At 34.6% G+C, this 72,089-nt stretch overlaps 1 long non-coding RNA gene across 1 annotated transcript; it reads left to right on the forward strand.

Moving 5' to 3' along the window:
- Positions 1 to 30,423: 30,423 nt before the first annotated feature.
- Positions 30,424 to 59,450, forward strand: LOC101179570. Its single transcript, XR_177825.2, has 3 exons — positions 30,424 to 30,576; positions 47,482 to 47,576; positions 58,877 to 59,450. It is a non-coding gene; the product is annotated as an uncharacterized LOC101179570 (long non-coding RNA).
- Positions 59,451 to 72,089: the final 12,639 nt, after the last annotated feature.

Here is a 72,089-nt window from a genome sequence, read left to right on the forward strand (position 1 = left end):
TCACTAAAGTATTTTAAACACTAACTTCATTTATCACTTTATGAAATTCTAAATGACAAGCTAAAACTGTGGATTTCATGTGACTAAGTGTGTGGCCTTTAGTTAGTTAACAAAAAGATGAAATACTGGGTGGAGGCAAAGCAGATTATTTTTGCCATGTTGTGTGTGACCACATAATATGCAGGTGAAGACATTAATACTGATATTTCCCTCCAGATTCCATTGTCAGTATCCATATATGTGTCAACTTCTGGTTTAATACATGATTCATTTTTTAATGTCTCAGTTGCCCTTTGTTCTGTTAGCATTAATATATATTTTTATATATTTTTGTTTTACTTTTTCTGCACAATAATTGAGTATTCAATTGAAAAAGTTTTCTTTGAGCTTTTCTTAGGCCTAAAGAAGTAAATTATCACATACAATATATGAAGGAGGACTTAGATTAAAATAGCTTTTCAAAATAACTTTCTACGGAAAACATTATTCAAAGGCACAGATAATTTTCATGGAACTTTTAAATTTTATACCGGAAGAATAGGTACCTTGTCTGAGCCAATTGCTCTATTTGGACTTGTTATTTATAATAGATTTTTTTTTCACAAGAACAATTCATATTTTATCACTTTATCGAAGTGTGATTTTATGGGTAGTTGCATCTGAACTTTATCAAGTAACTTACTGGAATATCTAGGTGTTACATGCAATCTCTGGGATGTTTTTGAATCAGAGAGTGGCTGCAATAAATGCATTCTCTTCTGGATTTTATATGTATTTATTGACTATTAACGTTACTTAAAGAAATACGAGTCCCTTCAGGGCTTGTGTGTGTGTTTATTTATGTGTGTCTGTGTGTTTGTGTAAGGAAGAAAAAAGCAAACACAATAAAGTAGACTGTGGGAGTAGAACTGTGGCATTCAGACGTGAAGGGAAAATGTCAGTTTACCTCGGGCCCTGAAAAACAATATATCTGAAAAGTTCAGACATGCCCATATTAAAAAGTGGTGATCTTTAAATGGGTAAGAATATTAGTAAAGGATGTATATTTAATTATAATTCCTTTTTCCTTGGTAATTAAGTTTTGGGTTTTGGTTCATAAATGGTCAAATATTTTACAAATCAAACACTTCCAATTATGAATCTTGTTTCTTGGATTATAAGTATATCTAAAGACTTAAAAACAATATCTCAAAAGAAGTCTTGAAGACCAAAAGTCAATTTTTAAAGTAGCCTTCAAGGTAAAAGGTAACAATTTTAAATCACAGAATTCGGAGAATAATTATGGACCAGTTGTGTCTAGAGTTAGTCGTTTCAAATGTTTAACACTCTGTTCGCCCCAGATTTATATATTTATTTTCCAAATCAGTCTGTGTGTGTGTGTTGGTGTGTGTATGAATGACAGACGGAGACAATCTCCACTGACAGCTCCAGCAGTATGTGGTCTTTCTCTCTTATAATTCCATATTGAGAGAAGCTTTTACCCCTAACTTTTATGTATCAATTTTCATTGAGTACCTGTGATTGCATCCGTTTGAATCAAGTGGTTTTCTCTTGAACCAATCACTCTAAACTGGGGAAACAGTTTGGCTAAGTCTGTATTATGTACCAGCCCTAAAGTCAAATTACATGTAACCATCTATATTAACTTTTCTGATGGTACAAAGATGTCTATGATTTATGTCATCTTGAGATGTAATCCGTAATACTTAGTTTCATATTACTCTGAGAGGGGGGGAAAGGAAAATAATTAGAAATATTTGGTTTTTATGTTAATAAATTAAGTCATTTATTTCATTTAATATGAATTCTCAAAATTCTACTGCTTTTCCCCCAAGTTTTAAGGTCTTATATAATAAAATTACTAATTCTATGAATGTGAGATAGTTCCGTTTAATGTTTTCATTTAAATAAAATTTTATGTTTTATTAAAAGTACATGGGCTGATAAAGTATATGACTTCTCATACCTATTGTTCTGTTTTATGAATGTTATTGAAAATGTCTGTATTATGCCTTAACACAGCCACACTAACACTGTAATATATGATTCAGAACCTCACATAATCTAGATTGTCTCATTCATAATGTATTCATTTGGAAATGTTTCACGTGAGGAAATCTGAACTTCTCCAAAGTGATCTGTAAGAGTCATTTGAAATTTAGCTATTCCACAAACATTTTCAACCACTGTAGTTGGAAAAATAATTGCCTAACTCTAAATTCCTTCAGCACATATCATATGAACCATTGATTTATTTCTTAACGTTAATCATTTTATCATTAATTTCTGTGGAGTCAAATTTAGTAGGCTACTTTATATTGTAGACTTTGAAAAAAAAAAACAAAAGAAAACAACAAACAACAACAACAAAAGAATATGTGTGTTTGTTAAACGCTGACCATGGTAGGGTCTAACATATATTGGTCTAATACTGATGATTTCTACTGGCCTTTCGTGTGGAGTATACTGCAGCAGAGCTACATGCATAACTCCATGTCACCACCCTGGTCTACTCCATGATAAGGTGTCATCTATTGGCCCCTAGGTATGTTCAGGAAAATTGCCATATTGTTTCCATAGGAAATTATTAGGATTCCAAAGGCAATCCACAGCTTATTTTAATAATTTGTCATTAATAGAGAAGAATAATTACAAAAGCACTTATTTTTGGAAGATGTCACAAAAATGTTCCTGAATAATATAGTTCACTAAACAGACAATGCTTCCTTAGGCAGGACACTTTGCAGTTCATCCCTCAGATTATGGAATAATTTCATAATCTTTAGACTCCTCCATATTTTTTTTACCAGACTCTTCCCTCTTCATATTTAAGAATGGCTAAACATCAGATTCCTTAGGTGCCAAATACTTGTTGGAAAAATTGTGGGAGGAGACCTCTGTGTCTCAGAGGCAGTTGTTTTAATTGTCATATTTGCCAACACTTTTCAAGAATTTCATGTTCCAATTGAGAACTGTATAAGTAGATTTGCATTCTAAATTTCCCTGCAAGATTTTAAATGCCATCGGTCATAGATTTCACAGTTATAAAGTTCAATAATAATAGTCCTTGTGAAATTGAACTTTGTGATAGTTTTAATAAAATCTGTGTCATATTTTGTTGTATATGTAAGGAAAATGGAAACTTTTCCTTACAAAAGGCATATTTTCCTTATTATGTTTGTTTTAGAATGAGATTTTGCATACATAGCTACAAAAATGCATTTATAAATTTCTAACCCATGATATTGAAATTCACAATACAAAGTACTCAATATATTTTCTATTGTAATGTTTTCAATAAATAATATTTCAATATGTAATTAAAAATAATCCTATCCTAACTTGGTACTTCTACAAATTTGTTAACTTTCGAGAAAGGCTCCTATATGTTTCACATGATATTAGGTTTAGGAAAGATAAATAACATATAACATTGAACCAAATGCCTAAACTAGCAGAATACAATCAGCTACTAGAAAATTGGTTATGTTGCTTTCAGCATTGCAAGGAAAACACTCCCAAATCCGACCCTTGGAAATGTTGCCAGAGATTTACTTCAAATCAGTGCATAACAAAAGGATTTCTCTTTGCAAATGTTAAATCACAACTCATTTCCTTCTGAATCCACCAGCCCCACAGCTTTTCCTCTCTCTCAACCTCAATGGCAGGATTGTGAGAGCAAACAGCTGTCCCTCCATTATTTTTTTTCATTACATGTTACAGACTGTCACTAGCTCTTATAAATTCAGATTGAACTGAACAGTCTGAAGAAGTTCAGTTCAGGGTCAAGCTCCCTGAAATAGCATGAAATTGTGCATTGCTGGAAACAAAGGGTTTAATCTTTGTGCCACGGGTCATAAAACAGGATCATCTGGTCTTTCAACCATTACTCTTCTACTGCAGCTAGTTCCTGGACTATTTGTAAGTTTCACTGATTGAAAAAAGAAACTGTCAGTTGCTTAAGAGAAGGGAAAAATGCTGTAACAGTCACTTGGACTTGATTTACTGATGTTCTGCTTCACCGACATATTCAATAAATTGCGATTAGTTTTCGCAGACTTAATATTCAAGAATCCGTGGTTCCTGGAGTGTGCTTTGGAAGATTCAGTCATGTAAACCAGGGCAATATATTGATGCACATGTGCTATGTACTTTAGTGACATTACTTCTGTTTGATTTGAGGTTCTCCTTGCCCAGCAATATTTCAGCTATTCTAAAAATGTCCTCCTTCGTAATTCACAACCCAAAAATCATTTTTCCCAATATCAGGTAGGAAAGAAACAGAATTCATGCTTAAAGATAACCAAGAAGATATTATGAAACTAAATTATGCTACGATTGCTTTTGTAAAGCTCTTTATGAATTGGGAGAAATAATTATTTTTTAAACAAGCATTTTTGAGGTAGTGGATAAAACTTTCTTTTTTCAAATAAAATAATGCAAAAATAATTTATTTTTGACATAAGTATGAGAAAATAAGATACATGACAGAAAGGAAGAAGATATACAAAATCAGTCTAGGTGCTGGTAACATTTTTTGTTTTACTATATCGTTTCACATTTTGCCTGAATTTCCCTTATGCTAAGAGCTAGAATATTATGGTGAAAGTCATGTTGTATTTTTTTAGTTTGAGGTTGGACTTTAGGATATATCTTTCAGAGAAACACTTACTTTGGAACGTATCCTTAATTTTAATAATTCAGGTCATATGTGAAACACGTACACACACACACACACACACACACACACACAGAATTACAGGGTTTCACATAACTAGCAACTGACGTTCTGTTTCTGGTTTGAACTGCATCTACATTTCTTTTTAGAAACCCATATAGAAGGAGTATTTATTACTTTCTGTTAGCCTGAAGTCATATACTCAATGTTTTCTGTCTTATTTTTCTTCTGTAACTTATTATTTTCTCTTAATTGTGCACAGAAAATAAACTTAATCAGATGTGATTTCTCATGAACGTAAGAAAGGGATAATCCCTACTCTTAAAAAATTTTAGATTATAAATCACTTGGAACCACTCCATATTCTATTATTTCTTCTCGTGTGAATTCTCACAGTCATCAAAGTTTTTACTAAAGATATAGTCAATTTACTTCTAGAAACAAAAGCACGCTTTCTAACAGGTTGTGACAACAATACCGTTTTTTGAAGTTACATGCCCATTAGACAAATTGGGATATTTAAATGGCCCTTGTAGTTTGTAATTTTCTTGTGGATGCATGTATTCACTTTTTGGAAAAATTTATTTGTTGTCGAATTGAAGTCTATACTTCAAAAGAATGTTCAGGAGCTCTGTGATCTTATGAGGAAAGGTAAAATTGATAAGGTGAGAAAAAAAAACCAGATTCTACCTTAGAAAATTGCATACTTGGGCCGGGCACAGTGGCTCATGCCTGTAATCCCAGCACTTTGGGAGGCCGAGGCCAGAGGATCACAAGATCAGGAGATGGAGACCATCCTGGCGAACACGGTGAAACTCCGTTTCTACTAAAAATACAAAAAATTAGCCGGGCAAGGTGGCAGGTGCCTGTAGTCCCAGCTACTTGGGAGGCTGAGGCAGGAGAATGGCAGGAACCCCAGGGGGCAGAGCTTGCAGTGAGCCGAGATCCTGCCACTGCACTCCAGCCTGGGCGACAGTGAGACTCCATCTCAATAAAAAAAAAAAAAAAAATTGTGTACTTGAGATGGTGGAGCCAAGATGGCCGAATAGGAAGAGCTCCGGTCTACAGCTCCCAGCGTGAGCAACACAGACGACAGGTGATTTCTGCATTTCCATCTGAGGTACTGGGTTCATCTCACTAGGGAGTGCCAAACAATGGGTGCAGGACAGTGGGTGCAGCACACTGTGCGCGAGCCGAGCCGAAGCAGGGTGAGGCATGGTTTCACTCGGGAAGCACAAGGGGTCAGGGGGTTCCCTTTCCTAGTCAAAGAAAGGGGTGACAGACGGCATCTGGAAAATCGGGTCACTCCCAACCTAATACTGTGCTTTTCCAATGGGCTTGGACAACAGCATACCAGGAGATTGTGTCCCGCACCTGGATCAGAGGGTCCTATGCCCATGCAGTCTCGCTGATTGCTAGCACAGCGGTCTAGAGATCAACCTGCAAGGCGGCAGCGAGGCTGGGAGAGGGTCGCCCGCCTTTGGCCAGGCTTGCTTAGGTAAACAAAGCAGCCAGGAAGCTCGAACTGGGTGGAGCCCATCACAGCTCAAGGAGGCCTGCCTGCTTCTATAGGCTCCACCTCTGGGGGCAGGGCACAGACAAACAAAAAATCAGCAGTAACCTCTGCAGACTTAAATGTCTCTGTCTGACAGGTTTGAAGAGAGTAGTGGTTCTCCCAGCATGCAGCTGGAGATCTGAGAACAGGCAGACTAACTCCTCAAGTGGGACCCTGAACCCCAAGCAGCCTAACTGGGAGGCACCCCTCAGTAGGGACAGACTGACACCTCACTCAGCCGGGTACTCCTCTGAGACAAAACTTCCAGAGGAACTATCAGACAGCTGAATTTATGGTTCACGAAAATCTGCTGTTCTGCAGCCACCGCTGCTGACACCCAGCCAAACAGGGTCTGGAGTGGACCTCTAACAAACTCCAACAGACCTGCAGCTGAGGGTCCTGTCTGGTAGAAGGAAAACTAACAAACACAGAGGACACCCACACCAAAAACCCATCTGTACATCACCATCATCAAAGACCAAAAGTAGAAAAAACTACAAAGATGGGGAGAAAACAGAGCAAAAAAACTGGAAACTCTAAAAAGCACAGCACCTCTCCTTCTCCAAAGGAACGCAGTTCCTCACCAGCAATGGAACAAAGCTGGAGGGAGAATGACTTTGACGAGTTGAGAGAAGCAGGCTTCATACAATCAAACTACTCCAAGCTACAGGAGGAAATTCAAACCAATGGCAAAGAAGTTAAAAACTTGGAAAAAAAATTAGACAAATGTTTTACTAAAATAACCAATGCAGAGAAGTGCTTAAAGGAGCTGATACAGCTGAAAGCCAAGTTTTGAGACCTACGTGAAGACTGCAGAAGCCTCAGTAGCCGATGCAATCAACTAGAGAAAGGCTATCAGTGATGGAAGATGAAATGAATGAAATGAAGCAAGAAGGGAAGTCTAGAGAAAAAAGAATAAAAAGAAACGAACAAAACCTCCAAGAAATATGGGACTATGTGAAAAGACCAAACCTACATCTGATTGGTGTACCTGAAAGTGACAGGGAGAATGAAACCAAGTTGGAAAACACTCTCCAAGATATTATCCAGGAGAACTTCCCCAGTCTAGCAAGGCAGGCCAACATTCAGATTCAGGAAATACAGAGAACGCCACAAAGATACTCCTCGAGAAGAGGAACTCCAAGACACATAATTGTCAGATTCACCAAAGTTGAAATGAAGGAAAAAATGTTAAGGGCGGCCAGAGAGAAAGGTCGGGTTACCCACAAAGGGAAGCCCATCAGACTAACAGCTGATCTCCCAGCAGAAACTCTACAAGCCAGAAGAGAGTGGGGGCTGATATTCAACATTCTTCAAGAAAAGAATTTTCAACCCAGAATCTCATATCCAGCCAAACTAAGCTTCATAAGTGAAGGAGAAATAAAATGCTTTACAGACAAGCAAATGCTGAGAGATTTTGTCACCACAAGGCCTGCCTTAAAAGAGCTCCTGAAGGAAGCACTAAACATGGAAAGGAACAACCAGTACCCGCCACTGCAAAACCATGCAAATTTTGAAGACCGTCGAGGCTAGGAAGAAACTGTATCAACTAATGAGCAAAATAACCAGCTAACATCATAATGACAGGATCAAATTCACACATAACAATATTAACTTTAAATGTAAATGGGCTAAATGCTCCAATTAAAAGACACAGACTGGCAAATTGGATAATGAGTCAAGACCCATCAGTGTGCTGTATTCAGGAAACCCATCTCACATGCAGAGACACACATAGACTCAAAATAAAGGGATGGAGGAAGATCTACCAAGCAAATGGAAAACAAAAAAAGGCAGGGGTTGCAATCCTAGTCTCTGATAAAATAGACTTTAAACCAACAAAAATCAAAAGAGACAAAGAAGTCCATTATATAATGGTAAAGGGATCAATTCAACAAGAAGAGCTAACTATCCTAAATATATATGCACCCAATACAGGAGCACCCAGATTCATAAAGCAAGTGCTGAGTGACCTACAAAGAGACTTAGACTCCCACACAATAGTAATGGGAGATTTTAACACCCCACTGTCAACATTAGACAGATCAATGAGACAGAAAGTTAACAAGGATACCCAGGAGTTGAACTCAGCTCTGCACCAAGCGTACCTAACAGACATCTACAGAACTCTCCACCCCAAATCAACAGAATATACAATTTTTTCAGCACCACACCACACCTATTCCAAAATTGACCACATAATTGGAAGTAAAGCTGTCTTCAGCAAATGTAAAAGAACAGAAATTATAACAAACTGTCTCTCAGACCACAGTGCAATCAAACCAGAACTCAGGATTAAGAAACTCACTCAAAACCCTCAACTACATGGAAACTGAACAACCTGCTCCTGAATGACTACTGGGTACATAATGAAATGAAGGCAGAAATAAAGATGTTCTTTGAAACCAATGAGAACAAAGACACAACATACCAGAATCTCTGGGACACATTCAAAGCAGTGTGTAGAGGGAAATTTGTAGCACTAAATGCCCACAAGAGAAAGCAGGAAAGATCCAAAATTGACACCCTAACATCACAATTAAAAGAACTAGAAAAGCAAGAGCAAACACATTCAAAACCTAGCAGAAGGCAAGAAATAACTAAAATCAGAGCAGAACTGAAGGAAATAGAGACACAAAAAACCCTTCAAAAAATTAATGAATCCAGGACCTGGTTTTTTGAAAAGATCAACAAAATAGACCGCTAGCAAGACTAATAAGAAAAGAGAGAAGAATCAAATAGATGCAATAAAAAATGATAAAGGGGAAATCACCACCGATCCCACAGAAATACAATCTACCATCAGAGAATACTACAAACACCTCTATGCAAATAAACTAGAAAATCTAGAAGAAATGGATAAATTCCTCAACAAATACACCCTCCAAAGACTAAACCAGGAAGAAGTTGAATCTCTCAATAGACCAGTAAGAGGCTCTGAAATTGTGGCAATAATCAATAGCTTACCAACCAAAAAGAGTCCAGGACCTGATGGATTCACAGCCGAATTCTACCAGAGGTACAAGGAGGAACTGGTACCATTCCTTCTGAAACTATTCCAATGGATAGAAAAAGAGGGAATCCTCTCTAACACATTTTATGAGGCCAGCATCATCCTGATACCAAAGCCTGGCAGAGACACAACCAAAAAAGAGAATTTCAGACCAATATCCCTGATGAACATTGATGCAAAAATCCTCAATAAAGTACTGGCAAACCGAATCCAGCAGCATATCAAAAAGCTTATCCACCATGATCAAGTGGGCTTCATCCCTGGGATGCAAGGCTGGTTCAACATATGCAAATCAATAAATGTAATCCAACATATAAACAGAACCAAAGACAAAAACTTCATGATTATCTCCATAGATGCAGAAAAGGCCTTTGAAAAACTTCAACAATGCTTCATGCTAAAAACTCTCAATAAATTAGGTATTGATGGGAGGTATCTCAAGATAATAAGAGCTATCTATGACAGACCCACAGCCAATATCATACTGAATGGGCAAAAACTGGAAGCATTCCCTTTGAAAACTGGCACAAGACAGGGTTGCCCTCTCTCACCACTCCTATTCAACACAGTGTTGGAAGTTCTGGCCAGGGCCATCAGGCAGGAGAAGGAAATAAAAGGTATTCAATTAGGAAAAGAGGAAGTCAAACTGTCCCCATTTGCAGATGACATGATTGTATATCTAGAAAACCCCATCGTCTCAGCCCAAAATCTCCTCAAGCTGATAAGCAACTTCAGCAAAGTCTCAGGATACAAAATCAATGTACAAAAATCACAAGCACAGACACACAGAGAGCCAAATCATGAGTGAACTCCCATTCACAATTGCTTCAAAGAGAATAAAATACCTAGGAATCCAACTTACAAGTGATGTGAAGGACCTCTTCAAGGAGAGCAGCATACCCTTATTCTTATGGTGTTTTCATTTTTTAGAATCCTTGCCAATTTTTTTGCAGAATATTTCTCAATATAGATTTTTCAAATTATGTAGTTATGATTGGATGTAAGTAAAGCATTTTTAGCAGATAAGACCTATATGATGCCATCTACTTCCCAGTGTATTACATTAAAAGGCACATGATTTCAGTTTATACTGAAATTGGTACAAAATTGATTATGCCAGTTTCGATCACTGGGTTTAAGTGGTGTCTGATTTTATTATTTTTTTAGTACATCTTGATTTTTAATCACAGTAAGAAAGTGATTACCCATATCCATGTCCCAGGTGAATCTACCCATGCTGTGTATATATGTATTCTTTTGATTCTTTATGATTTGAGGTAGAGATCCAATTATACATTTTCTTAAAGGGCTACTCAACTGATTTATACCATTTATTGTATATTATTATAGCATTTCATCTTTATCACAAATTAAATATCCATATTACTGGGTGGGTCAGTCTATTTTGACTTTCTGTTTTGTGCTTCTCTTTACTCTTGAAGCAATATTGCTTAATATAGAAGCTCTAAGGCAATACAATCCAGTAGACTTTTGGAGATAATGGAAATGTTTCATAGCTGCGTTGTGCAGAATGATAGCCACTTGAAATACGGCCAATATGACTGATAAACTGAATTTTTATTTTATTTACTTTCAGTTAATTTAAATTTTGACTAACAAAGACATTTGTGACTAGTGGCTACTGTACCAGAGAGTATACTATCAAGGGTGTTTTATATTTGTCAGGGGTCGACTGTCCTCATTGCTTTCATTTTTGACAGTTTTTCTAGAATTTATCGAACGTCCATTTTCCATATGTAATTTAGAACTGACTGTTCCCTAATCTCAGATAAAGAATGTGGATATTGTCTTGGCATTATATCAAAATATATAAATTAATTTATAAAAAATTAGCATATATGTTTCCATAGTAAAAAATTCAACCTTGTCCAAAAAGAGGTCTGACCTTTGCCTTCAAATTCTAGGACATGACTTAGGGTGGGGGCATTGGGTCATGCAATATCAGGTTGAACTGCAGAGGGGATAGAGACTGAGGTCAACCTTCAATAAAAATTGTGGACACCAAGACTCAGGTGAATTTCCTTGGCTGTCAATATTTAATGCCTATTGCATCACAATGTTAATGTTGTACGTGACTTCACTGGAAAGGGACAGCTGGAAACTCTGTATTTGGAGCTTTCCTAGACTCTGCTTTGTGGGTCTCTTCCCTTAGCTGATTTCAATGCATGCCCTTTCACTGTAATAAACGATAACTGTGAGTATTGACAGGTTTCTGTGAGTTTTGTGAGTCCTTCTGTTCAGTTATCAAAGCTGAATGTAGTCTTGAGTACCCCAATACTTGCAATTGATGTGCGAAGTAAGGGTGGTCTTGAGGACCCCTAACTCTTCAGTTGGTGTCTGAATTAGAGTGATCATGTGGACTGTTTTCTAACCTCACAATATGACAATGCATTTCATCCAAAGAATGCATTTTCGGTTGCTTAAAGCTATTTTTATATGATTTGAGTTTTTTGTGGCTTTTCTTATATAGATTTTGCACCTTTTTTTTCTAATTTTATTCCTAAATGTTTTTTTTTCTTTCTTTTATTTTTGGAATACTGCTAGTGTTAGACGAGTTTTCCCTTCTGTCTTATCTCCTAACTAGTTTTTGTTTGAGTATATGAAGGCTACTATGCTAATTGTATATTTGATTACTTTGGGAATTATTTGCCTTGAGTTAGTTCTATGATTATCAAGTATTTTTCAGGTATATTATTAGTTCTTGTGGAAATAGGGATAGTTTTATTTTTTCCTGATTTCTGCCCCAAGTTCTTATCTCTTTTCTAATTGTATTGGATAAATTGAATGGACACACACATAAAGTATCTATAAATTCCTATTTTTATTCTTTTTTTCAGTCAAAGATGAGAGTTGCATTTTATGGTTGTCTTTATATCAATGAATATAACAAAATATATTAATTTATATCATAATATAGAATTGTCCTTTCACTCTTGTATTCCTAGGGTAAAATCCTAGGTGGTTTTGCTGTAAGAAATTCTCAATGTACTGCTCTAATATATGTGCTAATATTTTATTTAGGGTTTTTACACTGATATTTGTAAGTGAGATAGGTTAGCTTTCTTTCCGTTTTCTTGTATCATTCTTTGTAAAATTTATCAAGTATGGGTATCAATGCTACATTTTAAATGTAAATTTGAGGTTTAATATGTAAATCTGAGGTTTTCCACCATTTTTATTTTCTGGAACAATTTATATAACATTGGGATTCACTGGTGTTTTAAGTTTGGCATTGTAAAAACATCTGGACCTGGTAAATTGGTGAATTGTGTGTGTGTGTGTGTGTGTGTGCATGTGTGTGGGTGTATGTGCATGTGAGAGAGAGAGATACCATTTAATAATAATTTACCTCTCCTCTGAAAGTTTACCTCTCGGAACTTTTAATGGCTGTGGGTCAATTTTGGTAAACTGTATTTGCAGCCATGTTTGTTCCATTTTGTTTAACTTGTGCTGCACTTAGATGTGAGAAGAGTATTAAGTTTTTAAAATGTCCTGCTTCATTTGGAGCACATTTACCCCGTGAATGATTTGTTTAAATATTATGGCTTAATGTATGGATTTTAGATTCAACATGAAATCTACCAGAGCTTGTATGTGAGGTTTTGTTCAAATTTCCCATGCTGTTCAAAGCCTACTATTTACCTTCTGTGCTGTGTGAAGTCATCAATACAGAAGTGCTGGGGATTGGCTGAAGCTCCATGGTAGCCTCAGACTTAGAAATTTTTTTACTTCTGACCTTGGAAATGTCTATTTATTTCTTTACTAGCTCAGTCATGTGCTAATAAAATAAAATAGATGATATATTTCATCAGAACTTTTTTAGTAAAAAACAATTTCGGTATGTGCAATCTGCCATAAAAATTTGACATAAAAGAATGCAAATAACATCTTCCAGTTTATATTAAATAAAATAAATTCATATTGATTGCTTTTTTCCCCATTAAATTGCTGTTGTATTAAAGCACTAGTGATCCATTGTCTTCATCTCTTTTCACTAACAGATAATTTTATATTGAAAATGCGTCTTAGGATTTCTCATTTATAAGTTCACTTATTTTAAAAATCAGTCAATACTGAGGTTTTACATTTGAAAACATATCCATATGAATGCAAATAATTATATTAAATACCAGAGATTACTATGATTATATAACATCTTTACCAAGATCATTAAACTATTATTTGTTTATACAATTTCTACATCTAATTCTTCTCATTTGCAACACTCTCTATCTGTAGTTCGTAACAAATAAGTAATATCTTAATATATGCCTCTTCACGTTCCTTTCATAGAACATCATATACATATTTGATCTTCATGGCAGTCAATAAGTTTTATGGACCCTGCATATGTTATAGAAAGTTTTTTAAAAATAATTTTCTTATAATTCCAGAAAAAAGGTTCTTGCTGTCAGTTCAAATAGAATAAATGCTAAGTAACTAATTCACTAATGGAAAGACCAACTCAAGGTCAACTATTTTCTGTGCTCTACCTAGAAATGTTACTGTGAGTAGAAGAAAAATTCTAAATAATGACTGGAGGTTATTTGTCATAAATAATTGCTCTTGAATATAATACTAAAATCTGCATTAAAAATAAAATATTTTATATCTGTGCACAGAATATTCAGATGTCAAAAGGAGGCCAACTTCATAATAGGAAACCTTAAATTATAAGTAACTGTTAGAAAAATTTTTCGTTGAATGCTTTTTGCTTTATATATCAACATAGACATTTGACTATTTTCCAGTTTTATTGAGGTATAACTGACAAATAAAAATAGTATATATTCAAGTTATACAACGTGAGTTGATATATGTATACACTCTGAAGTGATTACCACAATTAAATTAATTAACATATATAATCACACAATTACCCTTGTGTGTGTGTGTCTGTCTGTGTATAGCAAGGATCTTTCCCGAAGATTTACTATGGCAGAAATTTCAAATAAAGAGTACATTATTATTAGCTAAAGTCACCGTGCTATACATTAGAATATTGTGTTTTATTCGTCTTATAACTGAATTTTTGTGCCCTTTTGACCAGTAGCTCCCCATTTTCCCTAACTCCCAGCCTCTGACAAACACCATTCTACTCTGATTCTGTAAGTTTAATTTTTTTAGTTTTCACATGTAAGTGAGGTCATACAGTATCTTTTTGTGGCTGGCTCATTTTACTTAGTATAATGATCCAGGTTGTTGAAAATGGCAGGATTTCCTTCTTTTTATAGTTTAATAATATTCCACTGTATATACACACCACATTTTCTTTTTCCATTTATTCATTGGCAGACACTTAGGTTGTTCCCAGTCTTGGCTATTGTGAATAACGTTACAACAAACTAGGGGTGCAAATATGTCTTTGAGATACTGATTTCATGTCCTCTGAATATGTATTCAAAATTGGACTTGCTAGATATGGTAGTTCTATTTTTAATTTTTAGGTACCTCCATAATGTTTTACACAATGACTTTACCAATTTGCATTTCCAGGAATGGTGTGTGAGGGTTCCCTTTTCTCCACGTCCTTAACATTTGTTTTCTTGTCTTTTCAATAACAGCTAGATAATAGATTTCTAACAGATAATAGATAGATAGAGGCAACATCTCATTGTGGTTTAGATTTGCATTTCCCAATAGTGATGTTAGCCCTTTTTCATATACTTGTTGGCCATTTTAATGACTTCATTGAAAAGATGTCTGTTTAGGTCATGTGCCCATTTAAAATCAGGTTATTTGAGTTTTTTATGGGTTTTTTTTTGTTGTTGTTATTGAGTTATATGAGTTCTTTATATATTTTGAATATTAAAAGCAAAAATAAAAGAAGGAGATTGAAAATGAAAAGCGTCTGCACAGCAAAGGAAGCAGTCAACAACAGGCAATCCAAGGAATGGGATAAAATATTTTCAAAACATATACTTGATAAAGGGTTAATATCCAAAATATATTACTTACTCATAGGCATTTCAGTTTTAATTTAATTCTTTTTAATTTGACACTTTTTTCTTAAATCTTAGTATCTTTTTCTTAATCATATCTATCTATCTGTATAGATATCTCATCACGCACACACACGTATATATACACATACCCATATGTATCTTTCTAACTGCTAGGAAACTCTAATGCAATGTATTATCACAACAGGTTGCCTAAAAAATGGTCAGTGACAAATTTCTAAAGAGTATTTGCTCTAAAGAGAATCTCAACAAGAGATAGTAAACTAAAGCCTTTTTAAAATGTAATAATTTAAGATAGTCTATACATACAAGCATTTATAAAGATAATATATTGAAAAAATCACAAAACACAAAAGTATATAGAAAATTATATAAAATTCACTGTAATTCTATTACCCAAGAGACATGACGAATGTGTTGCTACAGTTGGTTTTTATTTGTAACATATCTGAATGTGTATTTTTTAAAGTAGCAACATTACTGAATATATTTTTAAACTATGAACTTTTTTCTCTTTTACATTGTACTAGGAATATTTTTTCGTAATAATAAAATATACTTTTAAAAAACCTAGTCTTTAAAGACTAGACAAAGGGTTTGCCACCCATTTAATCAATGCAGTTATTCTATTTTGGGAAATTTTGGTTGCTTACAATTTACTATTATAAAAAATGCCACATTGATATAAATGATATCAAAATTTTCCTGAATAATTTATTATTTTTAAAGGTTGAAGTACTGAATCAGGGTAGATGTTTTCATAAAGAGTATATAAATTTAATATTCCACTAATTTAATGTAAATTAGTCTATTAAGTAGGTATAAATGATATATTTCTTTGGATTTTGCATTTATTTCTTTTATTCCACGTAAATGTGAAAATTTTTATGGGCTAATTACAATTTTATCTTTAATATCAGGATGTTAAAAATTCAATATTTTGGAATTGAGATAAAATCTACATAGAATTAAATGCATAAAATGTTGAGTTTTAATATATGTATGTACTCAAACACCATCAAAATCAAGGCATAAAATATTTCCATTACCTCAGAAAGTTCTCCTGTGTCTCTTTTCCAACAACCACAGAAACCACTCTTTTAAATTATATCATAAGATAAGGTTAGCCTCCGCTCAAACTTTATATAAATGGGTTCATTATCTATTTTTAGTGTCTAGGTTTCTTTAGTCAACAAAATATTTTTGAGTCTTTCCATGGTGTAAATGCTGCATGTATCAGTAATGCATTTTTATTTATTAATTTATATCTATTATTGGTATTTAATTGTATGGCTAAAGTGTTAGTTTATCTATCTCTGGTTGGTAAATAATTGCACTGATTCCAGTTTTATTCTGTTCTCAAAAAAGTATACAAACATTTTATACACTGTTTTGTGAATATATACATTTTAGTTTCTTCGGGTAAATACTGAGCAGTCATATTGCTGGGTCTTAGTTTATTAGAAGTTGAAAACTTTTTCAAATTGAGTGTATGATGTGCAGTGCCATTAGTAATGTAAGAGATGTCTTCCACATCCTTGCCAACATTTAGTGCTATCTTTTTTTATGTTAGTCATTTTAGATGTTCTGGTATCTCACTGTGATTTTAAATTATATTTTCCTAACCAGTAATGATGTAATGATATGGAGAAGATTTCATATCTAATGACCATAAAGTGTGTTTATTTATGATGATTTGTATATCCTCTTTATGGAATACTTGTTCAAACATTTTGCCTGTTTTTTTTATTTTTATAAATTTATAATAACTGTTTATTCTTGATTCACCTTTTATCAGATGTGTCTCACAAATAAATTTCTATGAATTTGTGACTTCATTTTTTAACTGCATCTTTTAATGAGTTCCTTTTATTTGGTATAAATTCTGTTATTAATTTTATTTTATGTTTAGTAAATTTTGTGTCCATAGATGTAGTAATTTATTTTTAATTTAATTTTAGTGTGGCAAGAAAATATATACTATAATAATTCAATGTTTTGAAATGGTTCAGAAATATTTTATGGCTCTGTCTTCATTAACATTTTCATATGCACTTGAAATAAAAGTGTATTCTTCATGTTTGAGGAAGTACTCTATATGTCTATTAGAGCACCCAAGACAAGCTACCAAGTAACCAACTCATGACTCCACTAACCATGTAAAAGCCTGATGTCCACTTACCACAGGGGGAGTACCTTAGCCAAGCCACAGGCTGACCAGCCTCATGCTTCCCTGAAGTAGGGGCTGGACTGCCACTCCACCCCCAGAAGAGTATAACCAAAATAGATGGACCGGCCACACAAACCTCTGCAGCCTAAGCTACTGAAGCATGCACATGTCTCACTGACAGTAACTGTAGCTGAAGAAACAGCACAAAACTGCACTATGGCACTGACCCCAAATGAAGTCAACCGTTGGTTTTACCCTCCCCAGCCAACAATCTAGGACACATCTGCAGGTAAAAGTCTTTTCCCACAAAAACTACTCTACAAAATTGGAAGATAGGACTGTGCTGCCAAATATACGGATACAAGAAACATAAAAATGCAAGGAAGCATGACACCACTAAAGAAGCACAATAATTCTCTGTTAACTGAGAATTATACCAGTTCTTCTTTGGGAAGAAATGGAAATTTATGAATTGCCTGAAAAGGAATTCAAAATAATAGTATTAAGAAAACTCAGAAAAATATAAGAATATGCAGATGTATAATTTAACAAATTCTGGAAAACAACTTATCATCTGAATAAACAATTCAAAATGAGATAGATGTTAAAAAAGAACCAAACTGAAATCTTGAAGCTGAGGAACTCTTTAAAATTCTTTAAAATCATCCAGTCATATATAAAAATGAATACAATAGAATAAAGAAAGTCTGTTGGACTATGGGATGCCATTAAGTGAAAAAATTTTTTAATAGAGTTTCAAGAGAAGAGATGGGAAAAGGCTTGGAAAACCTATTTAATGAAATAATATCTGAAAACTTCACAAGTCTTGGAAGACATATGGACATCTAAATTCAGGAAGCCAAAGATTCCAAGTAGTTTCAAACTAAAATGATCCTTTCTGAGGCACATTATAGTCAAAGACAGGGAATTCTAAAAATCTTAAAGAATAGCATCAAGTTGCATACACAGGTGTGCCCATTAGAAGAATCTTCTCACGGAAGATTTCTCTCAGGATTCGACAGATCATCTAGGCAGAAGACCAACAAAAAACATAAGATTTAATCTGCAGTATAAAAAAAGGACCTAAAAAACATATACCGAACATTCATCCAGCAACAGCAGAACACACATTCTTCTCACTGGTGCCTGGAACGTCTGTGAGGATAAACCACATACTAGCCCCAAAAAATAAAGTATTAATAAATTTAAGAAAAATTAAAATATATCAAGTATTTTTGTGACCATAATAAAATAAAACTGGAAATCAATAACAAAAAGTTTGAATACTGCACAAATACATAAAAATTAAACAACATCTTCTGAATAACGTGTCAAGGAAGAAATTAAGAAGGAAGTAAATAAATTTATTGAAACAAATAAAAACAAAAATACCACATGCTAAAACCTATGGAATACAACAAAAGTAATACTAAGAGTGAAGTTTATACCAATAAAGACCTGCATCAAAAGTTTAGAGAGGTTTTAAACAACCTGATGATGCAACTCAATACACTAGAAAAGTGAAAACAAACCCAACTCCAAATTAGTACAAGGAAAGAAATAATAAAAGTCGGAGCAGAAATAAGTAACATAAAGACAAAAATAATACAATCAATTAAATAAATTTATTTTTTGAAAAGATAAATAAAATCAACAAGCTGTTAGACTACCTAAGGAAAGAATAAAGAAAGAAAAAAACAAATAAATAAAACCTAAAATGAAATATGAGACGTTACAGCAGATACCACAGAACTGCAAGGGATCATTACAGACGATTATGAACAACTATATGCTAAATAAAAATGGAAAACCTAGATGGAATTTATAAATTTCTGGACACATACATCCTACCAAGATTGAACCTGGAAGAAATAGACAACTTGAACAGACCGATAATGACTAATAAGATTGAATCAGTAAAAAAGAAAAGAGCATTCTAACAAAAGAAAAGCCTGGGACAAGGTGACATTATTGGCAAATTCTACCTAAAATTTAGAGAAAAATTAATAATATTTTTGAAATTATTTCAAAATAGTGAAGGATGGCGAATTCTTCCTAACTCATTCTATGTGAAAAGCATTATCCCGATACCAAAACCAGGAAAGGACACTCCAATAGCAACAACAATAACAATGAGAAAAAACCTAGAGGTCAGTATTTCTGATGAATATAGGGTAAAAATATCCTCAAGAAAATACCAACAAACCAAAACCATAAGCATATAAAAAAGATTATACACCATGATCAAGTTGGACTTTCCTAGGGATGCAAGAATGATCCAGTATACACAAATCAATAATGTGATATATCATATCAACAGAATAAGGAATAAAAATCATGTAATCATTTCAATACATGCAGAAAAACCATTTGATAAAATTCAACATTTCTTCATGATAAAAACACTCAACAAATTAGCTTTAGAAGAAATATACCTAAATGCAGTAAAGGCCATATATGACAAGTTCACAGCCAACATCATAATGAATGGGGAAAAGTTGAAAGCTTTTGCTCTAAAAACTAGAAAAAAACAAGGATGACCACTTTTACCACTCTTATTCAACATAATACTGAAAGTCCCAAACAGAGCAATTAGGAAAGAGAAAGAAATAGAACATACTGAAATCGGAAAAAAGAAAGTAAATTGTCTCTATTTGCAGATGACATGATCATATAATAGAAAAATCTAAAGGAGCCATCAAAAATCTCGGGTCTGACAAATGAATTCAGTAAATTTGCAGGATGTGAAATCAATGTATAAAAATCAGTACCATTTCGATATACCAACAGTGAACTAGTGGACAAAAGTATAAGGAAAGCAATGACATTTATAATAGCAAGAAAATAAATAAAAAATGTGGGAAGAAATTTTCCAAGGAGATGAGAGATCTCGACAATGAAAAGTATAAAATATTGATTTTAAAAGTTGAAGCGCGCACACACACAAAAATAGAAAGACATCCTATGTTTATGGATTGGAAGCATAAATTTTGTTAAAGTGACCATACTACCCAAGATGATCTACAGATTCAATGCAATCCCTGTAAAAATACCAAAGACATTCTTCACTGAAATAGAAAAAAAAATCCTAAAATTTATGTGGAATCAGAAAATACCCTAAGTAGCCAAAGCAATATTGAGCAAAAAAAAAGAAAAAAACATAGTTGGAGGTATCACATTACCTGTCTTCAAATTATGCTACAAAGCTATAGTAGTCAAAACAGCATGGCACTGGCATGAAAACAGACGTGTAGACCAATGGAACAGAGTAGAGAACCCAGAAACACTTCCACATATTATAGCCAGCTGCTATCCAATAAAGGTGCCAAAAACATTGGGGAAAAGACAGTCTCTTGGATAAATGGTGTTGGGAAACCTGGATATCCATATGCAGAAGAACAAATTTATTCCTCCATTTCTTACCATACACAAAACCAATTCAAAATAAATTACATAGCTAAATGAAAGACTTGGAAACTATGGAACTACTAGAATAAAACATAAGTGAACTGCTTTAAAATACTGATCTTAGCAAGGATTTTATGGTTAAGACCTCAAAACCACAGGTAACGAAAGCAAAAATAGTGGGATTATATCAAACTAAAAATGTTCTACAGAACAAAGGAAACAATCAATAGACCTAAGAGACAACCTAAAGGATGGGAGAAAATATTTGCAAACTATTCATCTGATAATTGGTTAATATCCCTTATAGGTAACTCAAACAACTCAACAGCAAAAAAGTAAAAATAAAAATTGATCAAAAATGTTCAAATGATCTCAATAGACATTTCTCAGAGGAAAACATATAAATGGCCAACTGCATGAAAACATGTTTAACATCACTAATTATTGAAAGAAAACAAATCAAAACCACAATGAGATATCATCTCACTCTGGTTAGAATGGCTATTAGTTTAAAAAAAATGGTGATGAGGATGCAGAGAAAAAGGAACTCTTATACATGATAGATGGGAATACAAATTCATATGGATGTTCCTCAAAAAGATAAAAATAGAATTGCCATGTGATCCTCTAATCCTATTATTGGGTATATATGCCAAGGAAAAGAAATTTATTTGTCAAAGAGATATCTGCACTCCCATGTTTATTACAGCCCTATCCACAATAGCCAAGATATGCAGTCAACCTAGTGTTCATCAACACATGAATGGATTAAAAAATGTGGCATGTATATCATTCAGCCATAAAAAGAATGAAGTCTTGTCATTTGCAGCAACATGGATGGGCCTGGAGGACATTATGTTAAGTGAAATAAGTCAGGCATGGAAAGATCAATACCGCATGTTCTCAGTCCTACGTAGAAACTTAAAAGTTTATCTCATAGAAGTAGAGAGCAGAATAGTGGTTACTAGTGGCTGAGAAGAGTGTTTACGAAGGTTGGTTACGGATACAAAATTATAGCTAAGTTGGAGGAATAGTTCAAGTGTTCTATAGCACTGTAGAGTGAATATAGTATACAATAATTATTTTATTTTTTCAAATAGCTAGAAGAGAGGATTTTGGATGTTCCCAACACAAAGAAAGTTTTGAGGTGACAGGTATGCTAATTACCCTAATTTGATCATTACTTATTGTATACATGTATCAAAATATCACATTGTACCCCATCAGTGTTCACAGTTGTGTCACTTTAAAAATATTTATTTAAAAAAAATTTAAATATTTATTAGGCCAAAGTGTGTGATGGTATTATTCAAAACTATAAACTTACTAATTTTATTTTCTATCTATTCTATTAATTACTAAAATATGGGTAATATGGGTATTAAAATATCGAGGTATGACTACCGATTGTCTGTGTATCTTATCAGTTCTGTTGGTGTTCTCTTGATGTATTTTGAAGCTTTGCTGTTGGGAGTATGCACATTTATGGTTATTGTGTCTTCTTTTTTTAAAATTACTCTTTATAAAATTGTTTTCTTTATCTCTAATTATCTTCCTGTCTTGAAAATTCACTTGTTTTTGTTGAAACAGTCCAGCTTTCATGTGATTATTGTTTACATTGTATATCTTGTATTCATCATTTTACTTTCCACCTAAGACTTTATCTTTAAAGTACATGGATTATAGTCACCATGTAACTGTTGAGCTCTTTTTTAAAAATCCGATCTCAAAATGTCTAACATTTAGTAGCATGTTTAGCCCATTTACATTAAATATAGTTGTTGATATTCTTGAATTTGTTTCCACCATTCTGTTATTTGTTTAGTATTTATCTCTGTATACTTTGCGTTCCTCTGTTTCTCTTTTTCTGTTTTACCTCGGGTAAGTGGAATGCTTCTTTTAAGATTCAAGTTTAATGTTTATATTTTATTTTGCATTTTTAGAGGATCCTCCTTGAACTGTACTGTTCAGTACAGTAGCTTATATGTACCTATATGTATCTATTTAAATTTCAAATTTAATTAATTAAACTTAATATAATGATTGGTCTATCACTTTCCTAGAGATAGAAATAACATAATCAAATTTGCATTTCAGAAAATAATTCACATTAAGAATGTTATAAAGGATGGACTCAAGGCAGGAACACACAGAGGATATGAAAATGAAAACAGGAATATAGAATGAGAGGATTTTAGAAAAATACATTATTATTAAATAAGCTAATATAATGAGGTGTGAATTAGGGAAATGGCAATGAGTTTAGAATGGATTCTAGAGATACTTACCAACAGAAGCAGTGGGAATTACTGAATAGTGTTAGTGAAAGGCTTGTGAAAGAAAACAATGTCAAAGATGAGATTTGTAATTAGATCGACTGTTCTTTTTTTAATGTTTTGACAAGCATCAGGAATACAGAAGGAGCAGACAATTTTAAAATGGGGTGAGTAAAAAAATGAAATTAATTTTGAACTTAAAATTGCATGCCTATGGCTTTTGGATGTGTCCAATAGGAAGGATGGAAGAGCAATATATTTTAATTTTGTGCAGTTATTAAAATAACCTCAAAGTCTCTAAAATTATACATCTTAGTACAGAAATTTATAAAATAGAAGCAAATAGGACAGTCTAATAGAGTATAAAAATAATGAAATGGCATCTCACTGATTGTCTGATCATTCTCTCTTTTTGGAATTAAAGATTCCCAAACTACCTAATGCTGATTTCATTAGTATTTTGTTGTTTCGGAGTCTTCTGTTTCTGTTTTGGGTAGCCCTTTTCCTTTCCTAACTCCCTACTGCATTCAGCGAAAAGGGCTCTCAAGTTAACCTGTCAAATTCAATTAACTGCTGTAAGCTGTCCATGGTGACACTTGCTATAATTAATTGAGAAAACCAGCATAAATGCACCCTTCAGAGTACTCTGTAATTGAGTGTGAAGTCTCATGAGATCTCTTCCTCAATTCCAAGTGCACAGAGGTTTTGGATGGTATGTGGGTTGTGCTATAGAAACCATTTATAAACAAGTTATATGTGTGTTGCCCAAACTTCCAAATACCAACAGGTTTGTGCTCAGGAGTCATGGTTTGAGAACACTGAGAGTTTTCTGTGTAAACAGGCAGTTTTAACTCTTTTCTTTGCTTATTTATCTGAATAGGTATTTCAAATTTTTCCCTTTTTTTTACTCTCATCTATAAAAGAAAATTATTTCAATCTTCTGTAATATAATGACCATTGAATTGAACCATGTTTAATTCTAGGGGATAATTACATAATAATTTAATAAAAATAATATTTTCTTTCAAAAATAGCAAGCAACATTTGCAAATTACTTTCTTCATTGTCTACAAAATTTGATATATTTTCTTTTCTTTGTTTTTTTTTAATTTTTTTGAGACAGAGTCTCGCTCTGTCTCCCAGGCTGGATGGCTGACTGCAAGCTCTGCCTCCCCGGTTCAAGAAATTCTCCTGCCTCAGCCTCCTTAGTAGCTGGGACTACAGGCGTCTGCCACCACACCCGGCTACTTTTTGTATTTTTAGTAGAGACGGGGTTTCACCATATTGGCCAAGCTGGTCTCGAATTCCTGACCTTGTGATCTGCCCACCTCAGCCTCCGAAAGTGCTGGGATTACAGGCGTGAGCCACCCCACCCGGCCGATATATTTTCATAGTGGTCAGATTCATTAACACAACTTCTCAAAAGAGAAAATATTAAAATGTGCAGAAATAGTTTAAAATGCCATTAAAATTTAGGATTTCACGCTATTTTCTAAATAAGCATTAAGCAATATAACTTTGTCTCTGTAACAGAATTTGCAAAGCTTTCTTGGAGTGCCAGTGTGACAATTCTGATTAAAAGTTAAATTGATCACTACTAGATGGTAGCCGAGGCAGGGATTATTGGTCCCTATTGCTAATTCCTAAGTTTATGTTGGGACAATAAGATAATACATGTGTTATAATTATCATAGTTCTAGGCATAGAATTGGAATTTAGTAAATGCTAGTCATTATTTTTATTTTTAAATTAACATTTAATATTTACTGTGTATCAGTCATGTTATTAGGTAACTAAAAATTGATTTATTAATCAGTTCTTTTAAATTTTTCAATTCTGCATTTTTACTAAACTTTGATTATTTATATAGTCCATATATTATATAGAAATATATTTAATTTTATAAATTTTAACACAATTATTTTTAACAATAAATTGATACTTAATTATAAGTATACTCTATCAATCTAAATTAAATACTAAGGCCTTAACATATTTTTTGCTATTTTTTTACTTCAGCATTTTCACACCATTTTTAGATTGTCAAAGCTCTACATAAAGATATTATCCATAGTTACTTAAAACATTCATTTCAAAGTCTCATGATATCAATGATCATAAGTTATGTTTCATGTACTGTACCAAAAAAACCCCACACAACTCATAGAATAAAAACGACTTACCAGACTCTGTAGAAGATACAATGCATGACCTTTTCCTTAAATATTTAAATAATTTTTTAAATATCTCCCCTGCATTTTAATAATTTGACCTTAGGTATTTTAATTTTACAAATGTAGATGTGCATAAAGACATTAAAAGTCTTATAACCAATTAGATGTAAAAGATAAGATAAATAAAAATTAAATTCAGTGTATTCTTGTCTTATTTTAAATTAAGACTTTATTTTTAAAATAAAAATTATGTATGTAGGTTGTAAGGAAGGTAAATGATTCTGTTATAGAGATGCACGTGTATGTTCATTGCAACAGTAGTCACAGTAGAAAAGACATAGAATCAACTAAATGTCCATCAATTATAGACTGGATAAATAAATGGAGTATATATATGTCATGAAATATATGCAGCCATAAAAAAGAATGATACTATGTCTATTTAGGTACATGGATAGAGCTGGAGGCCATAATCCTTAGCAAACTAATGCAGGAACAGAAAACCAAATACCACATGTTCTCAATTATAAGGGGGAGCTAAATGGTGAGAACACATGCCCACGTAGAGGGGAACAGCAAACACTAGGGCCTATTGGAAGGTGGAAGCTAGAAACTGGGAAGTGGAAGAGGATCAGGAAAAATAACTAATGGATAATAGGCTTAACACCTGGGTGATGAAATAATCTCTACAACAAACCCCCATGACACATGTTTACCTGTGTGAGTAGCCTGCCTTTGTATCCCTGAACTTAAAATAAAAGTTAAAAAAAATAGATTTTTCTCTTAGCAATGATGTATCTAAGCCAACGGATTAATCTGCAATGAGAATCAATACTGCCATGATGACCACACACTCAGTGTCTAGGGTCGGTGCATACTGTTTCTATAAGGCAGATTGGCACATAGTTTAGAATAACAAATGAAGATTGCTGGGGAGAGTATGACTTGCTGAGTTAGTTTTAAAAATGATTTTTTAAAATTAGGCTACTGATGCTTTAAAATGTACACAATTGTATGATTTCTTTACGGTGATTTTTAATGCATAATGCATTAATGTGTTGATTTCACAATTCAGTGTCTGAGAGCAACATTCATATTCCTAAATTCTTAGGACTATACCTCACGTTAACGTCAAGATAAGGATAACAGCGTTTCTGTTTACTCTTTTTGTTTGTTTTATTCTGCGTGCTAATTCTCATCAGTTCCACTCTCCTTTAACTATGACAGTAGGTGAATATATTTTAATATCTACAGAAAATTTTAATTTTTACTCTTCTATTCAAAACTATTTAATTATTTTTGCCTCTCTCTTATTCAACAATAATTTCAGAAGTACTTGTGTTTTTAAATTTTCAAAAAGGACATTTTAAAATTATTATTGTAAGGCCAGGCGCGGTGGCTCACACCTGTAATCCCAACACTTCTGGAGGCTGAGGCGGGCGGATCACGAGGTCAGGAGATTGAGACCATCCTCGCTAACATGGTGAAACCCCGTCTCTGTTAAAAATACAAAAAATTAGCCGGGCGTGGTTGCGAGTGCCTGTAGTCCCAGCTACTCGGGAGGCTGAGGCAGGAGAATGTCATGAACCCGGAGGCAGAGCTTGCAGTGAGCCGAGATCGCATCACTGCACTTCACCCTGGGTGACACAGTGAGACTCCGTCTCAAAAAAAAAAAAAAGATGATTATTGTAGTTAAATGAATTACATAAATATTAGAAAAACTGAAATGTTTAGACCTTCAGGTCGTATCATTCACAAACACGATTTGCTTCTACATTGACTCAAGGTTTTTATATTAAGAAATTTTTATTTTCTTCATTCAGGCCTTTCGTAATGTTCTTCTATTTTGTATTTATGTAGAATTATGACCAAGATTTTTTTTCATTATAATATATTATTGCTGGTATTCAGAACACATCTTTACTGGAGAACTGGAATGTTGGAATATTAGAAAAGTTATTTATCTCCATTTGAAATGGTCTTATATCAAGGCCATTTGTTGAACGATCTGATTATATATCCACCAGATCCAGTTTTATCCAAATGATTTTATTCACTGAGGGAAGATTTATGACCTTATAGCAGGCATTGTGTGAACCTGGAAAGATACAGAGATAAAGAACTTTTATAACCAGTGCATGAAGGCAACTTGTTCTAGTGAATGGGAAAGGATGAAAAGAAAAACAAAAAAGTGGATATTAAAGACGGCATTGAAAAAAATAACAAATACCCCGCCTAGAGAATGGGTACATTACCATGCAATGCTTTATAGACTCGCCTCAAACCACTTTGCTTACCTTCAATTACAGATTTGTGCTTGGCTGTGTTTTTCCTTGCCACTATGTGAAACCGCTCTACCTCATTTGATTCATAAAGTGTTGAACATCTTAAAGATGTTTGATTGCCACATAATTACACATATTAATGGGTTACAGTGTGATATTTCAATATATGTATACAATGTGTAATGATCAAATCAAGGTAATTAGTATATCCATTACCTTAAACATTTATTATTTCTTTGTGTTGAAAAAAATCAAAATCCTCTTTTCTAGCTGTTTGAAAATATACACTAAGTTACTGTTAACTATAGTCACTCTACAGTGCTATCAAACGCTAGAACTTGTTCCTCCAATCTAGCTGTAATTTTGTATATGTTAACCAAACTCTCGCTATCCCCTTACCCTTTCCAGACAGCATGTATAATAAAGTCTTGCCTTACTACTTTCAACAGATACTATATTATTCTTAAAAACTATCATGCCAAAAAGACTTGTCTCTAGGCATCACTGTTCAGAGATTTTTGAATTTTGGGGCAAGGAATCAATCTGTGAATATAGATAGATCCTATAAAAATCATAGATAATCATTTGGAGTATATTAGGATAAAAGCCTTTCTTTCTACTTCCAGAAAATTTCAAGTGATGATTATTTTGGGGTGAAAATGTTGAAAACGTATAGTATAATAGACCAATAAATGCCCTGGGAAGCCATGAGCTGTGAGCCCCAAAACTTTGATGGATAGTAAAAATAATTTTTTTATATCCTGGGGCTACAAATACTAGTATTTATCTAAACAGAGTTAACACTATTTCCATATAGAACATATCTGTTTTGAAGAGACATTGATCTCTTCCAAATAAAATAATGCCAAAATCTATTGATTTAATTGACATTCACCTTTTTAACCCTGAGCCTAGCAAATTTTCAGGCTTCACTGCACTTCTTGTCTGCAATATGTCTTTTTATATGTATATATATATATATATATATATATATATATATATATATACTGAATATATTTATAAGTTAGAACCTCTAAACAATGTATATTCATCTTTCTGTTTTAATATTTTTTTCTAGTCTGGGGTAAACAGTATGGCAATATGTATCTGATGGGGTAACAGAGCAGTATTGTTTGCCCTATTGCTCCCTTATTTCAGCAACAAGTCACAATTGTATGAAAATACAGAAAAAATTCCAGAAAGACGTGGGGAATTATTTCTGGAGTATCACAGAACCATTAGTAAAGTTACAGCCTCTGGCTTGCTGGCGCTGTACTTCTTCACTATGTTATTGGTGCTGTTGTGCTTCTAATTTGAAAACAAAAGGGAATTATGTTATCACTGGGGCAGCTTTTGGATATATGGCTACTATATATTTTTAAATTTTCTGGCACAGAGGAACATCCTACACATTTATTTACTATTTTGTTTTAAAATTTCTAGGAATATGTTTGCATATGAATTATATGAGAAAATATAAAATTTGGGAAAGTTATACACAGATATATTTTTGTAGTTTATCAATTATTATCAAATAACATTTTTAACTATGAAGTGAAATCACAGGCACAAAACCTAGGGGGCCTTCAATCAAGCATTATATTTTGGAGCAGGGTTAGCCTTACAGGTGTTTTTTTGTGATCAACTATCTGGCTATCCGGCATAGACTTACTTAGCTCCGAGACCAAGAATTCACTTTATTGTTTTTAAAGAATTACTTCTTTGGGTTACCCGGGAAAAATTCAAATGTCAAATCTACAAGCATACTAAGAACTCAAAACACTGTTGAGAGACAATAGGGAAATGAATTTTCATCTAGAAATCAAGAGACACAGGTTCTTATCATATTTTAACATCAGGATTACATGTGTGACACTAGGAAAATCAGTTCTTCTGGTTTTCAGGTTCTTCCTTTACAAAACAGAATGGTTGGACTAAATAATCAATGCAAAAATATTTCGATATTGTCACAGTCATGTTTAATGGCCATTGGATATTGTAGAACAAGAATTATAGAAGGGAAGTGGTAATTGTTACATTTACCATAATGAATAATCATATCCTTGGGCTTATATAAGGATCAGAGTTCAAATAAAATTTTAAGACTGTTGAAATCAATTATTTTAGCTCTTCTACTTTCATTTTCTTTTCTATGATTATGTAATCTCATGAATTATGATTAATTTATGAATAGTAGACAATATATTATGCTATGCCACTGTAGTGGAAACATAGACTCTAAATAGATTTTTCTAATGGCAAGATGAACATAACCAAAGACCGATGTTTGAATTCATATGGCTTTCTTACATGTAGAAATTGCCTTCTAAGAAAATTAGCTCAGCCCCATTTGAATCAAACTTTGGAATGTGTGGTAAGATCCAAGGGAAAGTTTTACCACTGCAGAGTCCAAATTTTGCTGACTAGAACTCTGCCACAGTACCTCCTGATTCAGAAAAGAACAAACAGTGTACAGACTAAACACTGCTGAAGTAGTCATTTTCATTAGCTCGATTTTCATCTCACCCTGAATTGACCCTGGAGCTCTATTTATACTTAAACTTTAAGTATAATTGTGAACATATGGTAAATGAGGAATACATGAACCTCAGTAAATTTACAGAGTCAGCTATGTGAAAACAGATTCTTAGAGGTCAGACTAAACTAATATGTAAATCCGTAATGGTTTTCACCTCCGGAAATAGAGGTTATTCTTTCCCTCAAAATAATTACCATCATTCTAGCTTTAAAAGTATGCATTGTTATTGCTTTGTAAGACAAGCTGATTTCAAATCTTGCTTTTCCTCTGTTTTTTAATCCTTATTATAGTATTTTTATGTTGCTCTATTCTCCTTTTAAAATGTTTCTATTTTCTTAATGCAGAAACAATTGATCTTGATGGAACAATCTTGTTTTTATATAAAATTTCAAGCTGGTGATGACATGTATAAAAGGAAAAGTGCTGCAGGCAGTAAATGCTGTTCAGTTTGCATTCCATTACATCAACATATCTAAATGATCCTCTTTAGCCCAGTAAGTTCCTATACTGTACTTACTCTTTCCAAAATGTTTTCCATTTCTTTAAAATCCAAGTTGATGATAACTCTTTCAAAGGGCAGAATTCAAGTAAATATTGTAAAGGAATAAAGACTTTGCAATGACCTTTCTATATGTGATTATACAATGCAATCCCAAATTATTTGAAGAGCTAAAGATTAGGCACTAAGCTGGGAGTTGAATGAGGAGACCTAAGTCAACAACGATAATTTACCTTTTATTTTTTAATGTAGAACGTATTTGAAGTATCACGTATATTTTTCTCTATGTTGCTATTTAATACTAATAACACTTGCCCATGACTAATTTATTTTTTGACTGGCAATTCAATTATGAATAAGCCAACAAGATTATCTCATACTTCAAAGGAATAGCCATTTTCCTAACAGTCTTTGTATTATCTGATGTATATTTAGGGAAATTATCACACTAGCTTACCACCAGTTATAGTATTATTGATATAAAAAATTAAGACCACATGGAGAATGATTACCGAAAAGTAACTACAAGACATTTGAGGTTAGCTGTAATGGAATTATTAAATGAAAACCAAAGAAAGTATTTGATTTAGATCAGGCAATTAGAATCTTCTCGACTCAAAGCTCCAACCTCATTTTATTCGATAATAAAACATTAAAGTAACTAATTAGTAGTTCCAAACACATTTGCTAAAAATCTAATCATGTTTACATTTTAACGAAACTGTGGCTTCCGTGCTCTTCCAGATTTGGTGTCCAGATACTTTATGCAACTCCTCAATTATCTAGCAAAGCAACTGACAACTAATCAAGACAAGGTGTAGGAGACTATAACACAATTGGAGAGCACATGCAGTTCTGAGGTAGAGAAACAGAATGTTAAGACTAATAAGACATCTAGCATGGTTCTTGGAACAGTGGGAGACAGATTGTTTGTTGCTTGATTGTAAGATTGATGCAATGACAATGTATGAATGGCTGACTCCATTTGGCTAACTAGTATAACCCCGCGTGTAATGCAAACACATTCGATCACAATGGGTTACTATAAAGGCCAGTACCAAGGCGAAAACACAAATTAGAAAGACATCTGAGCAGCATGTGAATTATAATGTTAAAGATTTCACTTTTGAGTTATTTCATTTATTGAAGAATAAATAGGTTTATTCACGTCTGGATTTATTTTGCTTACTAGCTTAGCCACAGATACCCATAATGCTTGTCAATCAACTATGCTGGTTCTCTGTGGCCATCACAGCGAATATTTTTATGAAAAATACTGTGAAACAGATGCACACATAATAGGAGCATAATGGTAAGAAAACCATTTCTGCCACCTAAAACTATTCTACAGAGAGATTCTTGACTTTTAATAACATAAAGAGAGAGGATTCCATAAGCTTTAATTCATATAGTATTTATATTTTATTCATACTTACAAAAGGGATTATATTGAGTATTTAGAATTCTTACACAAGATTATAATGTTTCTATAAGCATTGCATTTTGAATTCTATGCTGAATAGATATTTGCAAACAGTGATGACGCATATTAAACTATAATTTATATTTTTTTCCAATTTTCCATTATGAATTCTCTTTGTAACTTATTATAATGCCTTAAAATGTCCTAAGCGAAGATCATTATTATACAACGTAACAAAGATTTTCTGCTTCAGAAGAAACTAGTCTCTCTTTTTTTTCTGAATGTAGAATATCTGGTCATTATTCTTTATAATATATGCTTAAATTCTTTTGTTCGGTGAATGTTCTTAAGTACCACATTAGTCCTGTATTTACAGTGTCTGTAAATAAATGTTTGGGAAATGAATGAGATTCTTACTTAAAGCAATTTTTTCTTTCATTTGAGTTTTGCATTTTCTACCTATAGTGTTCTTGTGCAATTATACTTCCCTTACTAGATTTGCTTTCTTTTTCAATTTGCTTTCAGTGATCTGCTTTCTGATTTAACAATTTGGATAGAAATTAGGAGAACGGTAAGATGGTGGCCTGATAATTTATGATAATTCCACATTCCTTGCAGAAAATTTAAAGAGTAATTGAACATGCTTGGCGCATAGTAGGTATATGTCAGGAGCATCTAAGACTGCATTCTTTTTTGTTCTCGAAGTATTTATAGTTTTAAAGTTAAAAATGAACTCTGTGATTTTGTATACACTAACTTTTAAAAGTATCTAAAAAATATATCAGTTTGCCTCACTAAGATTGCACCATTACCTACCAATTCATTTATCAATTTTTACTCGCCTTCAGCCTTATTCTTTTGACTGTACTTTATTACTAATAAAGTTCTTAATATTTACTCTTTATTTAAAGAGACATTTCTGTAAGTAAAAAGATCCCAGGACTGAAAATATGCAATTTCAGAAAAATATATATCAAAATGTTTTAAGTTGAGCAACAGTAATACCAATTAAATTAGCATTTAGGAGAAATCTCGTCAAACTGATAGAAATTATAGGTAAAGATATAGCAACAAATACTATCAAAAAATACATTTTGAAAATTAACAGCAATTTAAAAAAGTAATGTACACTAAAACAAATTAAAAGTAAATTTAATAAAGCAGTTAATGTTGATAAAACAAAATATTGCTTAAATTGATCCAAAAACAGAGGTTAATTTTTGGTGCTTGTTCTTTCCAAAAAACTAAAAATAAAATATTACACAAATGTCTAGTAATAAAAATCACAGGGAACTGAAAAAACAAAACACAAATAAAATTAGGAATAAAAAAGGAAATGAAATTGTAATGTAGTAGAAATTGAAATATATGTAAAACAATAACCAGGATGGATTGCATGCTAATACATTCAAAGACTTAAATGTAACTGATAGTTTTACAGGAATATATTAATTAATAATTTTAACTCATGAATTTATAGCAAACAAATAAAATATAGCCATTAAATAAATTGAATTTGTAGTAAAACAGTTTTATAAAGGACACTTTTTATTGGTATGTTTACCAGTCCAGGAGGCAGTTAGTTTCTGTTTTACACAAAATATTTCACAAAAAGTGGGAAAGATATCTAACTTATTTTTATACCAAAATTGGAAAAAATACAAGAAATTTGCAAACATTTTTTCAGTTAAAAATTTGAATACAAAATATTTTCAGACAAAATGAAGCAGAGTACTAGAATTTATATATCAGGATAAAGTAGTACAAATACCGTGAACATAACATTCACCATCACATAAATTTATCAGTGTAATTCACCTCATGAACATAAATATTTTACCAAATGCAACCACTCTTCTTAATTTAAGAAAAAAAGACAGGCAAAACAAAAAACTTGGTGAATTAGGGGTAGATGAGATATATTATCTGCTGAAAAATTGTAGCAAATACACTTTTATATGTTTTGTATATTTGCACTTACTGTTTTCTTTTTTAACTAATTTATATATCTTTAAAATGATAATATTGATTTTCACATTTCCAAGGTAGATGTGTTTGTGTGTCTATGTGCCTGTGCGTGTCTGTATGTGCATACACATATATTTGTGGGTTTGTGTGTGTGTGACAGGAATAAAAAATCAGAGAGAGAGAAAGTACCAAAAACTGGCTACCTCTAGAATATACACTGAGATTGGCAAGAGAGAAGGGTGTGTTGGAATTTTCTTATTTTATTGTGTACAATATTTAATGTTTGTATATTTATACAATATACAGATATTATTTTCTTTATTTTGTTTTGGAAACTTGTGAGTTGTTTGTTTCTGGACTCTTTTAAAAACTTTTAAGTTGAAGGGTACAAGCGCACGTTTGTTACATAGGTATCGTGGGGGTTTGTTGTACAGATTATTTCATCACTCAGGTATTAAGCCTAGTGCCCATTCGTTATTATTCTGATCCTTTCCCTCCTGCTACCTTCCACTTTCCAATAGGCTACCGTGTTTGTTGTTTCCCTCTATATGTCCATGAGTTCTCATCATTTATTAGGTTGGTGCAAAAGCAATTGCAGTTTTTGTCATTAAAAGTAAGAGTTCCCACTTATAAGTGAGAACATATGGTATTTGGCTTTCTGTTCCTGCATTAGTTTGCTAAGGATAATGGCCTCCAGCTCCATCCGTGTTCCTGAAAGGACATGATCTCATTCATTTTTTATAGCTGCGTACTATTCCATGATATATATGTACTGCAATTTCTTTTCCAGTCCATAATTGATGGGCATGTAGGTTGATTCCATGTCTTTGCTATTGTGAGTAGTGCTGCAGTAAATATGTGCATGCATGTGTCTTTATAATAGAATGATCTATATTCCTTTGGGTATATTCCCATAATAGGATTACTGGGTCAAATAGTAATTCTGTCTTTTGGTCATTGAGGAATCACCACACTGTCTTCCACAGTGGCTGAAGAAGACATTTATGTGGCCAACAATCATATGAGAAAAAAGGAGCAGTATCACCGATTAGTAGAGAAATACAAATCAAAACCACAATGAGATAACATCTAACACCATCAGAATGCCTATTATTAAAAATCAAAAAAATAAAAGATGCTGGCGAGGTTGTGGAGAAGCGACACTGTTGGTGGGAGTGTAAACTAGAAAAGTCTATTTCTGATGTATTGAAAAATCATGATTCAGACTATGGCAGTCAGAAAGCCAGTCCCTGTATTATAGTAAATTTATCATGGAATCGCCTTTCTAGGAAGAGTCTTGGGAGGCAACATGATAGCCGCCTCCTGGTGATATTTGACTTGACTGTTGGGTACACATGACTTTTGTTCTGTGATTTCACCTTTGGTATTTAATAAATATTATGATAGAATGGTGAAATTTTGATTTGTACAACAAAATATATTGAAAAATTATGGCATTCAGCAATAAATTAATATGTCTATTTTTCCTACATTCAAGAAACTTAATTGTTCTGAAGTGCTCAAATGTGAAAATAGCTAGATGAAAATACAGGTGAAAATTTGCCTCATCTCTGGATGAAAATCACTTTCTGCGCATAAAAGTAACAAAACAGGGTTGAGCGCGGTAGCTCACACCCGTAATCTCATCACTTTAGGAAGGCAAGGCGGGCAGATCACTTGAGCTCAGGAGTTTGAGACAGCCTGGACAACATAGTGAAACCCTGTCTCTACTAAAAATACAAGAAATTAGCCGGGCATGGTGGTGCATGGCTGCAGTCCCAGCTACTCAGGAGGCTGAGGTGGAAGAATCACCTGAGCCTGAGGAGGCAGAGGTTGCAGTGCACCGAGATCCCGCCGCTGCACTCCTGTCTGGGTGACAAAAGTGAAACTCTGTCTCAATAATAATAATAAGAAGAAACATAAAAAGTTAATAGATTTTACCTCAACACATTACAATTTTATCTAAATATCAAAAAGTTAAAACTACAGCTGAAAAAAATATTAACTATTAAAAAATAAGGAAATAAGATAGTATCTATAGCAAATGAACATTCAAAAGAAAATGTCAGGCCGGGCTCTGTGGCTCAGGCTGTAATCCCAGCACTTTGGAAGGCCGAGGCAGGAGTATCACTTGAGGTCAGGAGTTCGAGACCAGTGTGGCAAACATGGTGAAACCTGTCTCTAATAAAAATACAAAAATTAGCCAGGTGTGGTGGTGGGCACCTGTAATGCCAACTAATTGGGAGGCCGAGGCATGAGAATCACTTGAACCTGGAAAGTGGAGATTGCAGTGAGCCGAGATTGCACCACAGCCCTCCAACCTGGGCAACAGAGCGAGACCCTGTCTCCAAAACAATAAAAATAAAAAGTCAAAACCCATTATTAATAGACAAAGACTGTAAAGGGACAATTCACAAAGGAAGAAATATGTAGGATTAATAAAATTATAAAAATGTGCCCAAGGTAGTAGTAAAATAAACACAACACAAAAATGAAATATCTTAACTGTCAAATCAGAAATAATTAACAACAATATTGATATTTAAAGATTGAATGAGGCAGGTAAAGTCTTACACTATTTGGAAAGTAAAATAGCAAACTTTTTAAGAAGCAATTTGTTGATATTTACTTAATTCTGTTGACCCATTCTTTATAAGGAAAAGAAAAGTGAGTTTTATGTCCTGCAAGAAAAACAGTTGCAATCTCAGGAAGTCATTCCAAAAGATACAAAAACTAAAGAGCAATATTAAACACGCAAATTTGTATTGCTAATATTTTGTTGGTACTAGTACCTCTGAAGTTGTCGCCAAGCTACTTTCAGAACAAATCTGGTGACAAATCTCACCTAATCTCCTTCTCCCTCTCCCTCTTCGTCTCCCTCTCCCTCTCTGTCTTTGGTAGTGAAAATGGTGAATGGGAGGTAAGAAACTGTTCTCTCAGTGGAATACACACACAGGGCATGCACGCACACACACACACACGTTGCAGTTTGGATTCTTTGGGACAATTGGAGGCCACGTCTAAATGTCTAGGTTTTTGACAGTGTGCTCTAGAGAATAATTAATTTTCTTAATGAGTTCTCTTCTTCCTGCTCTCTTAGCTTGTTTCTCCTTTCTTCTGTTCTGGTCAATTCATTGTAGCACATAGCACATTCTCATAACCAAATATCAAACATGATTTTAGCAAGAGAAATTAAAGTATTTGAGTCTTAACACACAGTATTATAATTCTTCCTTAGCGATAATTTCTTCTGGAATTACTATACTTGTGGTGTTTGCCAAGGGCATGCCTATGGGGAACATGAACTAAGGCAGTAGATTTAACTTTAGGTGACTGTAGAAGTAACTAGTAACTTTTATGCCACGTGAAATATTTACATGGTTAAAACAAGCTCTCTCACATCAAGTGTTAGGCCTCTCTGTGGGCATTCCTAGAACATGTGGATTCCTCATTTCTTACGGGTTTCATCTCCCAAAAGAAAAAATATTGTACGTGTTTATATAAGAATTTAGATATATTAGCGTACAATCATCCTTTGGGACCCTTGAGAGGATTGGCTCCCGGACTACTTGAAGATAGCAAAATTTACAGATGCTCAAATTTCTTATATACTTATCTCTATCCTGGGACTGCAAGAAAAATGGAGTAAGCACACCATTGACTGGAATGACCGTGAGACCATACATGACAAGGCATGTACAATAAGGATACTTTTAATGTGACATTCAGTCATTAAGAACTCCATCTTGGAAGCCTTAATAAGTCTCAGAATCTATTCAAGGAGTTCAATATGTATTGACTTGTTTTATCCTCACAATGCCACAAAGATAAAGGTACATTTATTATCCTTATTTTAAAGCTAAGAAGATTGAGTTACAGAGAGTTTTGCTTGCCCAAGTTCACCCAGATCTTAAGTGACAGAGCAGGATCCAAATCCAAAAGCTTTGTTTAATATACTGATATCTGACTTCATTTCAATGAAGGTATGTGCCCATCTATCCAACTGCAGTTAATTTGCATTTATTTTTAAGTAAAGATTTTGTAAAATTTATTATCTGGTTGATTATAAGAGCAGTTGATGAATCACTATTTTAAAATCTTCATAGTTTCCATAAATAAGCTAATTTCCTTTAGCTGCTTTATACTGGAGATTTCATAGAAGGCAAAGAGTTGCCAGCACAGCGCCCTCTTTTATGTATACTTAACCCAGAATGTAGGACAAGTTTGAAAATCAAGGTGCTCAGAGTGCGTTTCTGGAACCTCTTCACTGAGCAGCTTCCGTGCGTGGAAGAACTATGACCTGAACAACAGGAGTATCTGTGATAAGAGGGAGGCTGTGTAAACCTTTCCCTTCTGTGTATGGACACAAAACCAGGTCTCGTTTGCCAGTAGATGTTGACACTGGTGAGTGAGATAACAAGGAGGGAGTTACCCCTCGCTCCTGCCTCTCCAGTATCTCATCTCTAACGTGATTATTATAGCAGTGGTCTAAAATTCTTTCCAGTTAGAAAATTTATGCCCTTAAGTTGCTGTGAATATTCTCACTGAATCTCAAACATTCGTAGTCAGAGACTTTTAAAAGGCAACCCCTTGGCACTCCAAGATTGTTAAATTCAATAAAATGCTTACCATGAATTCTAAAACTGTTGCCAATGTGCCATTCAGATATTTACAAAATTTTCTCTTGACTTGAATAGAAAATACCTTACTTCTAAATTGAGATCGTTTGCTTTTGCTATCAGAAAAAAAAAAATGTTAATGGGAATTAAGGAAGTAATAAGAGGGGAGGGGAAGAGAGAAGGAGAGAGAGGGATAGGGAGCTGGAGAGATAGTGCTCGTTCATAGCATTGCAGAACAAAGCTAAATGCTATCTATGACAGAGTAAGGTTTATATGGCTATCGCTTCCCATTGAAGTTACAGGTTTCATTTATTCAAAATGTTTTTAAAGCAGTCAGGTATTCAGCCAGCCCAAATAATAAAAAAAAAGTATATCTTCCTCAAAGAATGAATTTGATTCTGATTAATGAATAGCAGAGAGCTAGCTAATTTTATTTTTATACTAAATTTCACAGCGTTGAACACTCTTGATAGAAAAATCAATCATGTAAAATACCTCCTGTCTTCAGGAATAGAATATCTAAAGTGCTTCTGAAAAGAAAGGCATTAGATTTTAAATAATTGAAAACAATTTTTTCAGACAATTCATCTTCTTTAGAATTGTTTACCGAATAAAGGCTTAGAATAAAAACGACAGTACATGTGAGAATTATCTTTCCAGGAAAGGATCCTTTCAGGAAAGGATCAAGGAGAGAATACAAAAGGGTAGCATAGAAGGGATTTGAAACTGTCATGATGACAGATAGGGCAAAATTTAGATAGTAGAAAATATATAGTCATTGATACTGTTTTGTTTCTGTTTGTTTGAAAATATGGAGAGGTAGACATGTTTGGAAGTGATTGTAATACAACTTGAAGATAATTTGATAATGAAGGAAAAAGTGCTAGGCAGTAAGAATGATGGGCATGATGAAATGAACAAGAATTATTTTTGTCTCAGAAAAGGAGGGAAGAGTGAAAAGAAAGGCAGGAAAGTAATTTCAGTGGTTTTAATATCAATTTTAAAAAACACATTTATACTTTCAGGAGTGAAAATAAAGGAGACATGACTTCAGGGATCTTCTCATAACTGTTCCTTCTGGTGCTGCTGTTAAATAATCAAATTTCACCACATTTCTGCCTAACAGTAATAGTGAGGGCAGTGACCCATGCCTAACAGCAAACTGTAAACTATCAAAGTTCAGAAAACACTCAACTAAGTCACAGAATGTCTATTAGGAACATTGGTTACAAATTATTTGAAACTGGACCTAATTTTAATAAAAAGACTCCAAATAAGTTATATTACTCGAATTTGTTGATTTTTAAGTATTTTAATTTCTAAAATTATTTTATCTCCTAATTAATTAAAGAATATAATTTGATATTATAATTTCTAAATTCCAACTCAGATGCACATGAAATACGGCAGTATGACAAACTTCAGTATTGTAAGAACTCAGCTACATCTATATGAAATTTAAACTGTTCTGAGCATATTCTGGAAGCATTTTCTGTGAAAAAAATTAACATTTTAGTTCTCAACAAAACATTCATTTCAATATATAGAAAAGTAGACAATATTATTCAAGTGATTTTTTTCATTCTTCTTGATAGCAGGAGTATAATGATTGCCTTGTTAATAAAATCACTTTAACAATGTTACTTCTTAACGTTGTAGAAACTGCAAATAAAGTATCATATGTAAAGTACCTGGTACAGTACTTGGTATAGCATAATTATTTAATGATTGGTTGATAAATCCATTATTTAATATTAGCTTCATTTTATTCATTCATCTACTTATCTATACACAATTTACATATATACAAAGCATATATAATTAAATATATACATATATGTACATGTGTAGACACACATATGTAGATTATTTTAGTCTGAACCTGTGAAAGGGCACTGAATAATTCTGTTGCATATATATTTTCTGTGTTGAATTTCTTCGTAGGAAAATATTTAGGTCCTAAGTATCAAGGGCTGCAATCATTCGCTCTATGCTCTCCCTGTCCCAAATGCCTGGCACGTAGTACATGCTCTTATCAATATTTATGAATTGACTTTGAAAATGAATGCAGTGTTCTGAAGAGGCACATTTCCTTTAGGTATGTTAATGTTCTTCGTATATACTTAATACCATGGTGTCTTACTGGCTTTCCTGCATTTTTCCCATGACCTTATCAGTGTATGTCCCATATATTACAGCCACACCCATCATAGTTTTGCAGATAGAGCTTTTCTTTCTGAAGTTTTGTCATCCGTTTGTTCATAGAGTCTTCATTTTCTGTAATTTTTTTTCACCTAAAAGTTGCCACAGTCCTTCTCATTATTTGTATTGCATTAGCTTCCTTTTGTATAATTATTTAACTTTTGGGGTAATTATCTCTAATTTCTTAATAGACTGAAATGGAGAACAAATACTGTGACCCATATTCCTTTATTACAATTTATATTATTATTTATTACATTTATTTTTATTTTCTCCAACAAAAGCTCAATAAATATTTAATGTCTTGGGAAGTTTCCCAAAACAGAAAATTATTTCTCAATAATATACAATGGTGTGGGGAAATTGTCACTCTCATATACTGCTTGTGGGCAGTAAATTTAGTTTAGTTAAAGAAATACCATTAGATAGGCCTCTGTGAAAACCTCTGCCCCTTTTCATCTCAGCTACTGTGAGAAGTTTCGCCATTTGTTCTTATGGCAAAGAATGCATAATCCTAGCACTTAACTGTGTCTCTCAATACCTCTGAAATTTCTTTGAGAATGAGGACAGAGAAATGTTCTTGTTCAGTGCAATCCCTATATAGCATTCACCGAATTCATGTCTGTTAAGTGGATTCTAAAGTTACAGAAATTTTCTGCTTAATTTTTTTATTATCTGCTATTACATTAACAAGAAATATTCTAAGATCATATGATGTTATCATGGAGTGATGAAAATAGTTATTTTCTAACACATGGACTTTTTGTTAACCTCAATATTCCTTATTTTATGCAGTAAAAATCATCTGAATGTATATAATTTTTTCTTTGTTTTGGGGAATAAATTCTACTCTAAATTCAACTTTCTATGTCTTACTATGACTAGTAAATACAAGATAATGAAATTTTTCTCCTGACTAGAAGAAATAATTTTATGCCAATCTAAACACAGCACCCATCTAGAGGGGGCAAACTGATTTCCTCACATATACCAACACTGCCTGACAGCAAAAAGTTTAGTTCCAATCTGTCAACATGTTTATCTAAAAAACAGTATCTGTATAATTATTTGTGCATTTTGCTGCATTTTCTTAATAAAAATGATTAACAGTAGTGACAAGAAGTATATCTCATAAACTGAATGCAAATTAAACAAAAATAAAAACACTGTGTTTCTCAAAATGGCTAGCCCTAGTTAGAAGGTGCTTGGGATTTAATCCCTCCATCTGTGAAGGAAAAGAAATGAATTGTTAAATGTATGTGAAGTATTATACTAAAGAACTATTATCAATAATTGTGTCTAAAGTTTAATTAAGGAGGTTGTAACATTTTAAGTGCTTTTAAAACGAAACCATGTTCATAGCTTCCAATTCAGTTGTTCAATGTTAACTATTCTTCCAAGAAAAATTTCAAGAACCCATTAATATTGAAACTGACTATACAAATCCAGATTATTATCTTAGTCTAGCCTCAAGTTAAAAGTAAACCCTGGGCAACCCCTTAACATACAACTAAATAATATTCAGAATATTATTCAGAATGAATAAATGTGGAGTAGACAACTAAATAAATGTTTGACTATGTAAATAAATTAATGAGAAAATAAAAAAATAAACAAAAGTCTGGCTTTTCCCACAATTGGGAGCAATTTGATTATACTTACTCAAAAGGGGTAAGATGTGGGGTCCGCACATAACCTACCTTATAAAGCCATCCTAAATTTTCCTAGAAAACATGAAGAGCTTGTTCTTATGTTGATACATAGGAACTTACATGTACCCCCATTTTAGCATATATTAGCTTGAATTGTAACTGTTTTCAAGTCTTTCTTTTTTCCTTTTTTTTCCTCCTAAGACGATGGATATTTTGTGAGAGGAGCCAACTCTGCATTTCTTTTTTTTTCATTATAACTTTTATTTTAGGTTCAGAGGTGTATGTGCAGGTTTATCATACAGGTAAACTGCATGTCCTAGGGGTTTGATGTACAGATTATTCCATCATTCAGATAGTAAGAATGGTATCCAGTCGGTATTTTTTCTAACCCTCTCCCTCTTACCCGCCTCCACTCTCAAGTAGGCCGTGTTGTCTGTTGTTCTGCTCTTTGTGTCCATGTTTTCCTGTTTGGCCTCCACTTATAAGTGAGAACATGAGATATTTGATTTTCTGTTTCTGCATTAGTTTGCTTGAGATAATGACCTCCAGTTCCATCCATGTTACAGCAAAGAACATGATCTCATTCTTTTTTTCTGGTGGTGTAATATTCTATGGTGTATATATATATATATACCATTTTTTTTTAAATCTAGTCTACCATTGATAGGTATTTAGGTTGATTCCATGTCTTTGCTGTTGTGAATAGTGCTACAATGGACATAAGGATGCATGTGTCTTTATGGCAGAGCAATATATATTCTTTTGGGTATATATCCTGTAATGTGATTGCCGGGTCAAATGGTTAATTCCGTTCCAGATTCTTTGAGAAATTGTCACACTGCTTTTCAGAGTAGCTGGACTAATTTACAGTCCCACCAGCAATGTATAAGGGTTCCCTTTTCTCTGCAAGCTTGCCAGCATCTGCTATTTTTTGACTTTTTAATAGCAGTCATTCTAACTGTTATGAGATGGTATCTCACTGTGGTTTTGATTTGCAATTCTCTAATGATTAGTGATGTCTAGCATTTTTCATAACTTTGCATTTATTTATGTATCCTTATCACCTAAAAGATACCACACGTTTACCAGGTGTTCAGAAAAATGTGTATTGAAAGAGAGACGTAAAAGAAAAAAGTTAAAGCAAATAAAGATCCAAGAAGCTTATTAATGGTAATATTTTCACATATTTGCTGTGAAGTATGAGACAAAGGTTAGGGAATAAAAACAGCTCTTACTACACAGCAAAAATATGTATAGATGTTGATACTTTTTCCTTCACCTCTGTTGGTATAATTGCAGAACTTTTAAGTAGTTCAGTAGGGAATTCAGGATTACTGTATACTTTGTTGGGAGAAAAAAAAAATGTGAAATAGTTAATTTGTAGCTTTGTCTGGACAAATTATGTATTCTAATCTTGATACTGATTATTGCAAAATAATCATTGTGCTATAGTGTGCTAAAATATTAGTTGCAAACTAATTGTTGTGAACTTTTTATCTGCACCCGGTGAGATTCCTGTGAATTATTAAAAGGCCAAGCAGGGCAAAATTGTTTAGTTAGCAAATTATAATGCATAAAATGCAAGCTTCTGCAAAGCTCAACCTTTTGGCTAAAGATTTTAGGTCACCACATTCCATATTTTGATCTCCATGACATTCAGATAACTGGTTGAAATGTTAAAAATTCAGTCAGTGCTGAAGTTGTTTATACCTACCTCATGCCGCACATCTAGTTTGACATTTTGTACTGAATTGCCAGAATTGATCATTTGTCTTGACATCAGGTGGTTACACTGATACACGTCAGATACACACAGGCATGTGCACACACGTAAAAACACGTACACAAACAGTGATGGCTTTTCTGCTTTATAATAAGTTTTATTCATTGTAGGAAATTACAAAATCCAGGTAATTGTGAATGTAACTGGCTTCTGGCATGAGTTGGCCTTCTTAGGTTTCAGGCAGAAAGTAACTTTATAGTTTTCTGTTAATTTCAGTTTCTGAAACAAAATGCTAGGGTAATCCCATGCTTTTAAGATAATTTTTAGTAAGTGCAAATTCTTTTGGTCACTATTAGTTGTGAAAACATGTTCCTTTCAGTAAGTAAATCCCCATCTACTGCATAAATGGAAATTCCAAATTCACATCTTTCTTGGAATGTTCTCATACCCCATGTGCCAGCCTGCCTCTGAGCGGACAGTGGATCTTGAAGCAAAGGCAGAACTGGCTTCTGTATTGCTCTGACTTCTCTCCTAGCCTGCAACTGCTTCTGACACCTTCACAGTTAGGCTAGAACAGCAAGTGAAATGAACAAGCTTTTCATTATCTGAGTCAATTGCAATCTGGGATCTGGTTTGTGTGTGTGTCAAATGGACAATTCCCAGCTCTTTCTTTCGTGGGAAAATGACTGCTGCGATGTCTTTGGTGTGGGTCTGCCTCCCCTGAGGGTGGTTGCTCAGCCCTATCCTCAGCCCTTCTGGCAGAACTACTTCTGTTGTGCTCTCTTTAGTCCAGTAGTCATTGTTGTTAGTGTCCCTTATAAAGTGATTACAGACAGCCTCTCTGTTACCAGGTCCACATTTGGACCCTGGAAAACATTGGCCATTGCCTACTCATCAGCAGAAGTGCAACATTCATCTAGGTCAGCACTTCACAGTTGTTCCTTCCCAGACATGAGAAGTGCCAGCCACACAACCTTTCCTCCTGACTTCTAAAGGGTGAGTCAAATGGCATCCCTATGTCCTGCAAATTCTAGGATCACTGATCAAACTCTCTGACTGATCTTATTGAAGCTCCCTTCACCTGAGGCAAAAGGAAGCCACTTCCATGTGCGGAGCACATGACGTCTCTCAAAATATTTCCTTTTCCCAGCCTCCTAAACACCAATCTCTTTCATGAGCCATATCTCGATGACAGACCAGTTCTAGCCGAACTCGATTTGGACTACGCCTTTTGCAAATCCTGGAAAAGAGGTGCAGCACCTCCTCAAGATGCACGGATTGTAGAATTGATTGGTTGTTCATTTTAGACTCTAGAGTCTCTTTGCAAATGCTGAACAAAGAAGAAAATTCACATTTAATATCCAGTTGCATAAAGAATAACACAAAAATTACTATCCAAATACAAATGTTACTTATTTTTCATTCTTTTTCTCTCCTTTAATACAAACAAAATTGAATTCATATTGTACGTAGGGTTATATATATCATTTGTTGTTACTCATTGTTGCTTATGAGGTCATGAGCATTTCTGCACGTTGCTGAATATTCATCCACAATGGAAATATTTAAATAATTGAATAGTATTATTGGGTTTGGTATATGGGGATCAGATAACTTCTTTCTAGCTCACAATTGCTGGGCTGCATGGAGCCATGCCTTGACCTGTTAAAGAGGATATGTCTACAATCCGAAGTCCCTGAGCATTGACTGAGCTGGGCCAGTGACTGCTGGTTCTCTGCATTGGCTCACTTGGGAAGGAAATGAGTGGTTTTTAAGTATAGTTGGGAGAATGAAATGGAAACGTAGGCTATTTCTCTTTTCTTCTGATCCGGAGCAAAATTACATTTTTGAGCCTCTTTAACAGGTAGATACAGCCGTGGGAGTAAGGCGTGGGTAACAGAATGTAGGCAATCTGTCCCATAAAAACCTCCTCGATGATCTCTACTGTCCTGTTTTCTCCATTCATATTAGAGTTCCAAGCTTAAGCCGTTATTAGATGACTTTGTGTTGAGGATAGTAGAACTTTTTTTTTTTCTTTTTTTTTTTCTTTTTAACCTTTTATAGCAGGCTCCTGTTACAGAGCAAATAGGCTCATAGCCCAATGCTCACAGAAATTAATACCTATGGTTCTGGCTTTCGAGAAAAGAAAAGCTGTATTGCTAAAACAGCCAGTTGAAGGGCTACTGTTGAGCTTAAATAAATCTACCCAATTTGAAGTGTGGGGCACATTTTAAGAGATCAGAGGGCAAGAGAAAGGATTTAGGAATGTTGGCTTGGCAGGGTCTGATTAGAGGGCTTCAAATTTGACCACTTACAGTAAGGTATGTTGAGGCAGATTTTACCTGAGATCTTCTGGGCCAACAGACTCCTCACTTCTGAAAAAGTTCTACCATTCAGGCTCCAGTCGTGTGTCAATCTTCTTGGCTCTAAGGGGAAGAATCATTTTTTCCCGGTGTTGTTCGAAGTCAAAGCTTTTGCTATTGCGCATGCCCAGGTTGCATAACACAGTTTTTGGCTCTGTCTTATTGAATGATAATTTTTTTTTGTATTTGAAAATAATCCAACCCTAAATCAACAGAGATCTCCAAATGAAGAAAGCAATACTTTTCCATCAATTTACCTTTGCATTGCTTGTCAGTAAACTTCGTTTCCTGGAATTCTTATAAATAAGCAGGAATATATTGTGATATACTGGCACTGTGAATTATCAATCATTATAGTTAAGAGCATATTCTGACAATAAAATGTAAAAATAATTGGCCAGGTAAAATAAATGTAGGGTTCTTTTTAAACTAAAGTAAAAAAATAAGACATTTGTTTAAGAGATTTATCTATGTTAAAAAACCAAGGGTGGCATAAAATATAATTTTGGAATAATAACTTTTAAAATTTGAATGTGACACTTAAAAATAGGTATGTTAGCAATATTTGAACTTCAGCCAATCTCTGATGATGATTTTGTAAGTAAACTAGTTTTTAAAAATTAAGAAATTTAAAAAATTCAGAAATTCTTAAAAAGAATTTATTTTGTTTTATGTGGAAACTACAAGAATTTTTATTTGAATCCAAATTTAGCCTAGTAGATTTTCATTCAGCTAATCGTAGGAATATAGTTGTGAGTTATGGGAGAGTTCTTGGATTAAAATAGAGATTCTGTACTACGGACATACTGACTGAACAATTATAACTCTTGTTTGGGGGTCAGAGATTTAACAAGAAGTGAACTTAACTTTATCAGCAATTGAAAGCTAAGTTAAATATTAACAATTTATATTTTTCAAAATTCTTATTGTCTTGCTGATAAAAATTATAGAACTATCAGAATGAATTTTCCACGTCAGCCACAAGAATGACCTTCTGGCCTACAAGACACTTCTTACCATATAATGCAAGGAAAAAAATGTTCAGGTAAGGTGGTTCTCTCTAGAAACCATATCATCTCTGTCACTTCCACTTTCTGTTTGCAAGGAGTTCTTATATATAAATCACCTGCTATTTCACAATGTGACATTGCCACAGCTCATTGGTATGGGCGGCCAAGCCTGCTCTGACAGGTGAACAAAGATTCTATACTACCTAGTGACTAAATGAACTAAATTGTCTGTGTTGGGGGTCAGGGATTGAATGTTGACATAGATATCTAACCAGAAGTGAACTAACACAGACTTAAAGAAACCAAGAGAGGGTAAAAATGGAAGCTGTGAAACCACGGAAACCATGCGTAAGCAAAAGCCACAAAGGGGAGCAATAGGGGAGAGAGAGTAGGTGATCACTGAAAGTGTCACTAGACATAAAAGCAGGAACAGAATAATTGAATCACCGTAATGGAAACTATAGAGCTCTAAGCATTGAACACCTGCTCGTGAGGTGAGAACATGATTACTAGGTAGCTAGAACTGAATACTACCTGAAAAGAGTTATATAACTTCATTACACATGAAGCCATGCAGCCATTGAGACTCTGAAGTTCCTTCTTACTTCTCTGGTGGTGCGGAGGTGGCTTTAAAACAATGCCTCATTAGCTGCAATTATGTACACATACCTCTTTTACTCAGAACCCATCTGACAATTCTAACACAAATGGCTAGAATGCTTTTGAGTAGTCGTTTCTTATTTCATGATAAATAATTGTAATTATACTCATTCACTCTTGATTATAACAAGTCAGAACATTTGCGTTGTTTCCATTGTTTTATTATTATTCTGTCTTGTGAAAATTTTTATATTTCCTTCACTGATGAGATAACAGAGATAGAGAGGTTGAATACCTTGCCCAAATATCTCTGGCAAGTAAATGGAGAAGAAGGATAAATGCATGAATATAGGTGCATATGATTTTTGCAAAAAATGAGAACATACTCCACAATTTGTTCCATAAATTGCAATTTTACCTATTATGTTATATAGTTATTCTTCCGTGTAAGTATACATATTTCTTCCTCAGACTTGTTAACTGTTGAATAGTATTTCATAGCATTGAAACGCTGGAATTTGTTTAACCATTTATCTACTTATGACTTACTTATTTCCAGCTTTTTATTATATCAAGTGATGGCTTATTTATTTGCAGTTTTTCATTCCTGGAAATGTAGCATGATATCAAGTGAGACTTTTCTCACACCTAGATACAAATCTGAGGACAACAGAGCTAAGTAAGTCACTATCTATGGAAAACTATAGAAATCTGGGACTATACTTTCTCTTAAAATGATTTAGAGATGGCCCAGTCCTTCCTTAGAATGAGTACTAAATAGGAGGAGAAAGAAAGAACATTGTAATCGTGAGTTGTGAGCCTGCCAAAGAATACTGAAACTTTTCCTTCATAAATTGGGAGTATGCTCATATGCTTTTTCTTACCCATGGTTTCTGTGATTTCACACCTTCCATTTCACCCCCTCTCTTGGTGTCTTTGAATCAGCATTAGTTCACTTGCTGTTAGATCTCTATGTCAACATTCAATCAAAGTTGAGTGAGAAAAGTCCAACATTTAATCCACGTTGAGGGAGAAAAAAGTCCAAAAATCCGGAATGATTCTCTGAATTTGAAGATGCCTGAGGAAGGGAAAATCAGCATCCCATTCACAGCTGTACGTCTGCAAACGTTCAGGTCCTCAAGCCCACTCCTTGCCAGCACCAGCCTTCTTTATAAACCAGGATGGTAAAAAGAGTTTGCCCTGACAAACATACTTGTCAACAGTGGTTGATTTAAAGATGCCAATGGGCCATCCAGGATAAGAAAGAAAGTAACCAATAAAAAGGGATAAGTAAATGCCAATAAGATACAAATATCTTATCAATATTTTGTCTTTTTCAATACCCTGCTCCATTACCAGAAAAGAAGAATGTAAAGGGGCCTTAAAGAGTAGATTATGCCCTCTACCATCATCTGAGTACCTCAAGCCATACTTTAACCTGTTCTGAGAGAGGGTAGGACATAGTATTATAATTGGATTTGAGATACTGGCATTCAGTGTGATAATATAACCCCTCATTCAGATCATCTTTCCCACTGAGAGCAACTACAAACTCCAGACAAAACAAAACAAACACAACTAGCTAAGTATTCAGTGATTCAGTGGAGTCAAACTTAGATAAATGACAAAAAAGTAGTCAATTTCCCATTTTCTTGCAGTTGTTCCCTGCAGGCTGACCACAGACACAGAGCAGCTCATCACAGGCAGCTAATTTTGCTAAAAACCTCACTTAGTTTCTGGATATAGAAAAAAGGAAAAGGATCCTGGACAACCATGGCCAGCTGTCAGAAAGTGAGGGGAATTCTCGCAGGAGAGAAAAAATGGAGGATGAGATCCCATGATTCTTCGTATGCACACAATCTCAAATTGATCCATACACCACGTCATTAGGGACGAACTCAAATCACTTCAGCAACGGCTTAAATAATAATAGGATGGAGATTCGAACAAGCATCCGCAGAAGATGAGACTGAGCTAACAGAATGACTTGAAAAGACGAATTATTAGCTAAAACAAAAGCATCAACTTAGAGGAATATAAAAGATCCTGGACTGAACACAACACACTATCCACACTGCCATAGTCCGAAATTATCAACATTAAAACAAAATGAAAGTATATGTCATGACAAAGATTTGGAAATGAGTGTTTATAGCCCTTTCATTTACAATGACAAAAAAACTGGAGATAACCCAAACATCTATCCACGTAAGAACATAAAATCAAAGTATGTTCAACAGAATGCTGAAAAATCTGCCTGTGCCAAGTGTTGGTAAAGATGTGTAGAGCAACTGGAACTCTCATATATTGCCGGTGGGAATGTAAAAGAGCCCAGCTACTTTGGAAAACAGCTTGGCAATTTTATAAAAATTTAAACATATGCTTATTATATGTTTATATGAAACCCCGGCATTCCACTACTAGGAATTTATCCAAGAGAGATGAAATCATATGTCTCCATCAATATTTGTAGATAAATGTTTACAGCTACATTATTTGTAAAAGCTCAAAACTGGAAATAGCCCAAACATTTATCCACAAATAAATGTATCAAAATGTTTTCCATAGAATGAAATACTACTTGGCAATAAAAAATGAATTATCAACACATGTAACAACATGGATGAATCACAAAATAATTATGCTAAATGAAATAAGTCAGATACAGAAAGTGCACATAATATATGATTGCATTTACAAGAATTTCTAGAAAATGCAGTCTGACCTATGTAGATAAGTAATTGGCTGGGGACGGGAGTGACGGGAAGATCAGACTGATTGCAAAGAAGAACATGGAAAATTCGGGGGAGTGAAAGAAGCGTGCACTGTCTTGATTGCAGTTATTTCACAAGTGTATCACATATTCCAAAACTTACCCAATTATGTACTTGACATATATAGTTTATTGTACATAAAATATAGTTCAATCAAGTAAGATAAAAATGTAGATTTGAGATAAAATTTAAACTGTAATTAACTGGAAAGTTCTGGACATGTCCTGCTTGTAATGAAAGGGACTGCTAGTCAGCTGGCAAAAGAAATTCAGTGCAGTGTGATTAGAAGTCGTAAAGAAAAATAATACTCTTTGATGGTTGCAGCCCACAAATTTCAAACTGCTACATGCCCTAGATATCCAAATACTTCACTCATGACCTTTACTCATTTTATATCTTGATAAATACTGCCAAATAGCCCTTCCAAACAGTTAAACTAATTTTAAAGTCTGACAAGAAATGTCTGTGACTGCTCATTTCCCCCTCTGCATCATCATTAATACTAAATAATTACAATCTCTTTTTGGAGCGAGATGATCAATGAAAATCTTAAAATAAAATGCAAGACAGGAGCCAAAAGAAATAGAGAAATCCAAAACTTGAAAGGGCATAAGAGAGGGAGAAAAAGTGGGGGAGAGAAGCTTTCCAAAGAGTCAGTGTAAATAATGTCAAATGCTGTAGAGAGGTCAAAGTTTCTATTTTATTTAAGAACACGTAAGCTGTCAGTGGCTTGGATGAAAGCAGTTTCAGCTATCGTGGTGAGAACAGAAAGTTGATTATCATTGTTGAGGGGTAAATGAGGTGAATGAGAGAAAACATAATCAGTTTTACCGTCTTTTGTTTCTGGAGATTTTTTTTTTTTTTTTTTTTTTTGAGACGGAGTCTCGCTCTGTCCCCCAGGCTGGAGTGCAGTGGCGCGATCTCGGTTCACTGCAAGCTCTGCCTCCCGGGTTCACGCCATTCTCCTGCCTCAGCCTCCCGAGTGGGACTACAGGCGCCCGCCACCACGCCGGGCTAATTTTTTGTATTTTTAGTAGAGACGGGGTTTCACCGTGGTCTCGATCTCCTGACCTCGTGATCCGCCCGCCTCGGCCTCCCAAAGTGCTGGGATTACAGGCGTGAGCCACCGCGCCCGGCCATTCTGGAGGATTTTTTTTAAAGAATTTTACTGTGAAGGGAGAAGATAGTCATTGTAGTATAAATGTTATTTTTTGTTTATTTAAATTTTTGGAAGCGGCTTTACTTTGCAAATGACAGATACTTGAGTATGTTAAAACATTCATGAGAAACTTAATGGCTAGGTCATTTTTGTGAGAGGAAATAAGAGAAATTTGATGTAATGAGATTCCAAGTGAATGAGATTCAATATGATTATATGTATAATTTTAGGATAAAGGCGTCGCCATTTTAGTATTTGAGAGGAAGGCAAGCATTTATGTAAATGCAGTAAATTTGGTAGATCTGGAATTCTGATGCTCCTTATGAATGCATCTTTTCTCTGAGAATTATCAGGCTATTGTAGGTGCTGGGTATTGTCAGGTTGAAAAAAAAAGATTCTTGAGAACGGGAGAAAGAAACAATTTGACTTGGCAAGTATGAAAATTGAGCTCAGCACTGCTAGGGGTTTCAATAATCAGAGAGGATGTCCCCAGTCCAGGTATCTGGAAATAACCACAGGGTTTATCTAATTCCTTCTAAAGCTACAGTAGGATTTATTATCTTTTAATCTGCACTAAGGAATACAAAACATTTAAATGTAATGACATGGCAAATTTATGGCATCTATACTCATAAGTACAAATAAAATATACTTTCTTTTATTTCCTATGGTGGAACTAAACTTTTCCTTCAAATATTCCATTTTAATTACTAGGAAAAATGAGAGAAAAATATTTTAAATTTGCCAATTACTGGTATCAGAGTCTTGAGTATAAATAATTTAAATGGCTTTTTATTTTAGATAATTCTTAGTCATGTTCTTTTTTACATCCTTACCCTTCAGCTTTCCTTCACTTCTTCATTCCTTTCCAAAAGTTTGTCTGAGTATGTAGGTGATTTTTATGGCAGTAACAGATGTTGTTCAATCATCAAATTGATAATACCCGGGGTGTGAAGAGACTCAGTTGCCCTTTTGAATCACTGTACTGGCACACAACCCTGGAGTCTTGGTCCTTTTTTTCGGTTAAAAAGTATCTACATATCACTGAAACCCAGTTGCTATCAGTTCATCCTCTTTGCAGCACTGACAAGGCACACATGAATTTTTGGACACAATCTAGATAACTCAGTACTCATGGGAGTCTCTCTTGGGTTAATCTAACTGGGACGTTCCTTCTGCTAATGTAGTGCTATCCTCCTCCCTCAAAAATGGGCAGGACACCCATGTCGATGCAGCCTCCTCTTAGCATCCTGCTGTCTCCCTCAGGCAAGGCCAGAGGAAGCAGGCCACTAGCCCGCTGTTCTTGGAATCCTCCACGCCCATTTTGATATTTTCTAGTTATGATTGGCACCAGGGTGGGGCAATAGGTAGAGGTAGATGAGGATGTCTACAACAGGTAGAGATAGATGAGGATGTCAAATAAATTAATTAATTTAAGATCCAAAGTACTGCTCCCCTTATTTTTATTTTCTATAAATTTAATCTAATACTAAATTTTACATAATAAAACATAAAGACTATATGAGGTATTAGAAAAATGAACTTTCAATTCTTTGTCAGTAAGTAGCAGGTGACATTATTTAGTCCAGTAAAGATATTTAGAAACTAGTGTCTTTCGCGGTTCACTGTAGATTCCTTTTCTTCCCCTTTTGTTATTCCTATCCTTTGTCTCACAGGTTTTGACCCAGTGCTCACATTTGCCAACATATCTTTATCCCCAGCCTCTGCTTTTAATGAGAACCTTAGTACTGTCTTGTTAAGTAGACTGTCCCATCCAGCATAATATTCAAAATACTATCTGCTTTCACTGATAGCGCAAGAACAGCTGTAAAACCTTTCAGCTCCTCTCTCGATCTTTCTCTCTAATTTGTGAACTTCATTTTCATAATCAAATACAACTTCTTGAAATACAAATATTCTGTTTTTTTATGGTGCCTTTAAATGATCCTAGGCTGGAGATAGTTTTTGTTTGGATTCAGACTCACAGTAAATTCTCCCATTAGTTAAATATTGAAGGAATTGATGGTGCTGTACATTATCTCTCAGTCATGATTTCAGCCAGGTAAAGCATGTTACCATGTAACCATTTCACTCTGCCATGGATGTTTGTCCCATATTTGCCTACTCAGCATCCACCCCTGCTTTCTATATCTGTGAGTCATAGTTTAGGACATGACTCCAAGTACATCCACTGAGAGGAGCCACATATGCCCTGTTCCCACCATATGACATCTAGAGCATAAGCATGGGAGCTGGGATACTGAATCTGGCCTGAGCGGAGGAAAGAATAATGGAGCAAATATGCGCTCACTGTGGCTGGCCTAAGGAGTGTGGTATCCACCAGTGGTGCTCAATGCTAGCAGCTGTGGATTACTGCCAAATCATGGTTTTTAGTTTTCAATTTTCTGTATTTAAATCTTACTTTAAAAAAACAACATTAAGTTCTCTTGCACAAAATTCTTTCCATATATTCATATTTGCTCCTCATTCTTTTTTTAGATATTTAGATGGTTTTAATTGCTTCTTTTTTTATTATATTTTAAGATCTGGGGTACATGTGCAGAACGTGGAGTTTTGTTACATAGGTATATACGTGCTATGGTGGTTTACTGCACCCATCAACCCATAATCTACATTAGGTATTTCTCCTAATGTTATCCCTCCCCGAGCCCCCCAACCCCCGACAGGCCCCGGTGTGTGATGTTCCCCTCCTAATGTCCATGTCTTCTCACTGATCAACTTCTACTTATAAGTGAGAAACATGTGGTGTTTGGTTTTCTGTTCTTGTGAAAGTTTGCTGAGAAATATGGTTTATAGCTTCATCCATGTCTCTGCAAAAGTCATGAACTCATTCTTTTTTATGGCTACATAGTATTCCATTGTGTATATGTGCCACATTTTCTTTATCCAGTCTATTATTGATGGACATTTGGGTTGGTTCCAAGTCTTTGCTACTGTGAATAGTGCTGCAATATACACACGCATGCATGTGTCTTTTTAGTAGAATGATTTATAATCCTTTGGGTATATACCCAGTAATGGGATTGCTGGATCAAATGGTATTTCTAGTTCTAGGTCCTTGAGGAATCGCCACACTGTCTCCACAATGGTTGAAGTAGTTTACACTCCCACCAATGGTATAAAAGCATTCCTATTTCTCCACATCCTTTCCAGCATCTGTTGTTTCCTGACTTTTGAATGATGGCCATTCTAACTGGCATGAGATGGTATCTCATTGTGGTTTCCATTTGCATTTCTCTAATGACCAGTGATGATGAGCATTTTTTCATATGTCTGTTGGCTCCATAAATGTCTACTTTTGAGAAGTGTCTGTTCATATCCTTTGCCCAATTTTTGATGTTTTTTTTTTGTAAATTTGTTTAAGTTCATTGTAGATTCTGGATATTAGCCCTTTGTCAGGTGATAGATTGCAAACATTTTCTCCCATTCTGTAGGTTGCCTGTTCACTCTGCTGATAGTTTCTGTTGCTGTGCAGAAGTTCTTTAGTTTAATTAGAACCCATTTGTCAATTTTGGCTTTTGTTGCCATTGCTTTTGGTGCTTTAGAAATGAAGTCTTTGCCCATGCCTACAAATTGAATGGTATGGCCCAGGTTTTCTTCTAGGATTTTTATGGTCCTAGGTCTTATGTTTAAGTCTTTGATCCATCTTGAGTTGATATTTGCATAAGGTGTAAGGAAGGTGTCCAGTTTCAGTTTTCTGCATATGGCTACCCAGTTTTCCCAACAACATTTATTAAATAGGGAATCTTTTCCCCATTGCTTTTTTGTATCAGGTTTGTCAAAGATCAGATGGTTGTATATGTGTGGTGTTATTTCTGAGGCCTCTGTTCAGTTCCATTGGTCTGTATATCTGCTTTGGTACTAGTACCATGCTGTTTTGTTTCTGTAGCCTTGTAGTATAGTTTGAAGTCAGGTAGCATGATGCCTCCAGCTTTGTTCTTCTTGCCCAGGATTGTCTTGGCTATGCGGGCACTTTTTTAGTTCCATATGAAGTTTCAAGTAGTTTTTTCCAGTTCTGTGAAGAAAGTCATTGGTAGCTTGATGGGGATCATATTGAATCTATAAATTACTTTGAGCAGTATGGCCATTTTCAAGATATTGATTCTTCCTATCCATGAGCATGGAATATTTTTCCATTTATTTGTTTCCTCTCTTATTTCCTTGAGCAGTGGTTTGTAGTTCTCCTTGTAGAGGTCCTTCACATCCTTTGTAAGTTGTATTCCTAGGTATTTTATTCTCTTAGTAGCAATTGTGAATGAGAGTTCACTCATGATTTGGCTCTCTGTTTGTCTATTATTAGTGTATAGGAATGCTTGTGATTTCTGCACATTGATTTTGTATCCTGAGACTCTACTGAAGTTGCTTATCAGCTTAAGGAAATTTTGGGCTGAGATGATGTGGTTTTCTAAATACACAATCATGTCATCTGCAAACAGAGACAATTTGACTTCCTCTCTTCCTATTTGAATTTGAATACCTTTTATTTATTTCTCTTGCCTGATTGTCCTGGCCAGAACTTCCAATACTATGTTGAATAGGAGTGGTGAGAGAGGGCATCCTTGTCTTGTGCCGGTTTTCTAAGGGAATGCTTCCAGCTTTTGCCCATTCATTATGATATTGGCTGTGGGTTTGTCATAAATAGCTCTTATTATTTTAAGATACATTCCAGCGATACCTAGTTTATTGAGAATTGTTAGCACGAAGGGGTGTTGAATTTTGTCAAAGAGCTTTTCTCCATCTATTGAGATAATCATGTGGTTTTTGTGATTGTTTCTGTTTATGTGATGGGTTACATTTATTGATTGCATATGTTGAACCAGCCTTGCATCCCATTTTGTTGGAGCATACACTTAGGGTTGAACTTCCTCATTCTCTGTCCTAAGTAAAGTCAGTACCTTTGGGGTGAGCTGCAGTGCATTCTTTTCCTGTATTCTTTCCCCAAGGAAAAATTCTGATTTATTGTTTCAGAGTTATGATCAAGACAATGACCAGATCCTCTTGGAGTTACATACCTGTTTTATGAGCAGAGTTTTGAGCATAATCCTCTCGTCTTTCCAGCTTGCCTCTCCTCTGTGGAACTTCCATATTATGACAGAGTTGGGTCAATGGCTATTATGGTATTAGTGTTCTTGGTCTGTGACGCCTGGAGTTAGAGCCTCGCTCTAAGAATGGGTGCCAGGTGGAAGATTGGGGCTTGAGATATCTTGGCTAAACTCATTTGGAATTTAGCCTTTGCAAAACAGAGCTCAAAGGGATGAAACATGATGGCAATCTGCTTTTTCTGGTGAGATATAGTAGCCACTGATGGGGAGCTGGGCCAAAAAGAATTCTTGTCTTCTTGTCCACACCTGCCTAGTAGAAAGTCTGTCATGCTGAGGTGGAGGGGTGGGGGCAGAAGGATTAGGCTGTAACTCAAGTCTGACAGACTAGCTGTTCTTACAGAGATTTAGTAAATTTCCATGACTAAATGTTTCTTGGTTTGCTCTATTCCCTTGTGGCAATTTTCAGGGACTTTGAATGTTTCTTTGTGTTTTTTAAGTAATTTTCACCGCTTAATGGTTTCGCACTGGGAATAGGTTAAATTATTATTTATAATGTATATTAAATTTCTATTTCTAGTCTAACAGTGTCATTGAAAGCCTTTTTTATATTGTCATGCAGACAACAAATCTATTTATCTGTGGAAGGCCAGATTATATGAAGAAAATATTTTCTGATATTACTTCCAAAACGTATATACTCCTTTTTATGATTTAGATTTTTTTATTGTTTAATTTAACAGCCCTATTGTGTGAAAGGCTTTTAGAGGCATATTGAATTAATTCTGAAGAACGGAATTTTTGGCAGTAACTTACCAAAAGATTATAGCTCAGAAATTTCTAGGATAAGTGTCCATTGCTCTATCTCTTTTGTGTAAAATGGAGATAATTGTTCAGTGTTGTTTTGAGGATTAAATTAATATATGCAAAATACTTAAAAAGAGTACCCGGCACATGGTATGCACCCAGTAAATGTTGGCAGTTGTTGCTGTGATTTTTGTAGTTGTTATTCCTGTGAATGAATATGGCTTGGTGGTAAAACACAGGTTTAACAATAAAACATTTTTGCCAGTATAGATCTTGATTTAAAAATATAAGGAAAGTTTCATTTTCTTTTTACTCTAAACCTTAGTAAGTTTTCTGAGAGGGTAGAGATATAAAATTAGCATTGGCTCATATTCAATCTTTCACAAAGAACAGTTATTGATACACTCACCCTCTGATTTAAAAGCTCACTGAAATTCAAAGGAATGTAGTAATTTCTTTGATTCCAGTTTACATCATGAAGCCATCTTTTGAGAAATGCTATTGCTTAGCTTTGGAGCTGAATAGAGATTCTTTTTGAATTCCACTTCATCCATGTTTCTAATCTGTTTTCTATACTGATCTCTTTGCGATTAAACAACCTTAAATCAAAGCTTTATTTGTTTGAGCTATAGAATGTGCTGCAATTATTTAAAAATCACAGGCTTCTTCTGTACTCAGCAGCTGGTACAGATTTTCAGAAAAGTCGTGAGTACAAAGGGACAACACAAACATCAAATATGATGATAAATTTGGCTTATTCACTACCTTGATATTAAATTTCCAACAACTTATATGAAGTATAATATTTGTATTTTTTTCCAAAAAATTATTCCAATATGAGCTCAAGAATATTGGTTGAAATTATGAGTACTATAATATTGAAATTATTATTTGCTTATGTGAAACTAATATAAACCTTTATCATTTTTCATCAGGTAGTTCAATAGGATGTTGGAAAAGAAGACTTCCACTCTAATAGGATGTAAAAATGATCATCTATTTACATCATTCTGATTTCTTTTAATTGTTTCACAATCCACTATAAAGATTTGCTCTGACCCTAATATTGAAAATTTTCTACTTTTTTTTCCACTTTTCTCTCACATAAATTAGTTATTTCATTCTTTTTCCTACTTATTATTTTATTCACACCATTCTGTGTTCAGCACAGAAAGGTGGAAATATACAGCCTTGTTCTCTGTTTTTAATGCTCTGTATCTTTTTGTTTCCTTTTCTGTGGAATCAGTTTTTCATTATCCTTATAAGAAGATGCCATTTTTCTCAATCTTTCCTTAAAATCTAACTTCTTTACCAAGTCATTTGTTTTCCTTATAGAATAGTGAATGTGACTGTTCTTAGTGTATTGATTGGTCCCTTTACATCAGCATTATAACTTTTAGGTATTAGTTTACTTTCATGTGGTTGTTATTTCATATATCATTGTGAACATATTTTTTTTCCAAAAATAAAATACATATTGACCTAAAAGAAATTTCATCTGAAAGAAAACCTGCCTAATGTGCTACATTTTGATATTTCAGAGGAATTACTTTTAGTCTAATTCTTATAATCCATAATCCCTTTTTATATAGTGGTTTATGCACTAGTTTGTGAACTGATTGTAACTGGTATGGGAGGTAAGGCGCTCACAAAAATGTGTAAATTAATTATGGTTTTTTTTTTGTAGAAAGACGTTTTCTATGAAAGATACAGTGTATTTATTTCCATTCTAGAATAAGCTCTCTATCGCCTAAAAGACTGGTAACAGTCTGTAGGCTGGCACTGGTTCACAGACCCCATTTTGAGGTCTATAGCATTGCTACAGAGAATTCTAATACTTTCTTTAAACCCATGTGCTTGAGAAAAATCTTTATATTGTCTGTGCCTATAGAAAAAATTATAAATTTACTTTCTGTGGGTATTTTCTGACATTCTTAAAATTACAAAATATGTTGACTTTGTCAACTACAAGTGTACTGATTATAAAAGTGTTCTTTTCTTTCATAGAAATAAACATGGCTTTATGGTTGAGAAATTATATCTTCAGGGTACAGCCTAGAAAACAGAAATATGCTAACTTTTCAAAGGCAATATCAAACAGGGAATTGGTTAAAAAGTGTTAGAAGGACTGGTGTAGCAAAAGGGAGAATTGTTAGCAGAACACAGAGAGTAACTGTGTTTTCCAGAAAACTACAAGTACCACTGGACTAGAATCCAGTAACTAGTGCCTACTGCTGGTCTGCAGTAGGGCAGCTGTTCAGGGGCTGAAACTGCTAAAAATGGATACCAGAGCTATGCCAGTACTTGCTTACCAAACAAACACTAAGGAAGTTTAGCCACTGATGGAACTGCTGGAATTCTGTCACCTAATCTCATCCGAGCTATAGCAACATCAGCAATTTCCAGCAGCTACCAGCAATTGCCACTGCTGTCTGTATGAAAAGACTCCAGTTCTAGCAGCCTTCAAATTACCTTCCAGAGGCAAGAGGCAGCATGGTGAAAGCAAGAGCAAGAGAGAGGAGAGAGGAGCCACACACTTTTAAACAAGCAGATCTCACTATCACAAGGACAGTGCCAACAGGATGACACTAAACCATTCATGAGAAACCGCCCCCCATAATCAAATTACCGCCCACTAGGCCCCACCTCCAACACTGGGGATTAGAGTTCAACAAGCGATTTGGGTGGGGACACTGACCCAAACTTTATCACACACCAAGGTCAAGGCTTGGTTGAGAAGAAGGCTCAGAGGAGCCTGACCAAAATTTGTTGTGCTTGGTATTACCAATCCATTGATGTGTCCAAGATGCCCAGTTTTTCACATTTACAAACCAGCTTTGTTTTCAAATGTGTTCACCTTTTTCAACCAGATGTGCAAAATTAGGGTGTCTCCTTACAAACTTTCTGCTAGTGAATATCAAAACTCGTAAATGAGTGCATCATCTTTTCTAATAATATATCTTAAATTAAGTAATTATGGATAAAGGGCAAGGCATTTATCAATATGTTGTTTATAATAGTGAAAAACTGGGGAAGTAGCCTAAATATGCCTTTGGGTATTTGTTAAACAAATTATAACACATTCACAGGATGAAATTATTTATAGCCATTAAAAATCATGCATAAGAGCTGTCATGGTCACTCATGCTTGTAATCCCAACACTTTGGGAGGCAAACGCAGGAGGATTGCTTGAGCCTCGGAGTTCAAGACCAGCCTGAGCAACATAGTGAGACCTCATCTCTACAAATAAAAAATAAAACAATTAGCTGGGTGTGGCGTGCCTGTAATCCCAGCTACTCAGAAGGCTGAGGCAGGAAAATCACATTTTGGAAGTGAAGCTGCAGTGAGCTGTGATTGCACTTCATCCTGGGCAACAGAGCACAATCTTGTCTCAAAAAAAAAAAAAAACCATAAAATTTTATGAAATGCCTGTTTTTGAGTTTATGGGGTCCCCTCCCCCATTTTGGTCCCATCCGAAATCTTACACAAATTATTGCTCTTTTGCATTAAAATTTTAAATTAGTCAAATAATTGGCACATATATAAAAACATAACACTCCCTTTCCCCATTTATTCCCATTTCTGGTAATAACTGCAGCCAGTTGTGTGAAGACAAGCAGATCTTTTTCTAAAATGCATTTCAGGCAGTCCTTTGGGTTTTACTTTTTTACTGAAGTAATACATGAATAAATTCTCAGTCTTCAGATGTGCAAACAACACAAAATTACGTGGACTAAACTTCCCTGTCACGTTTTGGCCATAAATATTATTGCTTTCTCTAGAGGAAACAACCATGAACACGCTGATTTCTCCCTTCTAGATCTCATTTTAAGAATTGAAGCTACTCTAATACTGACAAGGAAGGTGTTTTTAATAATTTTCTTTTTCATTAGCATTATGAAAATTTAAAAGAAAAAAAGATTTAAAATTCTTTTAAAATTTAAAAGAAAAAACAAAAACAAATTACCTTTCAGGACCTCACATTGTCTGATCATAACAGAAAGCAAGTGTTTAAGGGAGTCTGGGAAATGTAACTTGCAGGCTCACAGCCATAGCAGTTCAGAGTGCAAAAGGACCAGTACAAAAGCACAATTAATACCTTTGGCTAGTTGCATTCATATCTATACTTCTATCCAATTTAAACATATTGGAGATAAATACACAGACACATACACACACACACACACACACACATATATATGTAAACATAATGCAATATATATATATATCCATTCCCATTTTTAACCTTTATACATAATACAATGACAATCAAACGGTCATGATTCCACCTAACAGGTTACAAGATATCCTCACGAAAAAAAATATATATATATACACATATATATATATTTCTGCAGTAGTCTGCAGTTACTGAATATATATTTATATATACATATATTATCAATCTTGGTAATTGTCAGTATCTCTTATAGTTCAGTCATCATTTTGCTAAAATATTCATTAACACAAATAATGGCTAGGTTGAGAAGTCAAAATTAACTGTCACCCTGACTGTTTGCATAAAATAAAAGAAAAATGGTTATGTCATATATAACAATAAAGAAAACAGTTATGCAGAGCTGTCAGAATCCTTACTTCTGTAACTGGTCATAAGGCCTCCTCAGTATTATATATAATTTTCTTCCTCCAACACTGGTCCTGCTTTTTTGGATTGTTTAGTCTACCATTCTGAACATGACAGTGAAGAGTTGCCCAAAGGAATCTCATGAATTCCCCATATCCCCTTGCGACCAGTTTTTCCTGTATGGTGTTTATTAATCACACTAGTCAGTATAGTATTCCTTTTTTTGCCTATTAGTTTCAGTGTCAAAAGAATCTCAGATGCCCTCCTTAAAACTGGACTGGCATTGCGTCTCTTTTTAATAACTATAATGCAGCAGCACTGGCCTTGTGTTAATTTCACAGCCTAGGCCTTAAGCCTTGTGACTTAGGCTTTCCCTCTCTTAGAATACTAAAACCATCATGCTAACCCCATTCAGGATCAGAGACACATGGAAGTACCTCATTGCCCCAAATGGCATTCACCATCAACTGCCAGACATGTCAGTGAGGCCAGCTTGGGCCCCCTAGCTTCCAGTCAGTCATCAAATGCTTGTAGTTGCATAAGTGATCACTGTCAAGACCAGCAGAACTCCCTAGAATCCCATCCCAATGAGCTATGAAAAATAATAAATCATAGTAGTTTTGATTACTAATTTGGGGATTATTTATTGTGTACCAAAAGATGACAAATACACAGCATTTTCAGTCAAGAAAAACTATTACCAGAAAAGAGAAGATTGTTTTTGCTGGCAAAAAAAGTCATAGGGATATTTAGCTTTCCAAGATGCTCAGATTCACCAGAATCCCCACAAATATTTACATTTCTACTCTAAGAGTTCTACTATTTCCCAGGCAAGGTATTAATTTTCATCAAAGATACCTAGCAAGAATCTATACTGCATAAATGTTTCAATTCCCAAACTTACAAAATTAACTTTGGTGTCTGATTTTCCAGCCATATTACCCCTGCGTCTATAAAGATCAGACTTACAGAGATTAGAAACTATTTTCTGTGCCTTGAGCTGAAAGGTTAAATCCTTGAGGCTGATATTTTACTTTATAATTTTGCAATTTAAGTCAGAAATGGCCATCCCCATCCCATAATGTTAAAGTTATGGTGACTTATTTGATGGTAATATTCAGCAGATACTTGGTTTCCAAAAGCCTTGCATGTGGTTACATCCAGCTATCAGAAGTCTACTAACATCTCTAGGTTAGGACCCAGAAACCCAAACCAGCTGTGGTACAGCTGCAGCCACTGCCACTGTAAGTGTTAGAAGAGCCAAAGGGCCAAGGACCATAATCACTGATGGTCACACATCCTTACCATTCCTGCGTGACAGTACTATAGCAAAGAGAAGAAGTAGAATGTTTTCCTTTTCCTCCAACTCTCTTCACCCCAAAGTCCTTCCCATTGATATTGGATAATAAGAAATCATTTGGCAATGGAATTTGAGAAGTATAGTTTATTGGCTTCTAGTCTTACAGGTATATAAACAGAATACAGATGCAGTAGCCTGAGAGATGACAAATAACCGGAAGACCGATATTGTCCACCAAAGAGATTGGTTTGAGTTTCATTGAAATGATTCTTCTATTAATTATCAATGGCATCCTAGGTAAAGCTAATTTTGGGGGAATTAGATTTTAATTAAGTTATTAAATGAGGCCGGGCACGGTGGCTCACGCTTGTAATCCCAGCACTTTGGGAGGCCGAGGCGGGCGGATGACGAAGTCAGGAGATCGAGACCACGGTGAAACCCCGTCTCTACTAAAAATACAAAAAATTAGCCGGGCGTGGTGGCGGGCGCCTGTAGTCCCAGCTACTCGGAGAGGCTGAGGCAGGAGAATGGCGTGAACCCGGGAGGCGGAGCTTGCAGTGAGCCGAGATCGCGCCACTGCACTCCAGCCTGGGCGACAGAGCGAGACTCCGTCTCAAAAAAAAAAAAAGTTATTAAATGAGGAATTAGACTAAAATGATTTCCAGTTTCCCTTTATCCTCTAAAAATGGCGCTGATAAATACTGATGTGTCAGTTTAGCTTTCTGACTGTAGTTAGCACTATCAATAGAAGGGGAATGCAAGCCAAAAATGTCACCCGCATTTGTGATTTAAAGTTTTCTAGTAGCCACTTAAAAATGGTAAAAACAAACAACTGGAAATATTTTTGTAATATATTTTAGTTAATATATTCAAATTATTATTTTAACATGTTATCAGTATAAACACAATTTATCATATAGTTAATATACTTTTGTCATACTAAGACTTTACAATGTGGATGTATTTTGGACGTACAGAGAACATCAATTGAAGTAGCCACATTTCAAATGATCAAGAGGTACAGGTTGATGGTGGCTAACATAATGACTAGTGGAAATCATAGCACAGATATCAATAATCTTTTCTTTTGTAGACCAGTGGAGTATGATACTTTTCTTACTCTTTTTCAAATAGTATATTTTATTGCCGATGACTATGAAGTATGTATTATTTGTTAAAAATCAAAAAGCTCTAAAGTTATAATAATAGTAATGAAGTAACTTACAGAGTAATGCAAGCACCCAACTTTAAATTTATTGTACTAGAAAGCAGAATTATAAATAACTACTTGTTAAAAGTGTAATACAGAGTTTTTTATGTATTTATTTATTTTTTGAAATAGGGTCTCATTCTGTTGCCTAACCTGGAGTGCATTGGCGCGATCTCTGCTCACCACAACCTCCACCTCCCAGGCTCAAGCGATTCTGCTGCCTCAGCCTTCTAAGTAGCTGGGATTACAGGCACACCCCCACTACCACTAGGGAAATTTTTGTATTTTTAGTAGACCCAGGGTTTCATCATGTTAGCCAAACTAGTCTCAAACTCCTGATCTCAAATGATCCACCCGCCTCGGCCTCCCAAATTGCTGGGATTACAGGTGTGAGCCACCACACCAGGCTAGGGTTTTTTAATATATTAAAATATAGAATAGAAACCAAAGTTTTCTCAAATAAAGTTAAGAACGATGTATAGCACGTAGAGCAAAAGGAAGTACAAACTTTGAAATCATAGTTTTGAATCTTTATTTCAACATTTTTTCTGTTAACTTTAGGAAGTTATGTTTTCTTCCCTCGGATTCCTCACCTATGGAAATGAAAGTGCCATTTTATCAGGATTATTATGAGAATTGTCTGAGATACTGAACACAAATCATGAAATTATCTTTGACAGGAGTTCGTAATATAACCTTTTTGAAAGTGCTGAACTTTAAATTAGTAATCGACAGGGTAGAAAGGGTAAAAACTCATTTTGACATACTTAGTAAGAATAGATTAGATAAAATAGTATGACATGTAGCTAAATATATAGCCTAATATAAAAAGATTACTGCCATAAGCCATTATATGTGTGTGTGTGTGTAAGTGGCTGCTAATGACAAAATTTATACATACACACATCCTCAATAGCCACATGTGTTAAGTGACTACTGTTTTGGACAGTGCAAGTATAGATTCCAAGTTTGGCGGGGAATCCTAATTTTCTTCACTTTTCTTGCTCTGTGTCCTTGGACACATTATTTAGCACATGTGCTTTATTTGCTCAGTGAGAAGAAGAAGAGGAGGGAGAAGGAAGAAGATGGGGAGGAAACCTCCATAATTTATCATGAGGGCTAAATGAATTATGAGATTTAAGGAGCTTAGAGCAGCGCCTAGCATATGCTAAACACTATGTAAGATTTTTCCATTAGTTGCAACATAGTTTTCTGCAAGGAGGTGATACATACCTGTGTTTAAGAGGATCCGTTTAATTCCTGTGGGGAAAATTTGGGAGCATGTTACAATATTCGGGTTGATGCACCATGGCATGAAATATAATAGATGCCACAGGGATGAAGATGAATGGGACAGATTTGAGAACTATTTATGATGTGCAGTTACAGAACTTGTTGACTGATTATACATAGCTGGCAAGGGAGAGATGAGACAAGGTTGAAACCCAGGTTTCTGACTTGAGCAAAATGTAGAAAGATAAAGAACAAAAAGGGCAGGATAGATAAAAGTATACTTAATTTAGCTTTGATAAACTCTTTGAGATTTCTGTGGATTGTTAAGTGGAGATGTCTTAGAGATATATTTGGAACTCTTTAGCATATAATAGGTAATTGAAGCCTTGAGGGTAAATGAGACGACACTGGAAGGGTAAAATAAAAAACTTAGAGGAATCAAGAACCCTGTAAAATAACAGTATAAACATCTCTATGCTGTACAATGTACAAAACATCTTTATCTCTAACTCTCATAGCCCCCTTGTAAATAAAATATACTTCTCATTGCTCAAATTAGATAAATGGGACTTAGAGGTTAAGCTTTTTGCCAATGGCTGCTCAAGAATTTCTGCAGGGGGGTGAACTAGAAGTATTCTGGTTAGAAGGTAAGCACTGAAGCTGGAGTAAAGGGGTATTTTGCATAATGTGAAAAGTATCAAACAAATGGAAGGTGTCAGAGATTGTACAAGATGTAATAAGATAACCCCACTCCCATCTCCCTTAGCAGAGCTATTAGCTGTTTTGCAAGATCCTCATATGAATAAGTTATGAACTGAGGGGTTGTATGTTGAAAACAAAAACAGTATGATTCACAAGAGATAACCTATTTCAATAGGCCTTGTCATTCATGCTTCAAGCAATGTTTTAAAATTTTCAAGAGGATTAAAAATAATGTTGTCATGAATTACTCATTTTAATTATCTAGAGACATCTGAGATAAACTTCATAATTCAATTATGAATTATAAAAAATGCTTACCTATAAAAAGAAACTGACGCCCAAATTGAACACAAAAAACACTTGTTAAGAGTATCTTTACCTTTAAGAAAACTTTAAATGTAAAATTCACTTTATATCTTATAAGGAAATACAAAAGGGTTTCTGAATTATGACTTGTCACTAATCTCTTCATAAATTTCACGAAGCTCCACTCCAGCCTGGGTGACAGAGCGAGACTCCATCTCAAAAAAAAAAAAAAAATTTCATGAAGCTCAACTGATAAGAACCAACAACCACTACATATTGAAATTCTTTTAGACTATGTTCCCTGGGAAACAGAGTCTCTGAAAAACATACATGCTGAGGTAGAGAACAGAAAGCAAATACAAGGTGCTGAATTCCTAAGCTGGCCAGAGTATCACAGGAAAATGCAGTTGCCTCCTCAAGCATATATGGCTTCTTCCCATCAGTTTATATGAAACTATTGTATTTTGGAACAGTCCCTCACAGAGAAGGAAGGAAAGCGTATCTGTCAGTTCCTTCCTATCTTCATATTTTACTCTGAGAGGCAGTAGTCTTATCCTTCAAAGACATTTGCAGTTGGTATTATCTGGTATCTTTGGACACATATTGCAGAATCCATTTTTTATTCCCCATGGTGGGGCAATTCATCAGGGCTCAGAAGTGGTTAAAAAATAATAAGCCAGTGAGTCCATTGTGGTTAGACTTCCTGCCGATACCCGTCTGTCCCTTGGAAAGGGATGAGTGCCAGCAGTGAGAGGAGATAAGACAATGAGGACAGTGGGCCCGTGTCTCCAGTGAAGAAGCTGCTAGGGCTGAGGAAGAAAACAGATTGAGCAGATCTGGAACACTTTATGAACTGAATCTGATACATAAGTTAATTTAAATAATTACAGATGTAGCAATTTAGACATCTTTATCTAATCCTAGATCTCTACTCCAGTTCTCAAAAGTAAGCCACATGGAAATAAATAGTTTTGGAGAGAGTAAACTCAGGGAACCAGAATCTAGTGGTAGCACTTCATAATTCAGTGTTTGTTTTTCTCCTGCTAAGAGGAAATTCAGCCAATCACTAAGTGAACAAACGCATTATATACCTCAAACATCTTGCCCACTTACTATGTGTAAGATACGATATTGGACTCTGGCAAAATCAAAGATAAATAGCATCAAATGGAACTCAATAAGCTTACAGCCTTTTGAAAATGAAAGACATCTAATCAACCTAGTTCCAAACAATATTAGAAGCCAAAAAACAAAAATATTCTACTTAATCGTGCCAAAATGAAGGGTTTAGTTCCCAAAGAAGGTAAAATGCCTAATATTTCTCAAAAAGGATAATTACAAATGTTCTATGTTGAAAAGTATGACAGGAATAACACAGTGTTACAGATTCATCTGGGTTCTAGACTTGGTTTTATTATATTTTAGTTGTAGGGCTTCAGGGAGTGAGTTACTCTCTCGAAGATTTGCTGCCTTTATCTATAAAATAAAGAGATTGGAACAGACGACATCTAAAGTCAATATAACCATATATGACCAACCCGCACCTAGTACATTGAGCAGAAAAAAATGGAAAGCCTTTTCCCTAAGATCTGAAATAAGACAAGGGTGCTGCTGACTTTCACCACCTTTATTCAACATAGTTCTGTAAGTTCTAGCCAGAGCAGCTGAACAAGAGAAGGAAATAAAGGACACCAAAATTGGAAAGGAAGAAATCAAATTTTCCTTGTTTGCAAATGATATGATCTTAAATGTGGGAAAAACCTAAAGACTCCACGAAAAACTATTAGAACTGACAAATTCTGTAAAGTTTTAGGATACAAAATAAAAGCTTTAGGATACAAAATAAGCATACAAAAATCAGTAGCATTTATATATTAAAACAGCCAACAGTCTGAAAAAGAAACCAAGAATATAATCCCACTCATAATAGCTACAAATATAATACTTAGAAATAAACTTAATTGAAAAAATGAAAGATCTCTATAATGAACACCATGAAACACTGATGAAAGAAATTTAAAAGAAAGAGGACACACAAAAAAATGGAAAGTGATTCAGTGTTCATGGATTAGATGAATCTGTATTGTTAAAATTCCCATACTATCCAAAGCAATCTACTGATTCAATAGAACTCCTATCAAAATACCAATGATATTTTTCACAGAAATAGAAAACAATAATGCTAACATTTACGTGGAACCACAAAAGACCCAGAATAACCAAAGCTATCTTGAGCAAAAAGAACAAAACCAAAGGAATCACATTACCTGACTTCAAGTTATACTATAGAGCAATAGTAACTAAGACAGCATGGTACTGGCATAAAAACAGACACATAGACCAATGAGACAGAACAGAAAACCCAGAAATAAATCCACACATTTACAGTCAACTCATTTTTATCAAAGGTGCCAAGAATATATATTGGGGAAAGGATGGTCTCTTCAATAAATGGTGCTGAGAAAACTGGAGATCCATATACAGAAGAATGAAATTAGACCCCTATCTCTCACCGTATAAAAAGTCAAATTAAAATGGATTAAAGACTTAAATCTAAGGCTTGAAAATATGAAACTACTATAAGAAGACATTGGGGAAACACCCCAGAATATTGGTCTGGGCAAAGATTTCTTAAGACTGCTAAAGATTTCTTAAGTAAGATCTAGGCAACCAAAGTAAAAAATGACAAATGAGATCACTTCAAGCAAAAAATGCTTCTGCACAGCAAAGGAAACAATCAACACAATAAAAAGACAACTCACAGAATGGGAGAAAATATTTGCAAACTACCCACGTGATGACAAGGAATTAATAACCAGCATATATAAAGAGCTCGAACAACTCAATAACAATAAAAAATAATGCAAATTAAAAATGAGCAAAAGATCTGAATAGACATTTCTCAAAATAAGATATAAAAATGACCAAGAAGCATATAAAAAAAGTTCAATATCACTAATCATCAGGCAACTGCAAATTGAAACTACATTGTGATATCATCTCATACCCTTTAAAATGGCTTTTATCAAAAAGTCAGGAAATAAAGGAGGCTGGCAAGGATACAGAGAAAAGGGAACACTTGTACACTGTTGGTAGGAATGTAAACTAGTGCAGACACTGTAAAAAACAGTATGGAAGTTCCTCAAAAAACTAAAAATACAACTTCCATATGATCCAGCAATCCCGCTGCTGGTATACATTAAAAAAATCAATTTATTGAAGATATATCTGCACTCCCCTGTTTATTAAAGCAATATTCACTATAGCCAAAATATGGAATCAACCCAGGTGTCCATCAGTGAATGAAGGGATAAAGAAAATGTCATGCATATGCACGATGGAATAGTTCAGCCATAAAAAAGTAAAAATCATGTCATTTGCAACAGCATGGTTGGAACTGGAGATTATGTTGAGTGAAATAAGCCTGGCCCAGAAAGGCAAATATCACATGTTCTCACTTACATGTGGGAGCTAAAAAATATTGGACTAATGGAGATAGAGAGTAGAATGATGATTACAGAGGCTTGAAAGGGTGGTGGGGAGGGGGAGATGAAAAGAGGTTGGTTAATGGGTACAAAAATACAGTTGAAAGAGCTAGTGTTCAGTAGCACAATATGGCTACTATGGTTCACAATAATTTACAGCATATTTCAAAATAAGTAAAAGAGTGGAATTGGTCATGTCCTTCACCCACTTTTAAAAAAAGAAGACATTTATGCAGCCAAAAAACGCACAAAAAAATGCTCATCATCACTGGCCATCAGAGAAATGCAAATCAAAACCACAGTGAGATACCATCTCACACCAGTTAGAATGGCCATCATTAAAAAGTCAGGAAACAACAGGTGCTGGAGAGGATGTGGAGAAATAGGAACACTTTTACACTGTTGGTGGGACTGTAAACTAGTTCAACCATTGTGGAAGTCAGTGTGGCGATTCCTCAGGGATCTAGAACTAGAAATACCATTTGACCCAGCCATCCCATTACTGGGTATATACCCAAAGGACTATAAATCATGCTGCTATAAAGACACATGCACACGTATGTTTATTGCGGCTCTATTCACAATAGCAAAGACTTGGAACCAACCCAAATGTCCCACAACGATAGACTGGATTAAGAAAATGTGGCACATATACACCATGGAATACTATGCAGCCATAAAAAATGATGAGTTCATGTCCTTTGTAGGGACATGGATGAAACTGGAAACCATCATTCTCAGTAAACTATCGCAAGGACAAAAAACCAAACGCCGCATGTTCTCACTCATAGATGGGAATTGAACAATGAGAACACATGGACACAGGAAGGAGAACATCACACTCCGGGGACTGTTGTGGCGTGGGGGGAGAGGGGAGGGACAGCATTAGGAGATATACCTAATGCTAAATGACGAGTTAATGAGTGCAGCACACCAACATGGCACATGGATACATATGTAACAAACCTGCACATTGTGCACATGTACCCTAGAACTTAAAGTATAATAATAAAAACAATGAAAAATGAAAAATAAATAAATAAAAATAAAAAGTAAAACTAAAAATGGATGACAAATTCCTATCTGCTTTGTTTGGCTTTTCAATAAAAACGAAATGCAACACACACACCACACACAGGCACACACACAAAACAGCAGAATTGGAATGTTCCTAACACAAAGAAATGATAAATGTTTGAGGTTAAGGATAATCTAATTAGCTCGGTTTGATCATTATATATTGTATGCTTGTATCAAAATATCACATGTATCCCATAGATATGTAAAACTGGTACATATCCGTAATAACTAAAAATAAAACATTAA

This window comes from Nomascus leucogenys, chromosome 1a (genome assembly GCF_006542625.1).
Source record: "Nomascus leucogenys isolate Asia chromosome 1a, Asia_NLE_v1, whole genome shotgun sequence".
Taxonomy (NCBI): domain Eukaryota; kingdom Metazoa; phylum Chordata; class Mammalia; order Primates; family Hylobatidae; genus Nomascus; species Nomascus leucogenys.